Source organism: Medicago sativa, chromosome 7 (genome assembly GCF_051527215.1).
Source record: "Medicago sativa cultivar Bolivia chromosome 7, Bolivia_mono, whole genome shotgun sequence".
Lineage (NCBI taxonomy): Eukaryota > Viridiplantae > Streptophyta > Magnoliopsida > Fabales > Fabaceae > Medicago > Medicago sativa.
In genome coordinates, this window is record NC_140755.1 from 7979427 (window position 1) to 8051515 (window position 72089).

Consider the following 72089-nt stretch of genomic DNA (forward strand, 5'->3'; position numbering starts at 1 on the left):
AGAATGACGTGAAGTATATTGATGTTGTGAAGTTGTTATGTTGGTGTGACTTATTTTATTATTAAATAAAATAAGATATGAGAAATAAAATAAAAATATTAAAGATTGGGCTGCGTGGTGAGATGAGCAATTAGTAGTGAGAAGAGTAAAAAGGAGAAATAAATAGACAGACATAAGTTAGGAAAAGTAGTACGTACGTTTTTGGAGAAAAGTCAGAAAGAGAGAAGAACCAAAGGAGGGCTGCGATTCTGCTATTATTAGGTAAGGGTGAGACTAATTTTCAATATTATTAAGGGTGTAATTCTGTAGAATGAATTTAACATGATTAGGTTAAGTTTTGGTGAGAATTGGGAATTAGGGTTAAGATCGATTTTGATGATTGAACCATGAAAAGATGTTAGAATGATGCAAAATTAGTGTACAGACCTTAGATATTGCCTAGGATGATAATTAGATGCTAATTGGATGAAAGAAACATGAGAATAGGTGAAAAGTTGAGATTTTTAGGTTTCTGGCCGTACTGACATTCATCGCTCGCACCTGCGAGCAAGAACACTCGCAATTGCGAGCTAGGAGCCATCGCTCGCCATTGCGAACAAAACAACTCGCAACTGCGAGTACCCAAACACTCGCCATTGCGAGCAGGATAGCTCGCCATTGCGAGCAGGACCTTAGGAATCCCAGAATGTGCGCTTTGCTCGCCATTGCGAGCAAAGTTACTCGCCACTGCGAGTTAGGCTGTTAGTTGCCCAAAATTGTCCCGATGCGATCCTTTCGCACGTGTAGTCTTGAGATGACCTTAGAAGTAAGTTAGAGAGCTGTTTAGGATGTTTTCATAAGCTCCAGAAGTCTGTTATGGTGACTGAAATTAGAGGTGTTGCTGCATGAATGCTATAATGATGTTTTATGATATTTATATTGATGTAATTAATTCTTTATGTGAATGTTAACACATTCAAGCGTTGTTAATTGTTGTATGTTGCTGCTGTTTTCTGTTGACGACCGTTAGTGTCTTGAGGTCGCATGAGTCGGTCTATGTTGTTGGAATTTTAAGAAGTTGTCCATGATTATGAGTCGTATGAGTTGTACACGTCGTTGTCTAAGTTGTTGGAAGTTGAGTTCATTGCATACTCATTAAAGTTGGGGGCTTTAGGCCCGGCAGCCTCTGTGCTCATTAAAGTTGGGGGCTTTAGGCCCGGCAGCCTTTGTGCTCATTAAAGTTGGGGGCTTTAGGCCCAGCAGCCTTTGTGCTCATTAAAGTTGGGGGCTTTAGGCCCGGCAGCCTTTGTGCTCACACGTTGAAGAAGCCTATTATGCTCATTTTGTTGTTGATTGGTACCACATGCATTTGCATATCAAGAGGTTCATGATGTTTAAGTTGTCAAGATGTTGTCGAGTTGATAGAGTTGCATGGTCAAAGATGAGTCGTGTTGTTAAGTTGTTGTTGAGTCGATAGAGTTGCATGGTTAAGGATGAGTTGTGCCGTCAAGTTGAGTGTTAAGTTGATTATGATTTGTGATGAAAAATTATGCTAATTGTTAATTGTTGATATGTTATTAATGTTTAAGTTGTTAAATGCATTTTATTGGATTATATTCTTAATGTATTGATTATGAAATCTCACCCCTTCTGCGTATATGTTGCCTCGACCGTGGGTAATGTGCAGGTAATAAAGATTAGAGGCGTTCGTGAGTGGACTCCTCAGTTGGTGTCTAGGTGCTCTGATACGTAACGGGATGGGGGCTTGCTTTTACTTCTATTCCTTACGTGTCTCTTTTATGAACTAATTTATGAGATTTTCCAATAAGGCCTGCGTGCCAAGACTTTAAAATGTTGAACTATTTTCCGCTGCAATAGTTTAAGATATTTCATGATGTTGAATTTGAAGGATAATCATTATTATCCATTTTATGATTTAAATGAAGTATGTGACATTCCGTTGTGATCAAAATACTCTGATTTTAAATGAAATTTTTATGTTGGGAAAACGGGGTGTTACATCAACGGCTACACCACCCTGAGAAATAACATGGCCCAGAAATTTGACTTCCGATAACCAAAACTCGCACTTACTGAACTTTGCAAACAATTGCTTCTCCCGAAGGATATCCAACACTATTCTTAGGTGCTGAGCATGCTCTTGCGGATTCTTAGAATAAATCAGAATGTCATCAATGAAAATAATAACAAACTGATCTAGGTAAGGTTGGAAAATCCGGTTCATATAATCCATGAAGACTGCTGGTGCATTGGACACCCCAAAAGGCATAACCAGGAATTCATAGTGCCCGTAACGAGTTCTGAAAGCCGTCTTGGACACGTCAGAGGATTTGATGCGTATCTGATGATAACCCGACCTAAGATCAATTTTTGAGAACACACACGCTCCCTTAAGTTGATCAAGGAGATCATCAATCCTTGGCAAAGGGTACTTGTTTTTGATAGTTACCTTATTAAGCTGACGGTAATCAATACACAACCTCATGCTGCCATCTTTCTTCTTGACCAACAATACCGGTGCACCCCATGGAGACACGCTGGGTCTAATGAAATGCTTCTGAATAAGATCTTCTAATTGCGATTTCAGTTCCTTAAGTTCCAAAGGAGACATTCTATAAGGTGCTACCGACACAGGTTCGGCTCCCGGAATCAAGTCAATGGAAAACTCAATCTCCCTTTCCGGTGGCAAGCTAGTAATATCGGGTGGAAAAACATCCAAATACTCACTAACTATTGGAATATCACTGGGGCTTAAGTCTGATTCTGGAGTCACCGTGAGCATTACATAAAAACCTTTATCTTGTGCACAAATAAACTGAGCCATCTGATACGTGTGCTTAATCAGTTCTGACAACGCTACACCTTCCACCGTATTACTAGTTGGCTTGTAAATAGTCTTTTCTGCACACCCAATATACACATGATTGACTGACAACCAATCCATACCTAATATAACATCAAGTTGCTTCATCGGAAGACATACTAAATCTATATAGTACGTCTTACTAGATACGGTGATGGGACAATTTTCACAAACATAATTCGCGACAATACTTCCGTCAGTAGCCGTGGTGACTTTCATAGGGGGATTTAATAATGAAGTAGACAACTGAAGAGCTTCTACACATTGAAATGAAATGAAAGAACATGACGCACCACAATCAAATAAAACATTAACAGGATTCTGACCAAGAAAACACGTACCACCAATCAAGTCTTCATTTGACTGCGCCTTCTTACCATCAAGGGAATACACTCTACCTTTACTCATCGTAGTACTCACGCCCTTGCCCCTATTTCCTCTGTTTGGACAATCAACCACATAATGCCCCGACTGACCGCATGCAAAACAATTATTAGAACCTGATCTACATTCTCCTTGATGAGCCTTGCCACACTTCCTGCAAGTTGGATAAGTTTTAGGCGGACCTGTGTACTTTCCTCTAGTTGGAGAACCCTTGGGTTTCAGCTTCTCATGATACTTGTCGACAAAGTTACCTCGGTTTCTTCCACCTGCCCCAGAACCTTCTCTAGCTGCCTTGTCAAAACCTCTTTCAGCCTCCATGCTGTTATGCACCAACTCATCATAATCTGTTACCCTTTGCTGACTCACCACTGCATAGAGTTCTCCCCTCAAAGCATTATTATATTGATTGACCTTCCACATCTCATTACCCGCATACTCATTGTGAGTAGAGTAATAAGATAATTCCTCAAATTTTTTCATAAAATCTGTCACCGACATGTGACCTTGCCTCAGATGGAGAAATTCTTGCTCCTTCCTGACCTTATATGACAAAGGAATGTACTTCTCCTTCATCACTTGCTTGAAATTCTCCCAGTTCAACTCCAACCCATTATTCTCCATTCTACGCCGAGCAGTTTCCCACCAATCAAGCGCTGCACCTCGGAATTGATTCGTTGCAAAAACCACTTTATCTTCCTCGGTACAGTGAACCATCAGAAAAATCTTTTCCATTTGCTTGATCCACCTCTTAGCTTCAGGTGGCTCACCACTACCATCAAACTCCGGGGGATGGTTCCGGTTAAATTCTCGAAAAATTGGATTTCCCACAACTGGTGGTGGTGGAGGAGGCTGATGACAAACACCCGGACCTTGCTGCATATTCGCAGCCCACTGCTGCTGAGTCTGAGCGTTCTGCTGTATCTGCTGCTGCATCATATGCATCATCTGTTGGTTTTGTTGCATCAACTGTGCCCACATCTGAGCATCAGGATTAACATTCTCCTCCACATACGGATTACCTCTTGGCCGGCCTCGTCCCCTTCGGGCTCCAGACATTTTCGCTCTAACTGTCATATTTAAGTCAAAGTGATCAATTTTAACCAATATAACAATGAGGACAAATATCTTACACACCAAAAAGAAAGACTACTTGGTTTGTATTATTAATGACCCAAGGCACGATCTGGAAAGACCTGCTCTGATACCAAATTGTAACGCCTAAATTTGAAAGTGTCTAGAATATTCAAATAAGCGTTAAACTGGCATTGGATACATTAATTATACAAATACAAGACACGACATCAAGCCGGAAGTTCGGTTACAACACCATCCAAAGCTACTATGTTACATTATTACACCAAAAAGGTTTAACACACATAGGGTAACTACGAGACCCATAAAAACACATCTTATAATATAACATATACATCTCTATTTTACAGCAAGACGATTCCATGAAGCCACGATCAATCCAAGACTTTTTCTTTACCTTTTCCTTGCGCAACCTGTGAACCTGAACAAATAAGGAGTTGGGTGAGACATAATGTCTCAGTGAGCTCCTCCTAGCCCTAGGCTAGTGATAACCTCGGGGATATCCTATGGTTATCACGTGTCTACTTTACAACCTGCCGGTTGATTATACGTGTGTGGACTTGTACCTTTGACGGTCGTGCATGCTATAGCCCGTCTTAGGTCTTTCCTATTTGTTATAGGCTTACTAACAACATACGTGCCACGGCGGTTAAGGGTTCCTAGAACCGCTTTGCTAAGATACACTAAATGTATCGAAGCCTAAACATGAATTAAATCATGGCACAACCTATACCGGACGAATAGGGTAACCTAGGAACGTCCTTTGCAATCCTTAATATCTTGCTCATATCTATCATCATATCATAATCATGCATGAATACATTCATTATATCATTATGCTAGGGTTGAACAATCAAACATAATCTTGGTTCGTTTTACGGAGAGTCCCGGGTGGAGTAACCCCGAGTACACTCCCATACATGACCGATGTACGTACATCGGACTCCCTCAGTGTCGTGCGGGTCCCTTGCGGCTTGAACCGTTCCCCTTAGGTCGAGAACCTCTTGCATCCCCCTAACGTGGATAACGAGAGACACGAACACCTACAACTCATATTAGTCATAAACTTATGCATACATGAATGATTAATCTATAACCACTTGAGTTAAATCCCTTTAACCCGGATCCTTGATCGATCCTTAGGGTAATACATATGAACTCATAAGCATAAAAGACATTCATTACCCTTGACATAATTAATCATGATCTACATCCTAGTTCTCGACATCTACGTCGAGGCTCTAGTTCCATTTCCTACTTCACTATTTCATAATGCCCATTCAACTTATCTAATAAACTCCCTCGTATACCATGCTCATTTATGCATAATGAATACTTGCTTAACATTCAAGAAACATTCTTTTGGAAACTATGCCTTGGTGTCTTGAATTGAGGGGTTACCATTTCAAGAATTGCTCGGAGAGAACCACCCGTGTACGCCCTAACCACCCATGACGAACAAGACAAGGAGTCTTCCCCATTGCCTGCTCGCCATGGCGAGTAAAATGGTGTGGGAGGCGAGTAGCTACTCGCCTAGGCGAGTTGGGGGCGAGTGGAACCCCCCTTTCGGAGTTCTAGCTCGCCGTGGCGAGTAATAGCTCGCCGTGGCGAGTTAGGACAGTTCAGAACATGTAAAAATGACATTTTTCACCCAAAAACCTCAAAGCAAGGCATCCCAAGGCATACCATAGTACTAGAAGTCATATAGAACCTGTAAATCAGCTATTATGCAAGTATTCACAAGTATAAGATGCATGGCATAAAAGGGGTAACTTTCCTATACATTAACCCTAGAAAAATATATAGTTTTCTTGCAAGCTTTAACACTCATCCCATGGAATGGAACTACTCTAGAACTCACCTTAAAATATCTTCAAATCTAGACCACAACTTGGAAACCTTGACAGCAAACCCTAAGTCCAAAACCCTTGAGAAGAGATGGATGTTGGTGAAGCTTCCTTCCAACTTGTCACCAACAAGTACCAAACCCTAGCCTTGCTTCAAAACTAACTTCTTGAAGGTTTGAGTGAAGATTAAAAGAGGATCTTGAGTAGAAGATGAGTAGAGAAGAAAAGAGAAGATTGTTTGAACATGCCACTAACCAAAACCATAAACCCTAGCCATCCTTGGTTTGATTAACACAAGAAGGAAGATGAAATCAAAGATTGTGTAGAGTGAGAGAAAGAGGGAACCGATTTCCTAGAGAGAAGGGAGAGAAGAATTTGATTCTTTACCCTAGAGAGAGAAAATGGTAAAAATTATGAAATTCTTGAACCAAAAATCCTTAAATAGCCCCTCCAAGAGAAATTACCATTTTACCCTTAGTCTTAACCGCGTTTAATCTATCGTTAACAAGTAATTCTTCGTATCATAAAAGTGGGATATTACAGGTTGGGTATCAATTCATTTTTTTCATTAGCCACCACCGTCATTCCTCCTTTCTTAGGCACCACATGAACAGGACTTACCCATGAACTATCAGAGATAGGGTAAATCATACCTGCATCGAGTAACTTAAGCACCTCCTTCTTCACCACTTCCTTGATTGTTAGGTTTAGTCTTCTTTGAGGTTGAACCACCGGTTTGTATTCAGCCTCCATGTGTATCTTGTGCATGCAATAAGCTGGACTAATACCCTTCAAATTAGAAATGTTCCACCCCAAAGCTCCTTGATTGTTCCTCAACACCCTCATCAATTTTCTTCTTCTAAGGGTGTCAAGGTGCTGCAGATGATTGCTGGTTTTGAGGCGTCCTTGCTAAGAAACACATACTTCAGGTGAGAAGGAAGTTCTTTCAATTCTGGATTTTTTTCTCCTTCTCCACTCAAAGTTGGCGCACCTGTAGAGTTTTTACCAATTAATTCTTCAATTTTTACTTGTCCCAACTCTTGCTTGCTTCCCTCAAGTTGCTTGACACAATCACTCACCTCAAGATCTTCATCTGGCTCACAACTCTCTATAGAATTTACAATTGTTCTTTCAAGAGGTTGTGGTGGTTGAGGTTCACGTGAATTGTCCTCAACTATCTCTTCAACAACATCAATCCGGTAACACTTTGGGTTTTCATCTCGGTGTTTCATTGCCTCAAAGATATTGAACACCACTTGCTCATTATGAAATCTCAACATTAGCTCTCCCATCTCAACATCAATCAAAGCACGACCAGTTGCAAGGAAAGGTCTTCCTAGAATTAGTGGTATTTCTTCATCTTCGGCCATGTCTAGGATCACAAAATCTGCTGGAAACACTAGATCATTAACCTTAACTAGCACATCTTCAAGCACACTGAAAGGATAAGAGATTGACCGATCAGCTAGAGTAATGGTCATTCTTGTTGGCTTTGGTTCACCACATCCAAGCTTCTTCATCATTGAGAGGGGCATCAAGTTGATAATTGCCCCTAAATCACATAAAGCTCTACCAATGTCTACCGGCCCAATGGAACAAGGGATAGTAAAAGCACCAGGATCTTTTAGCTTCGGTGGGAGTTTCTTTTGGAGAATAGCACTACAATTTTTGGAAAGAGAAATGTTCTCATCATCTTTTGGCTTCCTTCTTCCCGTTAACAATTCTTTCATGAACTTAGCATACACGGGCATTTGATCAAGAGCTTCACCGAAAGGAATATTCACCTAAAGTTGTGAGAAGAGTTGCATGAACTTCTTGAATTGTCCTTCTTCCTTCTTCTTCTTCTTTGCTAGATGAGGATATGGAAGCTTTACATATGATGAAATAACTTGTGGTTTATCTCCATCCTTCAATATTTGACTCTTCGACTTCCTCAAGATTAAATCTTCATCTATCAATTTCTCACTTTTTTCTCCCTCTATTTTTTTCTTCTTTTCATTTTCAACTACTCCTTGGTCACTCTCTTTTTCAACTACACCATGTTCAATTTCTTTTTCAACTACATCTTCAACATTCTTTTCAACTTCACCATCTTTCTCTACCTCCACTACCACTTCATCAACTTAATTTCTTTGGAACTTTTGGAATTAAAGGTGTCAAAACCTTTTTGCTTCATAACTCAATAGCATTGCAAGACTCACTTTTAGGGTCCTCTTTAGTGTTTCCTGAGAATCCCCCTTTGTTTTGTTCAGCCAACTGCTTAGCCACATGTCCCAGTTGAGTTTCAAGCATCTTCCTGGAGGCTTCATTATTTTTCCTTTCGGCTTCTTGACTTTTCTTCATTTCTTCAAAGTTTCCTTGAGTCATCTTCATGAAGTTAATCATATTTTCTTCAAGAGCTGAAGGCTTCCTTTGCTGCTGTTGTTGAGGATTAGGCATTAGAGGGTTCAAAGTGTTGTTATTTGAGTAACTTAAGTTGGGATGCTTGTTGAACCCTGAATTGTAGTATTGATTTTGCCTTTGATAGCTCCCCATGTAGTTAGCTTCCTCAATAGATCCTTCAGGTACACACTCACCGTTAGCATGTCCTTCTCCACACATATCAAATCTGATTTCAGCCACTTGTTGTTTCTTGTGGGCTAAAGTGAACCCTTGAAACTCCTTAGTTAGAGTCTCCAATTGCTTGTTCATGGCTGCTTGGTTAGCTAAGATTGCAGTTTGATCACTCACCCCAAATACTCCTCTTTCTTTCTTTTTCACATCAACACAATATTCGTTTGCAGCCATGCTTTCAATCAGAGATTGGACTTCATGATTAGTTTTTGACTTCAGACTACCTCCAGCTGAGGCATCAAGGAACATCCTGTTGTTATGTGTTAAGCCCTCAGTAAAGATTTGGAGGTACTGCTTTTCAGTGAATTCATGATTAGGACATCTCTTTAGAAGCAAGTTAAATCGCTCCCAAGCATCATATAGTGACTCACTCTCCCCTTGCCTAAAGTTCGAAATCTCTTGTTTCTTGTCAAGATATTTGGCCATAGGAAAGTATTTCTCTAAGAATTTCAGCTCCAGCTCATCCCATGTTTGAATTGTTCCACTTGGTAAAGATAGCAACCAATCTTTGGCTCTCTCGGTTAAGGTGAATGGAAACAACCTAAGTCTCTTCTGACTCTCCGTAACATTAGCTAGAGGTACATAAAACTCACAGGTCTCAGCAAAGTGACTCAAATGTTCATGAGGACTCATGAGGTCGGTCCCATCGATCTGTCTCTCCTTCAACCCATTCTGAACAGATGTCTTGATATCAAAAGCCATGGGATTAGTAGGTTGGAAAGTGTGAGTCAGGTGACCACAGTTATTAGCTAAACCATAGTCTCCCAACTTAGGTCTCTCTGGTTGAGGCTCTCCCATGATGACAGATTTAGGAGAAGAGCTTGTTTCAAATTCAGCAGGTGTCGGCTCCGGTATCGGTTCCCGTGCACTAGGTGGAACAGATTGAGACAACCTTTGCAACCGGACAGCTTTCCGAAGTGCTCTTGCAGTCCTTTCTATTTCCAGATCGTAATCTAAGTCGTCGGCGCTCTGTTTACCTCGCATAAACAGCAAAATACCTTAGTAGCACTGCACGATATAAAATAATTAATGAATACTGAAACAAAGAAAATTTTAAAACAGAAAATTAAATTGCAGAAATCCTAAATTATAACGTAATTTCCTTGTTGAAATAAATCAATAGTCCGCGCCAAAAACTTGATAGAAGTTTGGCAAGTGTACCAAAAACTATCGAAATAATAAAAATATTGATCCCACGAGGACTGTTTTTAATCTTAATAATTTAATTACGTTGGAACTTAGGATGTATAAAAGTTATTTTTGGTTGCCACTAGGCAGTAGTTATGGTTTGATTGCATCAAAGTAACGACAGAAAATTAAGCTGGTTTTAAAGAATTAGAGAGAGATGAGTTTAGGTCTTTCGAATCATCTATGTTCCCCTAATTAGTATGTTGCACCTATTCTTATGAATGATTTTCTAGTCCCACGATAGTTAACAAAATAGTCATATTCAATCCCTTGAGTTAGGATCCTCTTCTCAAACTACTGCCCCTAATTCCTTAGGTGGTCTAACAATCCTTGGAGGTTTAAGCACGTTAACCTAATATCACTAACAAACGATTATCTATTCCTAGACTAACCATGTTTATTAGAACAATTCAATTAGGTCTAAGTCGAAAGCTATGGTCAGTAGTCATTCGTTCTCACAAAATCATATTTATATTTGATCATGATATAAAAAACATTAAGAACAATTGAATTAAATAAAAACTAAATAATCATTCACAATAAATAGAGTTTCACAGCATCATGTATCAACTAGGGTTACAAAGAATCATCTCAGACCTAACCTCTAATGGATTTAGCTACTCATAATGGTGTTTACAGATAAAACTAAATAATCATTCACAATAAATAGAGTTTCACAGCATCATGTATCAATTAGGGTTACAAAGAATCATCTCGGACCTAACCTCTTGATGACATGTTGTCATTACGTAATTTTTAGGACTTATTGTGACATTTTGTTAGTTCTCATGCAATTTTCACTATTCCGGGGTACAAAAAGATGAAAAACTGAAGTTCTGCCAGACCAAATCGCGCCACGCCAAAATGGAGCCTTGCCGCGATTTTGGAACAAAAAATACACACTTCCTGTAATGAGGAAATCGCGGCACGCCTATATACATGGCGCGGCGCGATTTTGCTAGGTCGGGCCCATAAATCTCTATAAATACTGCACTCAGCCAGAAGAAAAGGGTTACGATTTTGGAGAGCAAAATGCGATTTTGAGACATCGGAGACGGCTAGAAGGGCGATTTCTTCAACCTTTTACCAATTCATGTATGTTTTATTTCAATCATTGATTATGCTATTTGTAAACTCGATTATGAGTAGCTAAATCTCTTAGAGATTAGATCCGAGATGAATCTTTGTAACCCTAATTGACACATGTTGCTGTGAAACTCTATTTTGTTTATGAATTCAATTCTAGTTTATTCAATTCAATTGTTCTTAATGCTTTTTATATCTTGATCACATATAACTTGATTTCGTGAGAATGAATGACCACTGACCATGGCTTTCAACTTAGACCTAATTGAATTGTTCTAATAAACAGGGTTAGTCTAGGAATAGATAATCGTTTGTTAGTGATAATAGGTTAACGTTCGGTAAAACCTTCAAGAATTATTAGACCACCTAAGGAATTAGGGGCTGTAGTTTAAGAAGAGGGTCCTAACTCAAGGGATTGATTAGGGCTATTTTGTTAATCATCGTAAATTAGAAAAGGATTCATAACAAATAGGTGCAGTAGACCAATTAGGGGAACTTAGAGGATTCGACGGATCTGATCTCATCTCTCTCCATATTTTCTTAACAAATCTTTATTTTCTGTTTCTTGATTTAATTAAAATCAAACCCAATCTATTGCCTAGTGGCAAAACAAAATAAATTTTATACATCCTATTTTTATAACGCAATTGAATTATTGAAGTTAAAAACAGTCCTCGTGGGATCGATATTTTTACTACTTCGATAGTATTTGGTGCACTTGCCAAACGCCTATCAAGTTTTTGGCGCCGCTGCCGGGGACTGTTGAATTATTTCAACAAGGCAATTACGTTATAATTTAGGGTTTTTGCAATTTAATTTTCTGTTTTTAATTTTTATTTTTCTGTTTTCATATTCACTTGATTACTTTGCGTTGTGCAGTGCTACTAAGGTATTTTGCTGTTTATGCGAGGTAAACAGAGCTCAGACGACTTAGAGTACGATCCGGAAATTGAAAGGACTGCTAGAGCACTTCGGAAAGCTGTCCGATCGCAAAGGTTAGCTCAGTCCGTTCCACCGGGTGTTCGAGAACAAATACCGGAGCCACTCTCAACTGAATCTGAAACGATCTCTTCTCCTAAATCTGCAACTATGGAAGGAGAAGGAGTTGTACCACCGAGACCTAAGCTAGGAGACTACGGGTTAGCCACTCATCGCGGTCAACTGACCCACACTTTTCAACCCGCTAACCCCGTAGCTTTCGACATCAAGACAACTGTCCTCAACGGTTTGAGGGACAAGCAATTCGATGGGACTGAAGCTATGAGTCCTCATGAACACTTGAGCCGCTTTGCTGAAACCTGCGAGTTTTGTGTGCAACCAGCCACCGTGACTAAAGCACAAAAGAAGCTAAGGCTGTTTCCTTTCACCTTGACGGGAAGAGCAAAAGATTGGTTGCTAACAATACCAAACGGGACTGTCCAAACATGGGAAGAGTTAGAGCTGAAGTTCTTGGAGAAATATTTCCCTATGTCTAAATATTGGGAAAATAAGATGGAGATCTCTAACTTCAAGCAAGGAGAAGGTGAATCATTGTATGATGCTTGGGAGCGATTCAATTTGCTTCTTAAGAGGTGCCCTAATCATGAGTTCACCGAGAAACAATACCTCCAAATCTTCACTGAGGGGGTAACACCAAACACTAGAATGTTCTTAGATGCTTCCGCGGGAGGTAGTCTCAAGAGCAAAACTGATCATGAAGTTCAAGCTCTGATTGAAAATATGGCTGGCAATGAGTATCGTGATCAAGCTAAAAAGAAAGAAAGAGGAGTGTTTGGGGTGAGTGAACAAACTGCTATCCTTGCTAACCAAGCAGCTATGAATAAACAAATCGAAGCTCTAACTAAGGAGTTTCAAGGCTTCACTTTGGCTCATAAGCAACAACAAGTGGCTGCAATCAAATGTGACTTATGTGGTGAAGAACATCCCAACGGTGAATGTGTTCCGGAAGGATCAAGTGAAGAAGCTAACTTCATAGGAGGTTATCAAAGGCAGAATCAATACTACAATTCAGGCATTAATAAGCATCCAAATCTAAGCTACTCAAATAACAATGCTTTGAACTCTCAGATGCTCACTCCTCCTCGACAACAACAAAGGAAGCCATCAGCTCTTGAGGAAACTATGATGAACTTCATGAAGATGACTCAAGGCAACTTTGAAGAGATGAAGAAAAGTCAAGAAGCTGAAAGAAAGAACAATGACGCTTCTAGGAAGATGCTTGAAACTCAACTGGGGCAATTGGCTAAGCAGTTGGCTGAACAAAACAAAGGCGGATTCTCATGTAACACTAAAGATAACCCAAAGAATGAGTCTTGTAATGCTATTGAATTGAGGAGCAAAAAGGTTTTGACACCTTTAGTTCCAAAAGCTCCAAAGAAGGTTGATGAAGTAGTTGAGGTGGAGGAGAATGATGTAGTTGAAAAAAATGATGAGGGTGTAGTTGAAAAAGAAAATGATCATGGAGTAGTTGAAAACGAAAGGAAGAAAAAAATAGAGGGAGAAAAAAGTGAGAAGTTAATTGATGAAGATTCAATCTTGAGGAAGTCGAAGAGTCAAATTTTGAAAGATGGAGACAAACCACAGGTTATTCCATCATATGTGAAGCTTCCATACCCTCACCTTTCGAAGAAGAAAGAAAAGGATGAAGGTCAATTCAAGAAGTTCATGCAACTTTTCTCACAACTTCAGGTGAATATTCCTTTCGGCGAAGCTCTTGATCAAATGCCGTTATATGCTAAGTTCATGAAAGACTTGTTAACTAAACGAAGGAAGCCTAAGGATGATGAGAATATTGCACTTTCTGAAAATTGTAGTGCTATTCTTCAAAAGAAGCTGCCACCTAAGCTGAAGGATCCTGGTGCATTTACTATCCCTTGTTCAATTGGACCGGTAGACATTGGAAGAGCTTTATGTGACTTGGGAGCAAGTATAAATCTAATGCCTCTTTCAATGATGAAGAAGCTTAAGTGTGGGGAACCAAAACCAACAAGAATGACCATTACTTTAGCTGATCGGTCAATCTCTTATCCTTTCGGTATACTTGAAGATGTGCTAGTCAAGGTTAATGACTTGGTATTTCCAGCAGATTTTGTGATCTTAGATATGGCTGAAGATGAGGATATGCCACTCATTCTAGGAAGACCTTTCCTTGCAACTGGCCGTGCTTTGATTGACATTGAGAAAGGAGAGCTAATGTTGAGATTCCATAAGGAGCAAGTAGTGTTTAATATATTTGAGGCCATGAAGCACAAAGATGAAAATCCCAAGTGTTACCGGATTGACATTGTTGAAGAAATAGTTAAAGATGACTCTTGTGAACATCAACCAACACACCCTCTTGAACGTGCAATTGTGAATTCTATAGCAAAAGGTGAAGATGATGAAGATCTTGAAGTAAGTGATTGTGTGAAGCAACTAGCAGCAAGCAAGCAAGAGTTGGGTCCGGTAAAAATAGAATAATTAATGGGTAAGCACTCTATGGATGCTCCTATTTTGAGTGGAGAAGGAGAGAAAAATCCAGAATTAAAAGAACTCCCTTCTCACTTGAAATATTTTTTTCTCACTAAGGATGCCTCTAAACCAGTAATCATCAGCAATACCTTGACACCTTTGGAAGAAGAAAAATTAATGAGGGTGTTAAGAGACAATCAAGGAGCTTTGGGGTGGAACATTTCTGATTTGAAGGGTATTAGTCCAGCTTATTGCATGCATAAAATACACATGGAGGCTGAATACAAACCGGTGGTTCAACCTCAAAGGAGACTTAACCCAACAATGAAGGAAGTGGTAAAGAAAGAGGTGCTGAAGTTACTAGATGCAGGTATGATCTACCCTATCTCAGATAGCTCATGGGTAAGTCCAGTTCATGTGGTACCCAAGAAAGGAGGAATGACGGTGGTAGCAAATGAAAAAAATGAATTGATACCTACCCGCACCGTCACTGGTTGGAGAATGTGTATAGACTACCGGAGGTTGAATACCGCAACAAGAAAGGACCACTTTCCATTACCATTCATGGATCAAATGATTGAGAGATTGGCTGGCCAAGCTTTCTATTGCTTCTTGGATGGGTATTCAGGGTATAATCAAATTGCAGTAGCTCCGGAGGATCAAGAAAAGACTGCCTTCACTTGTCCATTTGGAGTGTTTGCTTATCGAAGGATGCCCTTTGGGCTGTGTAATGCGCCGGCAACCTTTCAAAGGTGCATGCTTTCCATCTTCTCTGATATGATAGAGAAGAACATTGAGGTATTTATGGACGACTTTTCTATTTTTGGTAAGTCTTTTGATCAATGCTTGTTCCATTTAAATGATGTACTTAAAAGATGCACCGAAACTAACCTTGTTTTGAATTGGGAAAAATGTCATTTTATGGTAACTGAAGGTATAGTTTTGGGACATAAAATAAGTGCTAAAGGCATTGAGGTGGACCAAGCCAAGATAGAGGTTATAGAGAAACTTCCTCCACCCGTCAACATTAAAGGAGTGAGGAGTTTCTTGGGGCATGCCGGTTTCTATCGGCGGTTCATAAAAGACTTTTCTAAAATTTCCAAACCCCTCTGTAACCTCTTGGTCAAAGAAAACGAGTTTCATTTTGATTCTGAATGTCTAAATGCTTTTTCTTTGATTAAAAACAAGTTGGTAACTGCACCAATAATCATTGCACCCGATTGGGATTTACCTTTTGAACTTATGTGTGATGCAAGTGATTATGCTGTTGGTGCAGTCCTAGGCCAACACAAGAACAAATTTTTTCATGCAATTTACTATGCAAGCAAGGTTTTAAATGAAAATCAAGTTAACTATTCCACAACTGAAAAGGAATTGCTTGCGGTAATCTTTGCATTGGAAAAATTTTGTTCTTATCTAATAGGCTCCAAAGTCATCGTTTTTACAGATCATGCAGCTCTCAAATATCTCTTAACTAAAGGGGATTCAAAGCCTCGACTGTTGAGGTGGATCCTATTATTGCAAGAATTTGATCTTGAAATTCGTGACAAGAAGGGAGTCGAGAACGTGGTAGCTGACCACCTCTCAAGGCTAGAGAATGATGAGGTAACAAAGAGGGAGAAGGCCATCAAGGCCGAGTTCCCTGATGAACAGCTGTTTGCTATTGGAGAAAGACCTTGGTTTGCTGACATGGCAAACTTTAAGGCCGGTAACATAGTTCCTGATGATCTGACCTACCCTCAGAGGAAAAAGTTCTTCAAATATGCAAACCACTACTTGTGGGATGACCCATATCTGTTTAAGGTAGGTACTGACGGTTTGATTAGACGTTGTGTTGCAGGTGAGGAAGCACATAGTATCATGTGGCACTGCCATAGCTCAGCTTATGGAGGCCACCACAGTGGAGAAAGAACAGCTGCAAAAATTTTGCAAAGTGGATTCTGGTGGCCCACCCTTTTCAAAGATTGCCACGACTTTGTCACAAGATGTGACAGATGCCAAAGGACAGGTAACATATCAAAGAGGAATGAAATGCCCCTAAAAGGAATCATTGAAGTTGAACCATTTGATTGTTGGGGTATTGATTTTATGGGACCATTCCCTTCCTCTTACTCTTATCTCCATATTCTAGTCTGTGTTGATTATGTCACAAAGTGGGTTGAAGCGATACCATGTGTTGCTAATGATGCCAAAACGGTTGTCAACTTCCTTCAAAAGAATATTTTCACTAGGTTTGGAACCCCTAGAGTATTGATCAGTGATGGGGGGGAAGCATTTTTGCAATAATTTTCTTGAAAATGTGCTCAAAAAGTATAACATTAAGCACAAAGTTGCAACTCCCTATCACCCACAAACTAGTGGTCAAGCAGAAGTTTCAAACCGACAGCTGAAACAGATTCTGGAGAAGACAGTTGCGTCAAATAGAAAAGATTGGTCTAGGAAATTAGATGACGCACTGTGGGCATATAGGACAGCCTTTAAGACCCATCTTGGGTTCTCACCCTATCAGTTAGTCTATGGGAAGGCATGTCATCTTCCAGTCGAGCTAGAACATAAAGCTTATTGGGCCATTAAGGCCTTAAATTTTGATCAAGTAGCCGCTGGTAAGAAAAGAATTTTGAAACTTAATGAACTTGAGGAGATGAGGCTTAGAGCGTATGAAAATGCACTCATCTATAAAGCCAGGACAAAAAGGTATCATGACAAAAACTTAGTGCCTAGGGATATTAACTGTGGACAACTAGTTTTGTTGTATAATTCCAGGTTGAAGTTGTTTCCTGGGAAGCTCAAGTCAAAATGGTCTAGACCATTCTTGGTCAAAAGTGTGTCACCATATGGAGCTGTTGAACTAGTGACACCTGAAGGAGATCGAAGTTTCAAAGTAAATGGACAAAGAGTTAAACCATACCTAGGTGGCGACCTACCAAAAGGAAGGGTGGCACTCATTCTAAAGGACCTCTGAGAATCCTTAGCAGTCAAGCTAGTGACGATAAAGAAGCGCTAAGTGGGAGGCAACCCACTACATTTACTTTGTTTTCAATTTATTTTCTTTATTTTCTTTTTAATGTCGAAGTCCATTGAACTTATTTCCCTATTGTAATTGCTCCTGCACTTGTTTTATTAATGAATTTGTTTTGTTTCATGTGACTTATTCCAGTTTAGTAACAGTTGTTTGATGAAACGGTATTCCAAAAGTTCTAAAGGAGGGGTGACTTGATTCAAAGGAGAAGTGTACGGCGTTGCTAGGTAGTCACATACTCCCAGAAATCTCAGCCATAAGGTTCATTGCCAAATCTTGTTTTTCAATTTACTTATATTTAGATTAGTTTTCCATGCAACTACATTTCTAGAACTTGCATTGTTTCTCTATTATTGATTGGTCTTTGTCAATTACACACTGAGGCAAAAGTGCTTGGTCCTGTGAGCCTTTTTGAAGCCTACCCTGTTTTAAATTGTTAAATTTATCCTTTCTTAACCAATTGTGAGCCGGTAGGATTAGAACTTTTTGTTCGGTGACAAACTACATTACAAGCCTAGAGACTTTTAGGACTTGTCCCTTAATGTATTTTCTGAGTTAAGGCATTGTAGAATGTTGCTAAAGATTAAGTTTGGGGTTGCCATTGGAATTTGCAACCAACTAAGTTTGGGGTGGGGGTACTAGAGAATTAGAGAACAAAAATGAAAGAAATATGAAATTGTCATGCAAAATACACACAAAAATGGTGTATCAAAAAAAAAGAGAAATTGAATGATGAAAAAGGGACAAAACATTGAAAATCCGAGTAACTTCAAACTCGATTGTCCCTAAATGTTAAAAATGTTCTCTAGTACCTTTGCATTGATTGTATTTCCACAAGGTGAATGAACGAAGGATTGAATTTTGTGCTTTAACTTCCGTAGGAATGCCTAACTCAAATTTTGTGTAGCCTACTTATCCAAATATATCCCACCTTTCACCTAAGCCCCGTTATAACCCTAAAGACCTCAAAAGTGTGTAATGATATTGACTTTGATTGATGTTTAGAAACTTTTCAAGCGTATGGTAATATGTAGACCTGCATGTCGACTGGTAGAACCCTATTTCATATTGATGCGTGGAGTTGTGAACTGGTGGATGCGAACAAGTCAAACTAGCTCATCTTTAGCTAGAAGGAGAATGAACTTTTGGGTACTATCGTTTTGTCAGGTAACTGTTATTTTACTGTCGTTTGTCACTGTTGCAAGCAAATTCCTTGAGGACAAGGAATGGTTTAAGTTTGGGGTTGTGATGACATGCTGTCATTACGTAATTTTTAGGACTTATTGTGACATTTTGTTAGAGTTCTCATGCAATTTTCACTATTCCGGGGTACAAAAAGATGAAAAACTGAAGTTCTGCCAGACCAAATCGCGCCACGCCAAAATGGAGCCTTGCCGCGATTTTGGAACAAAAAATACACACTTCCTGTAAAGAGGAAATCGCGGCACGCCTATATACATGGCGCGGCGCGATTTTGCTAGGTCAGGCCCATAAATCTCTATAAATACTGCACTCAGCCAGAAGAAAAGGGTTACGATTTTGGAGAGCAAAGTGCGATTTTGAGACATCGGAGACGGCTAAAAGGGCGATTTCTTCAACCTTTTACCAATTGATGTATGTTTTATTTCAATCATTGATTATGCTATTTGTAAACTCGATTATGAGTAGCTAAATCTCTTAGAGATTAGATCCGAGATGAATCTTTGTAACCCTAATTGACACATGTTGCTGTGAAACTCTATTTTGTTTATGAATTCAATTCTAGTTTATTCAATTCAATTGTTCTTAATGCTTTTTATATCTTGATCATATATAACTTGATTTCGTGAGAATGAATGACCACTGACCATGGCTTTCAACTTAGACCTAATTGAATTGTTCTAATAAACAGGGTTAGTCTAGGAATAGATAATCGTTTGTTAGTGATAATAGGTTAACGTTCGGTAAAACCTTCAAGAATTATTAGACCACCTAAGGAATTAGGGGTTGTAGTTTAAGAAGAGGGTCCTAACTCAAGGGATTGATTAGGGCTATTTTGTTAATCATCATAAATTAGAAAAGGATTCATAACAAATAGGTGCAGTAGACCAATTAGGGGAACTTAGAGGATTCGACGGATATGATCTCATCTCTCTCCATATTTTCTTAACAAATCTTTATTTTCTGTTTCTTGATTTAATTAAAATCAAACCCAATCTACTGCCTAGTGGAAAAACAAAATAAATTTTATACATCCTATTTTTATAACGCAATTGAATTATTGAAGTTAAAAACAGTCCTCGTGGGATCGATATTTTTACTACTTCGATAGTATTTGGTGCATTTGCCAAACGCCTATCACCTCTAATGGATTTAGCTACTCATAATGGTGTTTACAAATAACATAATCATTAGAGGAATGAAAACATACACAAACTGATGGAAGGATGAAGAAATCGTCCTCCTTGGCCGTCTTGTAGTCTCAAAATCGCACTTTGCTCTCTTCAATTTGTAACCCTTGTTTTTCGAATAGACTTCAGCTTAAATAGGCACAGAATATCGCCCAAATCGCGTCACGTTTTAAGCAAATCGTGACACATTTTAACCTTGTAGAGCAAGAAACTGAATTAGGGTTTCTCAAAATCATGTCACGTTTTACCAATCGTGACACGTTTACCATAATGTCGAACCCAAGTTTCTGGTCTTCACCAAATCATGTCACGTTTTTACCAAATCGTGACACGTTTTCCTTTTTGCGATTTCTTCAGTTTTTCTGCTCTTTTTGCTGCATAAGTCTCCTTGTGAACTCGATTTTGTGATCAAAATACATAGAAAATTAAGTAATGACAAGATGTCATCAGGCATCTAGAAAATTGCATTAGATACGCCTTGGGCATGCTATATGCACCTTGGGAATTTTAAAAGTCAGGGGCGCAGGCGTAATTTTATCCGTTTTAGTGGGATTAGCCTGCGTTTTTAGCCCAAATCTAGTTAGATACTCTCACTATAAATACTAGTCTTCCTCATTCAGAATTTCTCTTTCAGAATTGTGGCAGTTTAAGAGGAAGGCAACTTTGGAGCTTCAGGAGAGTTTCTATTTTCTCCTTGATTTTCTAGGGTATGTTTTTATCTTTAGTAATTTGTTTTTAACTAAATCTTTTTAGGTTAGAGTTTCAAGATGAACCTCTGTTTATTTTTGTTGAATATTTATTTAATATAATATCTTTTTATTTTATATATTTTCTGTTTGCTATTAAGTTTTATTAGGAAATTCCATAATTTATTTATGTAGTAGGTACAACCCTAGATTTGGTACTTAGGTTGTGACAGGGCCTAATATTGTTATCACTATATGGATGCTTATATCTTGATATTTATATCCTTATACTGGTAACTATCTATCTAAGAAGTAATTAGTTAGTAATTAGTGAAAAATATCGAAAGCGAGTTGACCCTAGTAGTAAGTACTTAGGAGGTGACATTACTAAAACTGAGTAGTAACTTTGCTGAACCTAGGATGTAATTGATTAGTAATTAAGGAAACAAGTACCTTCTTGAAGGAAATAACTTGTAGCCTAATAAAACCATTCTCTTAAACCCTTAGTAAGGTATACGTAGATTAGGGCTGCCCGTTTGTAGAACTACTAAGTAGGTGAGAGAGGGTGTGATATGACTGTCCTAAGATTCATATACGGGCCGACCTAATGGAACCTTGGCCTTCATTGCCTTCGGAAAAACTGGAACGCCAATTTAATTTTATGTTTCAATTACCTTTGAATTAGCAAGACCTCGCACGTAAGGATCACCGTGCGATCAGTAGGTGCAGTTAGCCATCGGAGGGATAGACCTATAACCAACTGGGATAGTAAGACCCCGCACGTAAGGATTACTGTGCGATCAACAGGTGCAACTTGACGGCCGACTAGGTTAGAAATGTCTAAACGGCCTCATCACTTGTATTGTCTACCTAAGATAAATAAACGCAACATTACTGTTATTTAATATCCTACAATATATACAAGGGGATTCGAAGAATCCTAACCGCTGCTTACTTTTCTGCAGCCAAAATAGGTAAACTTTCTCTGTTTTAAACAGATAAAAATTGCAAGCTCTCTAACCCTTAACTTTTATATCATCAAACTTACAAAAATAAGTAATGTGGATCGTTTGGACGAAAGAACAATCCCAGTCGATACGATACTCTACTTTTATTACTTGGTAAACGATCTGGTACACTTGCCATATCCGACCCATCAAGTTTTTGGCGCCGTTGTCGGGGATTGTTGATATTTTCGGTTAAGCAATTTAAATAACTTATTTTTATCTATCTTTATTTTTCCGCATTTTATTTTTCTGTTTTCAAAAAATTCAAAAATTCCAAAAAAAATAAAAAAAAACTTATAATACCAAAAATATTATTCCAATTGACTCTTTCCTACTAAGAACTTTTTGTAGTTTGTTTTATGTGTAAGAGTCAGAAATGAGAGAATAACATCGCATTACCCAAGGAGACTATGGGAGGCATGACAACTTGGATGAAGTATCACTTTGTTTCCAACCAGCAAACCCGGTGGTGTTTGACATCAAGAATAGTGTTATGATGAATTTGAAATCTAACCAATTTTCAGGTAAGGAGACGGAAGATTGCAACGCTCATTTGAAACACTTTCCGGATGCCTGCAGCACAATCAACCCAGATTAAAACCAATTACTCGGATGTTACTAGATGCTTCTGGAGGAGGTACAATGAAAATCAAGACAGCTAACGAGGTACGTGCGCTGATTGATAACATGTCTCTGAATGAATATCGAGGACACACCGAGGACGAGCCGACCCCAAGTAAAGAAAGGTAGATATAAACACTCAGGATGCTTTACTTTGCTAGCAATAAACATCTCATCATACAGCTACAAACATTGGCAAAGAGGTTGGAAGCTCGTGAAGTTGCACGCCTATCTGCAAAAACCAACTACGGCATCTATGAGCATGCTCATGAAAGTGGTGCATGCTTAGCAACAAGTTTGGGGTTTTTGGAAGAGCAGGTGAAATGAATATCATGTCTTATTTTCAGGAAAATTTAAGATATATGTGATGCTTGGCACATGCAGAATTGCTCTTCAATCAAGGATAGCTCTTTGGAAGATTCAAACTTGTGTAATAATGCAAATCCTCGACATTTTGTGTTGAAGAGTTCTCATTTTGCACATGCATTTCAGCAGCACTAGATTCTTTTAAACTTTTATTAGGAATTGATTCAGTTTGTTCTATTTTCACCTTCAAGTCTACATACAGTTTTTTTTGTCCAATTTGTGTTTGATGATGGGATCAGTTACATCCCGTTCATTAAACTTGTCTAGAAAGTGAAGGATATTTTTTACTTAATTAATATATACACACACACACCCCTAAAAAAGAGTAAGATAAAGATTAATTTTTAACTTTTTTTTTTAAGAAAATTAATTTTTAAACTTAACTATTAAAGTTATTCTCTTGGGTGGTGGAGTTGGGAAAAATGTGTGATATATATGAAATTCAGGCCATGTTGATACTGTAAAATATGCGAGATAAGGATACGCTGTCTTATTTCATTTCGTTGTCAATATTTTAGAGTACAATATCATTACTTCAAAGTCCATACAATTTAAAAAAGAAAAAGAAAAATACAATTATTTGGTGCATGCACAAAAACCAAATGACAGCTCCTCGAATATTCCAGCATAAAGTATAATCTGCAATTATTTTGCTAGAGCATATAATGTTTGCACTGGCCTTTACGACACCTACCAACATAATTTCTCCCATTTGGACAATCTTTATCTGTTATACAAGTTTGAGAATTTGGGAGAAAAGCAGAATCACACGCTATTAGGACAAGAAATAATGAAATAAATAGAATCAAAACAGAAACAAACTTCAGAGTTTCAGCCATATTTTTCGTTCTTTACATCTAAAAAATAGGATAAGATTTGATATACTTATAGTGTATAAAATTTATGCTCTCATAAAAATAATTAAATAGTTTGAGCATTTTAAAATTTTTAAAACCCTTCATAAAATTATAATAATAAATGTCTCTTGAGTATATAAGTGTGTTGTGTTTGTTCTTTCCACAACTTGAAAGAAGTTCAAATATTAAACTTGATAATCATAAGAATTGAATATTTTTAACTAACTTTTCGGATATTACTTATCCTTCAAAAAGAAGTTCATAACTTTTTTATCCGTTCGTGATAGTAAAGGGAAAAAAATATATTTTTGAATATCGTAAAATTATCTACGGATATAATGCACCATTGGGATTGAGACCATATTTATGCACTAGTAGAATGCACTTAGGTTCAATTTATTTTAATCATTGTATCATAAATAATAAAGTTAATAACTTTCTTATCCTTTCGTGATAGTAAAGGGAAAAAATGGAAGACTGCTGCACCTTGAACGTTGCTATCTTTAGGTAGGGGCTTTTATGAATTCTTTTTGGCCACTGAATCTGATTTGCAAATTGTTTGGGCAATGGGAACTGTGAACTTAAAGTCGGGGGTGTTATGTTTATTTGAATGGTTAGTGGATTTTGATATGCATAATCAGAGAAATACACATGCGCAAGTATGGATCTGATTGATGGCACTGCCACAAGAATATTGGATGGAACGTACTCTACGTGAAATTTCTAGTGCGGTTGGCACACCGCTAGTTCTTGACAATGCAATCTTGAAAAGACTTTTTGGACACTATACACGTATATTAGTCGACATTGATTTTTCCAAAAAGATTTTTCACGAAATTCTCATCGAACGGGAAGGTGGTTCTTATCCTATGGACACTTGGATGAAGCATCACTTGGTTTCCAACCAGGAAACCCCGTGGTGTTTGACATTAAGAATAGTGTTATGATGAATTTGAAATCTAACCAAATTTCAGGCAAGGAGATTGACACACTTATTTGATGTCTGCAGAACAATCAACCCAGTCAGGGTATCAAAATCATTGAAACAACTTAGGTTGTTTGGTTATTCTCTAACGGAAGGGCAAGGGATTGGCTCGATGCATTACCATGTGGATCAATCGAGACTTAGGATCAGCTCAAGAGGTAGTTCTTAGATAGGTATTTCCCCGTTGCAAAATACTTGACACGGAAGAAGGAGATTTCCAGCTTCAAGGAACATGAAGGAGAAGTGTTTTATGATGCATGGTAGAGGTTCAAGATACTTTTGAAGAAGTGTCATGGTCACAAGTTATCAGAAATGGATATCATGCAAGCCATCACTACAGGATTAAAACTAGATACTTGGATGTTACTAGATGCTTTTGGATTAGGAACAATGAAAATAAAGACAGCTGATCATGACGAGGTACGTGCGCTGATTGATAACATGTCTTTGAATGAATATCGAGGATACACCGAGGAAGAGGCGACCCCAAGTAAGAAAGGTAGATCTAAACACTCAGGATGCTTTACTTTGCTAGCAATAAACATCTCATCAAACAACTAGAAACATTGGCAAAGAGGTTGGAAGCTCGTGAAGTTGCACACCAATTTGCAAAAACCAACTGCGACATCTATGAGCATGCTCATGAAAGCGGTGCATGCTTACCAGCAAGTTTGGGGTTTTCAGAAGAGCAGGTGAAATGAATATCATGTCTTATTTTCAAGGAAAAGTTAAGATATATGTGATGCTTGGCACATGCACAATTGCTCTTCAATCAAGGATAGCTCTTTGGAAGATTCAAACTTGTGTAATAATGCAAATCCCCGACATTTTGTGTTGAAGAGTCCTCATTTTGCACATCCATTTCAGCAGTACTAGATTCTTTTAAACTTTTATTAGGAATTAATTTAGTTTGTTCGATTTTCACCTTCAGGTCTCTATACAGTTTTTTTTTTGTCCAATTTGTGTTTGATGAAGGGATCAGTTACATCCCGTTCATTAAACTTGTCTAGAAAGTGAAGGATATTTTTTACTTAATTAATATATATATATATACACACACACACACACCCCCAATAAAAGAGTAAGATAAAGATTAATTTTTAACTTTTTTTTTGAAGAAAATTAATTTTTAAACTTAACTATTAAAGTTATTATCTTGGGTGGTGGAGTTGGGAAAAATGTGTGATATATATGAAATTCAGGCCATGTTGATACTGTCAAATATACGAGATAAGGATACACTGTCTTATTTCATTTCGTTGTCAATATTTTAGAGTACAAAATCATTACTTCAAAGTCCATAAAATTTGAAGAAAAAAAAAAAAGAAAAATACAATTATTTGGTGCATGCACAAAAACCAAATGACAGCTCCTCGAATATTCGAGCATAAATTATAATCTGCAATTATTTTGCTAGAGCATATACCGTTTGCAGTGGCCTTTACGACACCTACCAATATAATTTCTCCCATTTGGACAATCTTTATCTGTTATACAAGTTTGAGACTTTGGGAAAAAAGCAGAATCACACACTATTAGGACAAGAAATAATGAAATAAATAGAATCAAAACATAAACAAACTTCGGAGTTTCAGCCATATTTTTCATTATTTGCATCTAAAAAATAGGATAAGATTTGATATACTTATAGTGTATAAAATTTATGCTCTCATAAAAATAATTAAATAGTTTGAGCATTTTCAAAATTTTAAAACCCTTCATAAAGTTATAATAATAAATGTCTCTTGAGTATATAAGTGAGTTGTGTTTGTTCTTTCCACACCTTAAAAGAAGTTCAAATATTAAACTTGATAATCATAAGAATTGAATATTATTTAACTAACTTTTCGGATATTACTTTATCCTTCAAAAAGAAGTTCATAACTTTTTTATCCGTTCGTGATAATAAAGGGAAAAAATATATTTTTGTATATCATAAAATTATCTACGGATATAATGCACCATTGGGATTGAGACCATATTTATGCACTAGAATAATGCACTTAGGATCAATTTTTTTTAATCATTGTATCATAAATAATAAAGTTAATAACTTTTTTATCCTTTCGTGATAGTAAAGGGAAAAAATGGAAGATTGCTGCACCTTGACTGTTGCTATCTTTAGGTAGGGGCTTTTATGAATTCTTTTTTGCCACTGAATCTGATTAATTGTTTGGGCAATGGGAACTGTGAACTTGAAGTCGGGGGTGTTATGTTTATTTGAATGGTTAGTGAATTTTGATATGCATAATCAGAGAAATACACATGCACAATTATGGATCTGATTGATGGCAGTGCCACAAGAATATTGGATGGAACGTACTCTACGTGAAATTGCTAGTGTGGTTGGCACACCGCTAGTTCTTGACACTGCAACCTTGAAAAGACTTTTTGGACATTATGCACGTATATTAGTCGACATTGATTTTTCCAAAAAGATTTTTCACGAAATTCTCGTCGAACTGGAAGGTGGTTCTTATCCTATGGACACTTGGATGAAGCATCACTTGGTTTCCAACTAGCAAACCCGGTGGTGTTTGACATTAAGAATAGTGTTATGATGAATTTGAAATCTAACCAAATTTCAGGCAAGGAGACGGAAGATTGCAACGCTTATATGACACACTTTCTGGATGTCTGCAGAACAATCAACCCAGTCGGGGTGTCAGAATCATAGAAACAACTTAGGTTGTTTGGTTATTCTCTAACGGAAGGGCAAGGGATTGGCTCGATGCATTACCATGTGGATCAATAGAGACTTGGGATCTGCTCAACAGGTAGTTCTTAGATAGGTATAGTAACAGCCCGATTTTTTGTTAGATTTATTTTATTATTTATTTATGTGTGTTTGTATGTACTCATATGTGATTATTTGCCTCTGTGTGTATTTTTTGGTCGGGAGTTGTAGAATTCGGTGTTAGAAGGGTATTTCAGTCATTTTGGACTCAGGGGTATTTTGGTCATTTGTGAGTGGGGGTAATTTTGTAATTTTGTTGAGAATTATTTTTAGTGCTTAGTGATAGCCGTTATTATTTTACTAAGTGCTAGATAGTTGTAGTGAATTGTTTTAATACCGGTAGGTGACCGTTATTATTACATTTTACCGTTAAGTGGATAGAAACATTTTGAAATAGATTAGTAAATGGGTTAGGCCCATTAAAGCATTGTGAGTTGAGCCCAATTATGTAGAGCCTATATAAACTCTATTGTTTAGAGAAAATAGGGTTCCATAACATTTTTCACACTTTTGAGAAGACGTAGAGAGAGAAAGAGCAAGAGGAGATAAGGGTTTGAAGAGGAAAGCGAGAGAGAGTTAGAGGGAGGTATAGAGGAACCAAGAATTGGAGCTAAAGTGAAGTCTTAGTTGGTGATTGTGAAGAATTAAGGTAAGGGGGTTAGACTTTAATCATAATCACTTAGTTGTAGCTTCTACCCTAATTCTATGCATAAGTGCTTAATTGTATAATTGATTATTGTGGAATTAATTGGTGAAATTCGTGCTTATACTTTGATGTAATGTTTGGGTATGTGAATTTGATGTTAATTAAGTTGTTGATGATGAAATTACATGCTCAAGATATGTATATATGTATACTTGTGTTTTTGCTCAAAATTGATGAAATGAGATGTTGTTGTTGATGAATTCACTTCTGGATGTTGTTGTTGCTGTTGTGAGATGTTGTTGTTGATGATTGAAACCTTGGATAATCATAAGCTATGAGCTTGCTATGAATTTGTGTTGTTCTTGAAGGTTTTCATGAAAAATGGGTCAATGGTGATTTTTGGTTGAAGGGATGTTTTGGTTCGAGTTTTATATGGATTTGGGTGTCTTTTCATGTTTAGAAATGTTTAAACAAACATTGGGATCAAATTTGGGCTTTGGGAAGTCAAAGGCTGTGTTTGGTAACACAAATAAGTTAGCTTATAGCTTGTTGGATTAGCTTATAAGCTTGTTGGATGAAAACGTGACATGTTTGGTAACAAGCTTTTCTCATGAGCTTATATCTTTTTGTAAGAAGCTATTTCAAGTAGCTTTTGAGCTTATAGCTTGTAGCTTTTTATATTTTCTTCCATTTTTAACCTTTAATATTATTTTTTAAAAATAAACTGCCCACTAAATAGGCCTTAACTGCCCATGTTCTTAGTTTCTATTATTCCTTTTTCTTTTCTATTTAAAAATATTTTTTACGTTGCTTTTTCCACTAAATAGGCCTTATTCCTTTTTCTATTATATCTTTTTCTTTAATTCTCTTGTTTTTACGTTGCTTTTTATTATTTTTTTTAACTCTAGTTCTTTTTTTTTGAAGGATTAATTCTAGTTCTTTGAAATATTGTTCGAAAAGGGACACTTTCTATTGAACTTATATATTCATATTGTCATTTTTTTTTCTTTTAATTTATTTATTGATTCAAATAAAAAGAAAAAATCATAAAAAAAAGATATAAAAGTCATAAAAAAATATTTTTACTTTTAAAAATATAAATATATCAGTTAAAAATATTTATAAATGTAATTTATAAAAAAATAAACATACATGTACTTTTATGTCATTTATACTTATCACTCATTTCAAAAGCTAATTTTACCAAACACTTTAATTTCAAACAGCTAGTTTTTCAGCTATAAGCTTTCAGCTATCAGTCATCAGCTATAAGTTAGCTTTTCAGCTATCAGCTATCAGTTAGCTTATAGCTTATTTTTACCAAACAGAGCCAAAATTGGGGTTTTGGGGTGAAAATGGGTTTTTCCCGTAAATGGGTTTTATTTTGTTGAGATTTGTCCACTTGTCGGGACTTGGAGGATTTTATATGATGATTTATTTTTGACCATGGCACGTATGTTTTGGAGATATATGTCTTGTATCCGCTGCAACTGTTGAGATATATTTTATACATGCATGATATTTTGGATTTTTGTGAGACGTAGCGTCTATTTCTTGAATAATTATTTTATTCGCGTGTTTTATCGCTTTAATAGAAATAGGGTGTTACAGGTATTTCCCCGTTGCAAAATACTTGGCACGGAAGAAGGAGATTTCCAGCTTCGAGGAATATGAAGGAGAAGTCTTTTATGATGCATGGTAGAGGTTCAAGCTACTTTTGAAGAAGTGTCCTGGTCACAAGTTATCAGAAATGGATATCATGCAAGCCTTCACTACAGGATTAAAACTAGATACTCGGATGTTGATAGATGCTTCTGGAGGAGGAACAATGAAAATCAAGACAGCTGATCATGACGAGGTACGTGCTCTAATTGATAACATGTCTTTGAATGAATATCGAGGATACACCGAGGAAGAGGCGACCCCAAGTAAGAAAGGTAGATCGAAACACTCAGGATGCTTTACTTACTAGCAATAAACTTCTAAGCATACAACTAGAAACATTAGCAAAGAGGTTGGAAGCTCGTGAAGTTGCAAACCTATCTGCAAAAACCAACTGTGACATCTATGAGCATGCTCATGAAAGCGGTGCATGCTTACAAGCAAGTTTGGGGTGTTTGGAAGAGCAGGTGAAATGAATATCATGTCTTATTTTCAGGAAAAAGTTAAGATATATGTGATGCTTGGCACATGTAGAATTGCTCTTCAATCAAGGATAGCTCTATGGAAGATTCAAACTTGTGTAATAATGCAAATCCTCGACAATTGATAACTAATCAATTAAGGCTCACAATTGATAAATAGCTAATATAATTATTATTACGATATTTGCCCACATAATGATATTGGAATATTATTAAATATTAAAATATTCCAACAAAAAACCCATCAAAATCGAAGAGAGAGGAAGAAGAAATGTGTGGTAGAACTCGTTGCAGTCTTAGAGCCGACGACGTTCCAAGGGCCTGCCACCGCACCACTACCCCTTCTCGTCTTCTCCATATCGACCTGTATAGATCGTCGAATAATGTTTCACCGGGATTCAATATGCCTGTTGTTCGTCGAGAAGATGATGCATCTGCTGAGAGTGATGGCTATGTTGTTCATTGTATGAAATGGGGTTTAATCCCTAGTTTCACTAAAAAAACTGATAAACCTGATCACTACAAGATGTTTAATGCTCGATCTGAATCCATAGATGAAAAGGCTTCATTTCGGCGCCTGCTTCCTAAAAACCGGTGTCTTGTTGCAGTAGAAGGATTTTATGAGTGGAAAAAAGATGGTTCAAAGAAACAGCCTTACTATATTCACTTCAAAGATGGAAGACCTCTTGTCTTTGCTGCTCTTTATGACTCGTGGCAAAATTCTGAAGGTGAAATACTTTACACATTTACTATTGTTACAACCTCATCCTCTTCAGCATTCCAGTGGCTTCATGACAGGATGCCTGTTATTTTGTGAGACAAGGATTCAACTGATACCTGGCTAAGCAGTGCTTCCAGTTTTAAGAGTGTGATGAAGCCATACGAAGAATCTGATTTGGTATGGTACCCTGTAACACCTGCTATGGGCAAGCCTTCATTCGACGGACCTGAGTGTATAAAGGAGATTCAAATAAAGGCAGAAAGGAAAATCTCAATCTCTAAGTTCTTTTCAAAAAAGGGAGCTGAAGTTGAAGACACAAAGCCAGAGCATAAAATACTAAGTCACGAACCTGTCAAGACTGAACTGTTGTTTTTGGATTTCCAAACTGTTAAATTTGGATTTCCAAATTCTGTTATCTACCGAAGTTGTTACTAGGTTGAGTCACGACCAGGTCGCTCTCTTTAAGACGTTTCGTGGCACTACCCAAAATTGTGCAAGGTAGACTATCAACCACGACGCCTCCAGGATAAAACAAGTCTAGCTACAACTGTGCGGTTAACTACTGCACTGTAGAAAACCGTTCGAGAATTACACCTTCAAATATGGTACTAAGACCACTCTTTAATACTGAAACCATTTTAATATGGTATTATTACCATTCTATTATGGTGCTAAGACCACTCAAATATGGTGTTTCCACCATTCTAACCCTTAAGTTCTCCAAACTATCAATATGGTGCTATGACCACTCAAATATGGTGTTACCACAATTTCTCCTCAAATAGAAAAATATTGTTATAATATTTATATACCGTTAAGATCATTCTTGATTCCGACGGGACATTATTATTCCAAATAGGGACTATGATCTTAAAAGTACTCTTTATTCCGAAGGGACTATGAACTTAAGACCATTCTTAATTCCGAAGGGACATTAAACCGAAAAGGGACTATGGTCTTAAGAACACTCTTAATTCCGAAGGGACAGAAAGGAGTAGAAAAAGGAGAATGACTTGTTAAACAAGTCGAAGGAGGGAGAAGAGAGGAAAGACTCGTCAACACAAGTCAAGAAAGGGAGAAGAGAGAAAGAGTTCCCGACAACTCAATGAAACTCTTTGGTGTATGGAATGCACTATGTGAGTTCTCTATTTATAGGGAAAATTCACAACTAATAAGTGTGAAACTTTGGGAACAAGTAATATGAGAAACTTTGGGAACAAGTAACATATTACTTTGCGATTAAGTAATTCACATATTAGATCTAGTACAAAAATATCTTAATTGAGTACTAAAATATATTAAATTTAGTACAAAAATATATTATATTATGTACCAAAATATTTTAACAAAACTTGGGGACTAAGAAAGCACTTTCTAATAATGATTAAATTAATTATTTAATTTATCATTTCCAAATAATAATAAAATATATATCAATATATACTCCCTCCGGTCTCAAATATAAGAAAATATTCCTTTTTTAGGTTCATTGAGTAGTTAATGTATCTAGTCTACATTGTAAAGCAAATACATTAATTATTTAATGAACCTAAAAAAGGAATCTTTTCTTATATTTGAGACCGGAGGGAGTACGTAGGATTACATAATTAAGAGACTTAATTACAGAAGGAGAGTTGGTGAAATCATGAGTTTAGGGTGAGGTGCTTCGTAGTTGGAGATGGAGGCTCGGCGACGGTGCTCAAAGACAATGAATATGGTATGATGGAATGACGAAGGAGATGGACGGTGGCGATGAATATGAAGGAGACAAACGGCGGTGATGAATATTATGCAGTGTTATTAGTTTTTTATCATGTCAGTAGCAAGTGTGCACCAAACACATGAGAGGATAAGTGTCTATCATGTTATTATCATATCCTATATTTATCCATTTTCTAATCATATCATATCTCTATCATATCTTGCACACCAAACGGGCCCTAAGAAGCTTAGAACCTAGAGAGAAACCCAACAAATTTGCAATCAAATGCACCTACCAACCTAGAGAGAGAGAGGGAGGCAGGATCCATTGACACAAAGACTTACACCAAATCTCAACCGTTTAATTGAATTAATCTAACGGTGTTTATTTGTTTACTTAATATTCTACTGTGAGTATCATCATTTCTTTCCTAATTTATTTATCGTTGTATAATCCCTCAATCTCATATTGTTGTGCGTAATGGCATATGTCCATATGTCTTGTGTTTATTTGTTTACTTAATATTCTACTGTGAGTATCATCATTTCTTTCCTAATTTATTTATCGTTGTATAATCCCTCAATCTCATATTGTTGTGCGTAATGGCATATGTCCATATGTCTTGAATCGCTTTTTGTTTTTTTTTTTTCATATTTCTTTGCTTATTGAACCAATCTATCATCAAGCTTTGTCACAGACCTAGAAATAAAAAAAGGTTGTGGCTTAATTCCTATTTAACACAAAGGCTTATTGTTGGTTGGAATTATTATGTTACTGTCCTTTTATTATCATTGATTCAAATTATTAATATTTTGTTGAACCAAATTATCATGTGATTGTTCTTCTTATCGTTGAAAATCAAGAAGGCTCAAAATCTTTGTTTAGAGAAGCAAAAAGATCTTCATGTAATGGACTTTTCATATGGTTTGTTTGTACTCCATCGAGAAAGAGGAAATGAGGGAGAGAAGGATGAGAGAGCAGTTTCCTTTCTTTCCTTTTCTGTGAAATTTTCCCTTCCCGCCTTGGGAAACTAAAAAATGTTGGAAATTTAGGTCTTAACAAAACAGATTTCATAAAGCATGTTCAATAATCATGAATCAATAGCAGAAGCAAACAAAACATTGAACATGATTATGATCGGATCTACGACATGTTTGATTTATCAAGGATATTAAGATTTAGGGTATTAGGAATACCTGGATAAAGCTTCTATGACAGCCCTTTCAACGGCAACGGTAAACAGAGAGAGAGATGATCTGAAACAAACAAGAACGTTAGCGGCGGCTGATTTGGTTCTTCCTCAACCGGTATCTTTATGCCTCTAGTTCTCTTCAGATGGGGAGAAGAGAGAGTTTGTCGTGTACGGTGTATTGGGGACCATAGCCTCTTTTATATTGGATGGCCATTAGGGTTTCCCATTATTCCGTTATGGGCCATCCGGACATCCACTCATTGAGTCCATATCAACTAATTAAATGTTTAATTAATTATCCAATTAGAAATCTAATAGCCTTATTATTTAATTTGATCACTAATCAATTAAGGCTCACAATTGATAAATAGCTAATATAATTATTATTACGATATTTGCCCACATAATGATATTGGAATATTATTAAATATTAAAATATTCCAACAAAAAACCCATCAAAATCGAAGAGAGAGGAAGAAGAAATGTGTGGTAGAACTCGTTGCAGTCTTAGAGCCGACGACGTTCCAAGGGCCTGCCACCGCACCACTACCCCTTCTCGTCTTCTCCATATCGACCTGTATAGATCGTCGAATAATGTTTCACCGGGATTCAATATGCCTGTTGTTCGTCGAGAAGATGATGCATCTGCTGAGAGTGATGGCTATGTTGTTCATTGTATGAAATGGGGTTTAATCCCTAGTTTCACTAAAAAAACTGATAAACCTGATCACTACAAGATGTTTAATGCTCGATCTGAATCCATAGATGAAAAGGCTTCATTTCGGCGCCTGCTTCCTAAAAACCGGTGTCTTGTTGCAGTAGAAGGATTTTATGAGTGGAAAAAAGATGGTTCAAAGAAACAGCCTTACTATATTCACTTCAAAGACGGAAGACCTCTTGTCTTTGCTGCTCTTTATGACTCGTGGCAAAATTCTGAAGGTGAAATACTTTACACATTTACTATTGTTACAACCTCATCCTATTCAGCATTCCAGTGGCTTCATGACAGGATGCCTGTTATTTTGTGAGACAAGGATTCAACTGATACCTGGCTAAGCAGTGCTTCCAGTTTTAAGAGTGTGATGAAGCCATACGAAGAATCTGATTTGGTATGGTACCCTGTAACACCTGCTATGGGCAAGCCTTCATTCGACGGACCTGAGTGTATAAAGGAGATTCAAATAAAGGCAGAAAGGAACATCTCAATCTCTAAGTTCTTTTCAAAAAAGGGAGCTGAAGTTGAAGACACAAAGCCAGAGCATAAAATACTAAGTCACGAACCTGTCAAGACTGAACTGTTGTTTTTGGATTTCCAAACTGTTAAATTTGGATTTCCAAATTCTGTTATCTACCGAAGTTGTTACTAGGTTGAGTCACGACCAGGTCGCTCTCTTTAAGACGTTTCGTGGCACTACCCAAAATTGTGCAAGGTAGACTATCAACCACGACGCCTCCAGGATAAAACAAGCCTAGCTACAACTGTGCGGTTAACTACTGCACTGTAGAAAACCGTTCGAGAATTACACCTTCAAATATGGTACTAAGACCACTCTTTAATACTGAAACCATTTTAATATGGTATTATTACCATTCTATTATGGTGCTAAGACCACTCAAATATGGTGTTTCCACCATTCTAACCCTTAAGTTCTCCAAACTATCAATATGGTGCTATGACCACTCAAATATGGTGTTACCACAATTTCTCCTCAAATAGAAAAATATTGTTATAATATTTATATACCGTTAAGATCATTCTTGATTCCGACGGGACATTATTATTCCAAATAGGGACTATGATCTTAAAAGTACTCTTTATTCCGAAGGGACTATGAACTTAAGACCATTCTTAATTCCGAAGGGACATTAAACCGAAAAGGGACTATGGTCTTAAGAACACTCTTAATTCCGAAGGGACAGAAAGGAGTAGAAAAAGGAGAATGACTTGTTAAACAAGTCGAAGGAGGGAGAAGAGAGGAAAGACTCGTCAACACAAGTCAAGAAAGGGAGAAGAGAGAAAGAGTTCCCGACAACTCAATGAAACTCTTTGGTGTATGGAATGCACTATGTGAGTTCTCTATTTATAGGGAAAATTCACAACTAATAAGTGTGAAACTTTGGGAACAAGTAATATGAGAAACTTTGGGAACAAGTAACATATTACTTTGCGATTAAGTAATTCACATATTAGATCTAGTACAAAAATATCTTAATTGAGTACTAAAATATATTAAATTTAGTACAAAAATATATTATATTATGTACCAAAATATTTTAACAAAACTTGGGGACTAAGAAAGCACTTTCTAATAATGATTAAATTAATTATTTAATTTATCATTTCCAAATAATAATAAAATATATATCAATATATATATTTTTTCTCTAGTGCTTATGTACCCCCATTAATTAGAGGTACACCCCCACTATATAAACACTACTAATGTGTGTGTTCCATCCGATGTGGGACTTCCACTTTTTTCAATTCACACAACACTAGTTCTACCCAACATGGGAATTTGTGTTTAGTTTTTTTACTCAATTTCCACACATGTTCCAACATGAACAAAAGGAAGACCTCAGTGAAGAAGCTAAGCTAAGACAGAGGAGGGCGACACTGACTTCAAATCCAGTGGCATTTCCCCTTCTCAAAATGTTAACAGGTTTGCCGTCAAGCGCGAATATGATGCTATTTCACCTGATTCAAAGCCATCTTCAGCAAATAACGATCAGATGAGTGCAAACCCGGCAAAGAAAAAGGAAAAAGCCAAGACGGCTGATGATAAACAACCAACCTTATTTTCCTACTTCGGAAAAAGGTAACCACTAACTAGTTAGTTTTTGGTCGGCATGAACTTAAAGATTGTTAATTTACAATGTTCTGTATTTCAGTATTTTGTGTAAATTATGTAGAACCATTTTGTTCTAGCTATTGCATGTCTGATATAGAACAGGTTTAACATATCCTGCAGTTACATTGTCTAGTCTTGTAGCTAGGAAGGTCTCTCTCTGTATCCAATGGTTTATGTTCAAGAAAAACTTAATATGTCAATGTTTTTTTAGTGGTATTGTATGGTTTTTCTTGTTTCAAAAAAAAAAAAAAAACAGAAGGATGAGAGAGCTGCGTGCAAGCCAGAGGGTGGAAAATGAAATTAGGCGGATGATGAGATGTTATGCTGGTAATCTTTGAAAGATTGGAAAAATAACAAATAAGGGAGATAAACAAATTAGGAAAGAAAGGATACTCACGGTAGACTATCAAATGAACAAATAAACATCACTGGATTAATTCAATTAAACCGTTGATATTTGGTTTAAGTCTAAAGACTTATACCTGGTGTCAACGAATATATATATATATATATATATATATATATATATATATATATATATATATATATATATATGGGGGCTCAGGGGCGGACCTGGCCTGGGCCTAGTGTGGCAAGTGCCACACCAGCCTAGGCCCAAATTTTTTTTTTTTAAATGTTAGTGTAATGGTTGTTCTTTTCTGCGGATCTACTCTGGTGTTCTTTCTTACGTGCAATGTATTTTGACTGGTTTGAAACAACCATTTTACTTGAGTTGTGACAGTATTAGATTTATAGAAGCATGAAAGATCTTTGACATTTGCCAAGTCTTCAATTAGTTCAGCAAATTCAAAACAGTTTGGTATTAGTGAAGCCATGGATGGTTGTTTTATTTTTACCGGCAAACACCATATACTTTATTCTGTAATCTAATTAGACTTAGCGTAATCTAATAATTGATTCAGGATATACTGTATAATTGATTTTACACAGCTAATATGCTGTATAATTGATTCATGATTTTGACATTACTGTAATCTAATAATCTAATACATGTATAATTGATTGTAATCTAATACACTGTATAATTGATATAATTGATTCAGGATGAAGAATTTTTTTTTCAAGTTGTGCCTGGAGACAAAGCTAGTAGAAGCGAGAGTAACAAAGTCATTGACTTTGAAATATTGGATACAAATTATTATTTTTTTGGTTACAGGATACAAAAATTTAATTAAACTTCTTATTATATTTACGATTATTTAATTATTTGATATAAAAATTGTGCCCCAGTGATATTCCGAGTCCAGGTCCGCCCCTGCGAGGGCTGTTAACTTGCACCCACCTAAAAACACTAAGGTGCAAGTTAACAAGCTGCACCTACTTGCACTTTACTAAAACACCATTTTGTCTCTATTAAACTTTATTTTAATTAAAAGGACATTTTTGTAAATAGCATAAATAATATTTGTTTATAATAGAAAAACATGGGTGTTTTGGTAAATAACTAGTAGGTGCAGCTTGTTAACTTGCACCTTAGTGTTTTTAGGTGGGTGCAAGTTAACTGCCCCATATATATATATATATATATATATATATATATATATATATATATATATATATATATATATATATATATATATATATATATAAAACCTATGTAATTAGTAGCCTTGTTTAGATTAATAATTTGTCATGGTGCTTGAGCATGTATGTCAAAACAATTATTGATAATATTCATATTAGTTTCCTCCTGAATAAATAAATGGACTCTAAAAAGTCTGGTTCCTAAAAGGATATATATTAGACAACATAACAATCGATTAAGAAATGATATTTGTAGAACCTTTTCGTGTTTGTTTTTGGGATTATTATATATCTCATGTTCATATTGTATTTTTACTTTATTTCTCTATTGAAATGAAGATAGATAGAAAAAAAAAATGTTGGATGAGTGTTAAAAAAAATAAAGGCGCTCAAATATCATTACCCTTAATATAATTTCCTTTGCCTTTGTGGAAAAAAAAACATTATTTGACCACCTCCACTCCACCTTTAGGGAGGAAGATGAGTTGTATATATGAACGTTAATTTGGTTTATTGGCCAAATGATTCAATTAGAAAGAAGATTGAAGTTATCCTAATCAGTCAACATGTCAAATGGCACGTAAGCAAACACTAATGCAGTTTGAGTCATTGACTAATTTGACATAATTTAATAAAATTATATGATCAATATGACATTTTTTTAGGAGCCCAAAATAAACACTAAAATTAAGCTAAGGGATAAAAAATAATTTTGCCAATTTTATTTTTTGATAGAATCAAGCCAAAAATTTATGTGTTAATCAGGTTTTGGTTAGATGCGATCAAATATGGCTAGTTAGCCACTTTAAACATATTTATAGAAGATATAGACACATCCCAAACCAAAATCTTTGTTGTGAATTCGGACTCAAAATCTCTCGGATAATTTATATGTTTTACGTGTCATGTACTACTATATGTTGTGAATTCGGACTCAAAATTACACCAATAAAACTATGATGTATGGAGTAAAGGAAAATAGTAACCACAAGCAACTACAATAACAACAAACCTAGATCTAATCTAGGAATCAAAGTGAAAAACAAAAACACAAGCAAAAGATAACGAGTGAAGAGAAACTGTTGTGAATTCGGACTCAAATCAAAACTTCACATTAATGAAATTTAGATTCGTGGAGCAAGTATCAATGGCAACCAACAACCAAATTAACCACGAGCAATAACAACAATGCATAGCAAAACCACAATCCAACTAAGGAATAAACAAGATAAAGAGAGTAAAAAAAAGATAACAACACCAAGAAATGTTCACCTAGTTCGGTCCAACTTGACCTACTCTGGGGGAGATTGATCTCTCAAATCCATTATCAATGAGTCCTTACAAAGAGATACAAATGGGTTACAAGAAATTAGCTTCAACAAGCTCACAAAGAACAACCCTAATTTCTACCCATTTTCCCAATCTCACCAATGAATAACACACTCAATGATTTTCACTCACCAAGGTGTTTACAATTGTTTCCCAACTATAGAATCTAACCCCCAAAAGAGAACCAACCCTTAGCCTTTGATTTCACTAAGAATCCTCTCTTTTGGTTTCCTAAAACTCACCCAAGTTGCTCACAAAAGACTCTCCACTCATGTGTTTTCCAACCCCATGAATCTTCCCCAAAATGCACCAACCCTTTTCCCAAGTGCCCCCTCTTTTGGTTCTCCAAGATTCACATCTTGAAGCTTTGAACCTCACCCAAAAACCCTCAACCTTTAGTATCTAAAACCCTAAAAGTTCCCTCCTTTGGTTTCCATGAGATTCACCAAGCTTACCCAACAAATGGGTCAATAAATGCATATATAGTGTTCAGATCCGGGCAAAATCGTGTCACGTTTTACCAAATCGTGACACGGTTGGTGCGTACGACCCAAGGTACGACCAACCTGATCCTGAAAACGTGCCCAGCAAACCGAAAATCGTGTTACGTTTTCCCAAAATCGTGTCACGATTGAACATCCAGAAAACATGCTCTCGGCACTACCAAAATCGTGACACGCTTGCCAAATTGTGTCACGATTGTGAACTTTCCCAAAACACAATTTGGAAGGCACTTTACAACAGAAACAAACACACAAAGAAATGTTTACCCAGTTCGTTCCAACTTGACATACTCTGGGGGAGAGAGTGATCTCTCCAATTCACTATCAATTAGTTCTTACAAAGAGATACAAAAGGGTTACAAGAAATTAGCTTCAACAAGCTCACAAAGAACAAACTCTAATTTCTACCCTTTTCTCAATCTCACCAAAGAACAAGACACTCAATGATTTTCACTCACCCAAGGTGTTTACAAATGTTTCTCAACCCAGTAGAACCTCTCAAGATAACCCTAATCAAAGACCCTCAGCCCTAAAGTTACTTCATTTGATTTCTCAAGTTTCTATCTCCTAAAACTCTCCTCTAAAAATGAATTGTGAAGCTTATATAGGGCACTGATACTGTCAAAATCGTGTCACGATTGCCAAAATCTCGTCCCAATTTCTTGTGTACGACCCAAGGTACACAAATCTTATCCACAAATTGTGCCACGATTTACCTCCAGTATCAACATCACATTCTACCTCGTAAATTAGGACACGATTATGAAATCGTATCGTGATTCTTCACAAACTCAAAAGACTCAATTTTGAGTCATAATACAACATTATATATATATATATATATATATATATATATATATATATATATATATATATATAATGTGGGGGAGGGCATATAAACGAAGAATGTTCATGAAACAAAGTTTCAGTCAACTACGTGTGAAACCAACCTAATAAGTCGCACAAACAGCAAAGAACTCATTCATCTTACTCTTCTTTGAACGCAGCGGCCTTTACGACACCTAAAAGTATAATTTTTCATTTGTGCACAATCTTTATCTATTATACAAAGACGAGAATTTGGTAAATAAGCAGAATCACATACACATACTATTATGACAAGAAATATGGAAATAAATAGAATCAAAACATAAACAAACTTCAGAGTTTCAGCTATATTTTTCGCTATTTGCATCTAAAAAATAGGATTTGATTTGATATATTTATAGTGTATAAAATTTACGTTCTCATGAAAATAATTAAAACGATTTGGCATTTTTAAAGTTTGAAAAACCATTCATGAAATTAGAATACTTAATAAAGGGAGATTCTATGAAGAAGTCGGGCAATTGACTTCTTTGGTGCAATCGTTTAATTCAGCCAATCAGATTTCGAGTGATGACACGTCAGATGTTGGGACAAATTCTAATATGGATCATTGTTTCATATGTTCCTCCATGGACAAGTTTATTTCAAGATCTTGATGGTTAGATTTGTTTGGTCTCTATGTTATTGTGGTACACCATCTACACATGATTTTTTTTTCTAATTTCAATTCTCTCTCCTCTCTAATTATCTTTCTTTATTTAATCATATTGATACTCTCTCTCTCTTCCATATTTTTATTAAATTACTCTTCAACATCTCCATCATACCTTCATCATCTTCATCAACTTATTCATCATCTTCATGAGAGGAGAAAAAAACCCAGATTTTAAAAAAAATAAATTAAATTACATAATTAAAAAAAAACATTTCAGTTAATAACATTTCCATAAAAACACTTCCATTTTCAATTTCTCATTGTTTACATCACAAAGCATCATACATTATTATAGAGTAAAGTTGCAATGTGTTTTGTGTTTTATGAAGCTGCAAATCCACCAAAGTAAACCTACCACCACACCAAAATGTCAAGAGCAACAACATAGAAGTGACCCATTTCACCAACCCCCCAAAACGTCCACAAAAACAACAACAACGAGAACTATTTCATCCAAACACACACCAAATCTTCTTATTCCATGATATTAACGATTTGTTAACCTCTCTTTTGCAAATTCGTTTTCTCCAAATTTTGGTATTTTTTGTTCAAATAAAAATTATTTATTTCACTTTGAGTGTTTAAAGTTGCAGAAAATTGTTTGTAATCAAAAGGATATGTTGTTTTGTTCATGATTATGTGTTTTAACTGAGTTTTTGGTGATTAAAATGAGTTAAAGGTAAGGTTTTTTAGTTTCGGGTCGCATGGGTTGAAACCGGGTCGTTACGACCCGTCTGGAGCTAGAAGATGTAGCATTAAAAAAAATAAAATGATTGACCATTGGCATAAAAAAAATAAAATGATTGACCATTGGCAAGAATTGAACCCACGACCCCAATAAAAAAAATAAAAAAGTAAAATGATTGACCATTGGCAATAAAAAAGTAAAATAAAAAGTAAAATGATTGACTATTGGCAAGAATTGAACCCACGACCCCTATACCCACAGTGTATGCCTTTACCTTCACAACAACAGAATAATTCACATACCATATGCATTATAAATCTATTTAACTGCTATGTATGTTTAAAATCGTAATTGATTAGTATAAATTATATTAATTTTATGATGGGTTCAATTAATTAATGCATTATAATCATATTATAAAATGATTCTAATTATCTTATATTAAGAATTTAATTGTGCAATTGTTTAAATTGAAATTATTTGTCTACTGTTTTATACGAACCTTACTCCAACAATACTTCATTAATCAAAACGGACCCAACCGACTAACAGTATCAAATATAATCAATCGGACCATTGCATATGACCTTATCGGAATAAGAACAAAGCAAGAACTGAAACTTCGAAAAATCAGAATCTTATGTTTAAGTCGATCAGACAAAATATCTCATTAGAAACCTAGTCAGCATGTATCAAAAATTATGTTATTTCAAAATATTTATCATATCGATATATAAAATTTACAACAAGTGCAGTGCAAATATTTTACAGTGTTCTCCATATAAAATAAAAAATATTTAATAAGAACACTTATTAATGTTGATTATTCAAAAAAAACACTTATTAATGTTGATATTTTGAAATAGTCATGACTTTTTATAATTTTATAATATCAGCTTTCTCTTATCGTTACATAAAATATTTCTTCTTTAAAAATCTTATTGTTACATAAAATATTTCTTCTTTAAAAAAATAAAATAATTTCTTCAGCAAATATAAGCACATTAAATTTGCAACAAGTGTCGTGCAAATACCAAAAAATAATAATAAAAAGATATTATGAGTTTTAAAATTTTATCATATCGGTATATAAAATCTACAACTGGTGCTGTGCAAATATTCAACGGTGATTTCCATATAAAATAAAAAATATTTAATAAGAACACTTATTAATGTTGATATTTTGAAATAGTCATGAGTTTTCAATATTTTATCATATCGACTTTCTAATATCAGTACATAAAAATTTTCTTCTTTTGTGGTACACACTCTACACATGATTTTTCTTATAATTCCAATTCTCTCTCCTCTTTTGATGGTAGGAAATAGATTTTATTTTGCATATATTAATTATAATATAATATGTAAATTTTTAAAAAAAATATATATATCACGTGTATATGTTTTTTTAGAGGAGAGATGATATGATATTACTATTATTGTGTAAATGATATACTATCTAATAATGATGTACTAATTTTGTCTAAAAAAAATTATCTACTTAAATATATACTCTCTCCGTCCCATATTATAAGGAAAAAAATCACTTATTGAGAAAACTAAAACATAGTGCTTGCAACATAGTTTCTTGTGTTATCCTTGAAATAAGTTTTATAGGAAGATATAAAAACAATTTTTATTGGTTATTGAGAAAATGAAAGAGAGAGCAAATTGAATGCACTTTGCATTTAATTTTCCTTTGGAAAATATAATTTTTTTGATACAGCATGATTAAATATGACAAAAGTTTGTCTTTTTTCTTTTAATTTGGGACAAAGAAAATGATTTTTTTTCTTCTTATAATTTGGTACGGAGGAAGTAGTAATTTCATATGATAACACAAACAAATAATTGTTGTAGTGTAATGGTTGAGTTTCTACCTATTCCTTTTAATGTGCAAGGTTCGATTCCCACAGTCCCATGTGCAAGGTTCGATTCCCACAGTCCCTAAATTGAAAAAAATACTGATTTTAAATTGAAAAATGAAAAAAATACTGATTTTTTCAATTTTTCAAATAATACTGATTACGGTATTAAACCCCACAAGGGGGCAATACTGATTTTTTTCAATTTTTCAAATACTACTGATTCCGGTATTAAACCCCATAAGGGGGCATTAATGGATTTAATTAATTAGTAATTAATTAGTCGCTAATTATGATTTTAAATACTGATTACGGTATTAAACCCTACAAGGGGGAAATACTGATTTTTTTTCAATTTTTCAAATACTACTGATTACGGTATTAAACCCCATAAGGGGGCATTAATGGATTGAATTAATTAGTAATTAATTAGTCGCTAATTATGATTTTATGATACGTTTTTATTGTCAGCTGCGCATTAATTGATTTATTAATGGATTTAATTAATTAGTAATACTGATTTTTTCAATTTTTCAAATACTACTGATTACGGTATTAAACCCCATAAGAGGGCAATACTGATTTTTTTCAATTTTTCAAATACTACTGATTACGGTATTAAACCCCATAAGGGGGCATTAATGGATTTAATTAATTAGTAATTAATTAGTCGCTAATTATGATTTTATGATACGCTTTTATTGCCAACTGCTTGATTTATTCAACTTGTCTATAAATTTTAAGATTTTCTTAATGAAACTTTTAAGTGTATCAATCAAATATGTTTAATAAACTTTTATGTTTAACGGTTACTCTTATTTTATTAATTAGTAATTAATTAGTCGCTAATTATGATTTTATGATACGTTTTTATTGCCAGCTGCGCATTAATTGATTTATTCAACTTGTCTACAAATTTTAAGATTTTCTTAATGAAACTTTTAAGTGTATCAATCAAATATGTTTAATAAACTTTTTTTTTTTTTTTGAGGGAATGTTTAATAAACTTTTATGTTTAACGGTTACTCTTTATTTTCTATTATAAGTCATTTTGCATAAAATGTGGTTAATTTTGTATAAAAAAGTGACATAATATAGCACAATACTTTTTCGATACTGAATTAATTTATTATGTAATCCCTCCGTTTCAAAATATAAGCAAAATTCATTTTTTAGTTCATTCATTTAATGATGTACACCCTCCGGTCACTATTATAAGCAAAACTTTGTATTTTAGATTCATTCATTAAATGATGTATGTGGTCTCCAATAAAGACTATATACATCATTAAATGAATGAATCTAAAATGCAAACATTTGCTTATAATAGTGACCGGAGGGTGTATGTGGTTCATAATATGGACCACATACATCATTAATTAAATGAACCTAAAAAGTAAATTTTGCTTATATTTTGAAACGGAGGGAGTATCTGTAATATCCCGCTTATTAGGAACCGAGGTAATATCTGAAAACGATATAATGCGCGCGTTTTAGTCAAGGGGCATTTTTGGCTTTTCACGTGGAGAAGATATTTATGTGGGTTAGGACCAATATTCCTCATAAATCTCTAATCTTTCTCTCTCTAGGGTTTTCTCAACCTCATATGCTCTCCCTTCTCTCTAGAAATTGTTATCACTACTCTCACCAAAAACTTGATTCTTCACTTCAATCTTCTCTCAATCCTTCACTAAGTTAGTTACCAAGCAAGGTTAGAGATACCAAGGTGTTGGTAAGAAGGTTGGAAGCAAACTTCTTCAACATAGGCTTCTCTCATCAAGAGAAATTTCTTCCTAGAGTCTTGCTGTCAAGAGCTAGAGCTTTGAGTTTGTTTTTCCTCTTTTATAAGGTGAGTTTTTAGTTAGATTCTACCCTTGGGAGTGTGTGATTATGTCACATAGAAATACTTGGTATTAATAGGAATTTGTATAGAGATTTGTTACTTCTCCTCATGCCTTGCTTGCAAAGCTGTGAAATACTGGTTTTATGAATGTTTTACATGTTTCCCATGATCCTAGAGTCTTAGTATACTTAAAGGAACTTGGATTTGAGATTTTTGAGCTAAAAATATCAGTTTTAGGGTTTCTGGACTGTCACGACTCGCACGGGCGAGCATTTACTCGCCATAGCAAGCAAGAAGGGACAGAACCAATGTTCCACTCGCCTTCAACTCGCCATGGCGAACAGGCACCCGCCTTCCACTCGCCACCAACTCGCCATGGCGAGTAGACAGTGTGTAAACCCACTGCTTGCTTGCTTTTGGTAGTGCTGGCATCTTTCGAGTCGGTTTTTCTTGTTGCAGTCTTTATACATAAAATAAGTCCTCAAACCAAGTCTCTAATGTATATTCTTAAAAATGTTTTCTTATGTGGGAAGCAAGCCCATAATTAAATTAGTAAAGCATGGCATGCGAGAAGATTAACAAGCGATGATCGGGTAGCAAATTGTACCTAAAGTAAGGGAATGATTATAGAGCCTCGACCTAGCTTGTCGAGAACTAGATAGTTATGCATGAATTTAGTTATGACTAGACGTGGACGATTAGATATCATATTCACATATAAAGTTTAAACAACTAGAGGGTGACATGTCTCGTGTGATCCACTTAGGTTGGTCTCAAGGGATTTTCATAGATGGAACGGGTTTAGCCATAAGGGGCCCGTATGTCACTTAGGGAGTACCGTTGTATATACCTTAGATAGGTTTTCTTCGGTTAGTTAGGGAATGTGCTCGGGTTCACTCCACCCCGAGGCTTTTCGTAAAAATGAACTCAGATATATTTATTGTTCAACGCTAACTCCTAACTTAATTATACTTGGTTATGAGACGATGTTAGATACGTTCTAGTTTATGTGATAGAGAAAGTAAAGATAGACGTGTCGATGACGATCTTAGGTTTCCCCTAATCGTCCGGCGTAGTAACGTGTCATGAATATGTTTTATGTAGGCTTCGATACGTAGAGCGTATTTTGGCAATGTGGATTTAGTTTCCCCTTTTCCGCCATGACACGTATAGAGGTATCAAGACCTATAACAAGTTAAGAAGAACTTATGACGGCTTTAGTATGCACGACCGTCTAGGTATGCAAAACCCCCACACATGTATAGCCAACCGTCAGGTTGCAAAGTAGACACGTGATAACCATAGGTTTTTCCCCAAGGTTGTCACTAGCCTAGGGCTAGAAAGAACTCACTGAGGCATTATGTCTCACCCAACTCCTTATGTGTTCAGGTTCTCAGGTTGTTCGAGGAAAAGGTAAAGAAAAAGTCTCGGATTGATCGAGTTTCATGGAGTCTTCTTGATGTGGATTAGAGATGCATATGTTATATTATGAGTTGTGATGTTACAAACTTTGTATTTATACTTCGTTTGACAACCTTTGGTGTAATAATGTAACATAGAAACTTTGGGTTGTTGTTGTACCTGAACTCTCGACTTAATGTCGTTTTCTGTATTGTATAATTAATGAATCCAATATCAGTTTTAGCGCACATTTGAATATTCTAGACACTTTCAAATTGGGTGTTACAGTATCAACTACCCATATATTAAAACTACCCAATGAAATTGATTGTTGTCTATTGGGATACATATTTTCGATACTGATGAGAAGAAATTCAACACCAACCCATGATTAATAGGTGCTATTACCGATACCACTAAGAAGCCTAGAGAATAATGAGATTGAGATCAATAGTTAATTCAAAATTTAAACATTAAGCCTATGAAATTACTCCCTCCGTCTCACAATAATTGTCTCTTTACCCATTTTTCTTTTTCTTAAAATAATTGTCACTTTAGAATACCAATGCAGCATTTATTAGTTTTTTCCATTATAATACCCTTATTTATTGAACTTCATCCAACTTAACTACTCCACTAACTACAATTAATAAGGGCGTTTTAGTAAATGATACTAATTTTACCATCAAAATCAACACAATTAATCATTTCCTTGATAATGGTGAATCAACCTTAAACGATTATTATTTAGAGACGGAGGGAGTAGTAAAGATACGATTCTAATCAAGGATAATTTGGAGAAAATGGTGGTAATTAATTTTCTTATAGTAGTAGTAGATATATACTATATCAACTTAATTGATAAAATAATACTAATGAATAATGATCACATTCTTTTTTGACTAAAATGATCACATTCTTAAAAAGTGAATGATTATTTGACAAAAAATATTACTAATGATCATATTTAAAAAAAATTATGAGTGTAACAAACACGATATGAAATATATTTTTTTGTTTTTTTTTCCTTTATCATTTAAAAAGTGTAACAAACTAGATGAATATAAGTGTAACCAACTAGATGAATGTAACACCCATACTAGACGTATCTAGAAAGTCTAGCATGTGCATTAGTTTAGTACTGGAAACATTAAAAATTTACAACATAAAAACTTCGAATGAATTTAATATACAACAAAAGCGTTCGTACAATAATAATACAACTCAGCTTTTCTAATAAAATAATAAATGCATCCCTTGAAATCCACATCATCCAGCAGCGGGTACGAACGAACTCTTGTCGCAACATCCATTCGGCTACTAGCTTGGTAAACCATCCTGATATCTGAAACAAATAAGGATTGGGATGAGACATAATGTCTCAGTGAGTTCCACCTAACCCTAGGCTATAGGCAACCTCGGGGGAAACCTACGGTCACAAAGTGTCTACAATACAACCTGACGGTTGATTATACGTGTGTGGGGACTTGCTTTCTTAGACGGGGGTGCTTGCTAGGGCCGTCTTAATATTCTTAACTTGTTATAGGCTTCTCTGCTATACGTGTCATAGCGGTGAAGGGGGAACTAAAACCACATTGCCAAGAGTACACTCTAAGCATCAAGGCTCTCTTATATCTCTATCATGACACGATTCTAAACCGGACGATTAGGGGTAACCTAAGATCGTCGTCGGCATATCTTTATTTACTTGCTTCTACTTGCTTAATATGTTGTATCTACAACATATCATCTCTTATCACCTAAGTGATTCTTGTTATTTTACTACTTCTTGACGAACTACGCCAAGTCTCTACTTGTTCTTGACGATCTACGTCAAGGCTCTATGACATAACATAAACATGTATAATAGATATGCATAGTTAGCTTCATTGAGTATGTTAGCGTGTAACAAACAACTTATCTGAGTTCATTTTACGGATTAGTCCCGAGTGGAGTAACCCCGGAAGATAATCCCTTACTACCGGTGATATGCTTAGCAAGAGCGCACCGGACTCCCTTAGTGAACGTGCGGGTCCCTTAAGGCTTACCCCATTCCCCTTGGAGAACCTTTTGTACCCAACCTTGGAAGGAATACAAAAGACACGACACCTTAACTTAGTGAAATGTGGCTCCCTTGCGGCTTAACCATTCCCCTTGGGGAACCCCTTGAATCCAATTTGGATAACAAGAGACATGACACTCTTTCTTTCTTAAAAGTCTTACTCTTATGCATGAAAATTAACTTAAACATGCTAACTCTTTACCTTGGACTCCTAGACGATCCCACTAGAGGTAACTATATGCTTGCTCAACTTACTTCGTGAATGGATATAAAATCGATTCACGTCTTGCCATACTCGTATGGCACTTAACTTCTATGCGAAGATAATAATCTATATCACCTCGCATCTTAACAAGTATAATACTAATGCAAAGCATTCTATTCTTTCTAACTACTCTAGTTCTCGATAACTATATCGAGGCTCTAGTTCTTTCCCTTCCTTAAGGATTAACTTGCTACCCGATTCATGACCTGATTCTCTCAATTTCCATGCCTTGCTAACTATGCCAAATACTTGCTTCTTATCAAGAAAAACCTTATTTAAAATTAGCTAATAGGATCTTGGTTTGAGGGGTTCATTTCATAAAAGACAGCTCGAAGAAAACTTAAGCCGGAACCTACCATCATTACGCGAAACAAGCAAACAGTGCAAGTGCACTGTCTACTCGCCTCGCGAGTGAGCTTGCTCACCATGGCGAGTAACTGCTCGCAGCTGCGAGTTGAAGGCGAGCAGACACCCATGTTCGGACTTCTAGCTCGCCTTGCGAGCAATCTGCTCGCAGTGGCGAGTAATGACAGTCCAGCACCTGCAAAATTGGTATGTTTGACCCAAAAACCTCAAAACCAAGTATCTCTATGCATATTAAGACTCTAGAGGTCATAGAAAACTTGTAAAACATTTGAATGGCAAGTATTTACATATATGGCAAGCATGACATGAAAAGGGGTACTTATACTCTAAGTATAAACCCTATAAATCATTTCTCTACTTACAAGTCATAAACACATGAATCCAAGGTAGGAACACTATCTAAGGAACTCACCTAAACAAGATTTGCACATGTAGCCCAAGCTTCAAGCATCACTTTCACTTCATGCCTCAAAACCCTAGCTTTTGATCCTTTTGTTTTCTTTGTTCAAGCCACCTCATTTTTTTTGTTGTTTTCTTGCAATCCCAAGCATCATCATCCTTGCTAGCTCATCTTTATTCCAACTCAAAGCTTCCTCTTTACGAAATAACAAACCCTAGCTTCTTGGTTCAACCAACCACTAAAATTTCTAGTCAATCCATAGTTGATTATTGCTTACTAAGTTGTTAACAATCCATGCTTGGTTCACTCTTAAATTCTTGGAAGAATTGTTCTTTCAAAGGAGAGAGATGGAATAAGCTTCATGAGAAAGAAGAAGAAATTCAACCCAAAACCAAGCTTACACAACCTTGTGGTAATATGGGAGGTAAAGGAGGAAATCTTGTCATGGAAGAAGAAGAAATTTGGAAAGATTGTTGGAGAGGAGAGGAGAGAATGACGTGAGGGAAGAGAAGAGAGAGAAGGAGGAGAATTCTTCCAACTTAGAGAGAGAAAAGGATAAGGGAAATGAGATATTTTCCACCAAAAACATATAAATAATTTTTTCCGTAAAATTACAATTATGCCCTTGCCTCAAGCGTGTTTAAAACGACTCCGATACTTTTCCCGCGTTATGCTGACATGTCATAAAATATTTCCATCACACTTATCTTCCATGAATTTAATTCCTCTGACACGATCGACTGGTAATATTCCGATACTGACAGGCGGGATATTACATTCTACCCCCCTTAAATAAATTTCGTCCTCGAAATTTAGAAATCCTCTACCAATCATCGTAACTGAGACTTGTCTTCCTAGTTCTCCGTCAAATAATGTCCGATCATTATCATTTAAATAGGTTGAAGCATACTTTACTTATCAAGACATGTAACTCATCTTCTTCCTTAATCCGCATAAAAACGACTATGATCTCTTCTAACTTATTATCTTTCTCAATCACAGAACTATCTCAGAACATAGTGATTGTTCTTACCTCCGCCACTTGAGAATTGGTTGTCTTGAATTCATAACTTATCTACTGAGCATAACAATGCATCCAGGTAACCTTTCATCATCTAAAACACTCAGGATTTGTTTTTATATTGGGGTCCTACCGGAATCCAGGTTTGCCCTGCAGTGCTTACTTGTATCTCAACCATCTTATCATGCATACATTATATCATGCATACATAATCTTTCTTACTATACTTTTAGGATACATGCCTCGTACTTTTGTTACTTATCTTGATGAGTTACGAATATCTTACCTATTCACAATCTCCTTGCACCCGAATCCATGGGTAACTCGTCTAACTTGGCATGGAGAAGTGAAATCAATTACCCTGATTCACTTGATATTCCCTTAACCAGTTTTGTGAATCGCATTCTCTTAAACTTTCTTCTAAGGCCACTTGCACCTACATTGAACACTATTAGTACATGACCGTGCTTCCCGTATGATATTGATATCACACGAACGTTATCATTTCCTCTTAAAACTTTATCTCCATAGTACTTACATACTTCCAAATACTGCTTCTTGTTAGTTAATAACGATACCCCATCTAATACTTTACTTCAAGAAATTTCTAAACTTTAGTACATAGGTTCTTGGAACGAACATTTACTTGAATAAAGAAAATTTCATTTTGAAACCAAGTTTGTAATGGTACCTCTGAACCACAGGACGAGTCTCTAAATTTTATTAAAAAGGTTTTACGACTCGCCCCAAACTTGTATATAACAAGTTGGTTCTGAAGTCTGTACGTCTTAAGTGAGCTTGCTCACTTACGGCGCACCTCATCGGTTCCATCAATGATTAATATCATACTTTTAAAACAATTTCGTTCCCAAGTTCCTTAATACCAATCTTTACTTTAAGAAAATAATACTCAAAACTTAAAATTATTCCATCTAGTGTCGTTATCATTTAACAAGTTTGGTATAGGAAGGTATGTACTTCATCAACTTAGCATATACTCTTCTACACTTTCGACATCATCGATTAGGCAATCCGTTTACTTCATCAGTGGTAATTCTAGTCTTCTTTGTCTTGCTTAAGTGAAGATACATTTCTTATACTTTTAGCTTAATCACCACTGACCGTATAAGCATAAATACTTACTTGTTACATCGAGAATTCCTCGTTCATTCATAGTACTCCTCACTAAAACTGTATTACCGACTCGAATATTCTTCACGAAAATTCTTACTAAAACATTCCATGCTCCATGGTCACCTTCCACAACTTTACTGATAAATTCCGCGGCGCTACTCTGATTCCCACCGGTTGGCTTCAACCAATACTCTAGTCCGTTGGAATGGGTGAACTTCACACTCTGTATTTCATTTCTTTACTATCTTCTAGAACTCTTCCCAAAACTTCCTTTGTTGCAATAAATTCTGCAACCTTGCTCTACCCTTAGCTTGTATAATTAAGTTTCGAGGTAGACTTTTCTCTCGACATATTAATGCCCCACTTACACTTGTTCTCGAGTAATCTCTACTCATAGTATACTTCTCTGCTACTACTACTTACTATTTCCATGATAAACTCATCTTGCATTCGGGCATAACTTCTCATACATCTAATCTTGTACCTTTGTATTCTCGCATGCTATGTTTTGCTCGATAATACTATTACTTGCTCGTTAATTTTCCTCTTAAAGAAAACTTTATAAATTAGAACATGGGTCATTGACGTTGACGATTCTTTACTATTAAAACATATACTAAACCAAGGCCCCATTTGTTACTCTAAAATCACAGAATAAGTTGATAACACTCATGTGTCATCAAATCTTGATTCTAGTGAGTTTAGCCCACTCTACGTGAGTCGCAACAAATCGGCACCTACAAAAATTTAAATTTCGAAAATGTCGACTTCAATCACCCATATGCATATATCTTTCTAAAATCTTATAAACTTTACGTTTTAACATCGTAACGAGCCTTAGCAAGTCAATTAAACAAAACATAGATTCGAGGAATACTCTTAGTTCCACACAACGTGAACCTTGTGATTTCACACCATTTAACATCTTGCTTCAAGCCTTCTCATCTGTGATGTCCATTCCATATACCGGAACCTTTAAACTCTTAGGCTAAGCGCATTCTTGACTCTTGATACATTAACTTCCCAAGTTACCTTAAACTGAACCGACTTCGTTAATGGTTGCCCATGCCTTTTCCTATGGGAACCTTAGAATGTGATATGCATTTGTTACTTGATGTCATAAAAAGGTTTTCGTTGCATGAAAAATATTATGAAAACAACCCTCCAATAGTCAACGAAACCCTGGAGATGAATTAACGGTTTTCATGAAATAGGAAATCTCATTCCAGGTTTGCTATTGGCGAGTTTCTTTAGTTCAATTCTCTAGAAAAATACTTTACATACAATTATCATTTCTCGAGTAATCCAATGCACATCAGTCACTCTTACCTTCATAAAATACTTTATCATCTATGCATGGCAAGCATCAACCTAATTCGATACAATTTTTCAGTACGTTGGAAATTAATGCATTAGTCCTGATGACATAAAATACTTAGCTTCTTCCGCTACAAGTAGCTTGCCTCGCTACATTGCGACTTAACGCACTTTCAAAACACTAGAACCTTGTCCACTCTGAGCTTACAAGTCCATAACCTCATCACATAACGCTATCCCTGAGAGTTTCCTAATTCCACCAGCTTACATCATCTTCTTTCTAACTTGTAGCCCTGCGCTGACGTTCTGGAACACAAATCCTTCTTATACAATAAATCTGTTCCAACAACTAATCTTACTGAAGCTTCAGATCATACTTAGACATTTCCAAACTCTTTACTCACGGGTATACGATGTATCCACAACATCTTACCCAACGCTGCCGGAACGTCCCTTCTTAACATTACCTTACATTCCCGAAGAATTCACATTTCTACTACTTAGTTCACCGGCCACCTATTGGCACAATCAAACTTCTTACTAATACTCCTTCCGAGTTCTTAATTTCCAATGCATCTTCATCACATACTTCGTTCCTCCAGGGTCCTATTTAGCTCTCAGGCATCCGTTATAATCGTCGAATGTTAAATTGAGTTGATCAGGCTCAACTAACAACAACAACTAGAACATTTACCCGGAACCCAATGGTCCCACTACTTTTGTTGTAACTTAATGACCCAAGGCACGGTCTGAATCGACCTGCTCTGATACCAAATGTAACACCCATACTAGACGTATCTAGAAAGTCTAGCATGTGCATTAGTTTAGTACTGGATACATTAAAAATTTACAACATAAAAACTTCGAATGAATTTAATATACAACAAAAGCGTTCGTACAATAATAATACAACTCAGCTTTTCTAAAAAATAATAAATTCATCCCTTGAAATCCACATCATCCAGCAGCGGGTACGAACGAACTCTTGTCGCAACATCCATTCGGCTACTAGCTTGCTAAACCATCCTGATATCTGAAACAAATAAGGATTGGGATGAGACATAATGTCTCAGTGAGTTCCACCTAACCCTAGGCTATAGGCAACCTCGGGGGAAACCTACGGTCACCAAGTGTCTACAATACAACCTGACGGTTGATTATACGTGTGTGGGGACTTTCTTTCTTAGACGGGGGTGCTTGCTAGGGCCGTCTTAATATTCTTAACTTGTTATAGGCTTCTCTGCTATACGTGTCATGGCGGTGAAGGGGGAACTAAAACCGCATTGCCAAGAGTACACTCTAAGCATCAAGGCTCTCTTATATCTCTATCATGACACGATTCTAAACCGGACGATTAGGGGTAACCTAAGATCGTCGTCGGCATATCTTTATTTACTTGCTTCTACTTGCTTAATATGTTGTATCTACAACATATCATCTCTTATCACCTAAGTGATTCTTGCTATTTTACTACTTCTTGACGAACTACGCCAAGTCTCTACTTGTTCTTGACGATCTACGTCAAGGCTCTATGACATAACATAAACATGTATAATAGATATGCATAGTTAGCTTCATTGATTATGTTAGCGTGTAACAAACAACTTATCTGAGTTCATTTTACGGATTAGTCCCGAGTGGAGTAACCCCGGAAGATAATCCCTTACTACCGGTGATATGCTTAGCAAGAGCGCACCGGACTCCCTTAGTGAACGTGCGGGTCCCTTACGGCTTACCCCATTCCCCTTGGAGAACCTTTTGTACCCAACCTTGGAAGGAATACAAAAGACACGACACCTTAACTTAGTGAAATGCAGCTCCCTTGCGGCTTAACCATTCCCCTTGGGGAACCCCTTGAATCCAATTTGGATAACAAGAGACATGACACTCTTTCTTTCTTAAAAGTCTTAGTCTTATGCATGAAAATTAACTTAAACATGCTAACTCTTTACCTTGGACCCCTAGACGATCCCACTAGAGGTAACTATATGCTTGCTCAACTTACTTCGTGAATGGATATAAAATCGATTCACGTCTTGCCATACTCGTTTGGCACTTAACTTCTATGCGAAGATAATAATCTATATCACCTCGCATCTTAACAAGTATAATACTAATGCAAAGCATTCTATTCTTTCTAACTACTCTAGTTCTCGATAACTATATCGAGGCTCTAGTTCTTTCCCTTCCTTAAGGATTAACTTGCTACCCGGTTCATGACCTAATTCTCTCAATTTCCATGCCTTGCTAACTATGCCAAATACTTGCTTCTTATCAAGAAAAACCTTATTTAAAATTAGCTAATAGGATCTTGGTTTGAGGGGTTCATTTCATAAAAGACTGCTCGAAGAAAACTTAAGCCGGAACCTGCCATCATTACGCGAAACAAGCAAACAGTGCAAGTGCACTGTCTACTCGCCTCGCGAGTGAGCTTGCTCGCCATGGCGAGTAACTGCTCGCAGCTGCGAGTTGAAGGCGAGCAGACACCCATGTTCAGACTTCTAGCTCGCCTTGCGAGCAATCTGCTCGCAGTGGCGAGTAATGACAGTCCAGCACCTGCAAAATTGGTATGTTTGACCCAAAAACCTCAAAACCAAGTATCTCTATGCATATTAAGACTCTAGAGGTCATAGAAAACTTGTAAAACATTTGAATGGCAAGTATTTACATATATGGCAAGCATGACATGAAAAGGGGTACTTATACTCTAAGTATAAACCCTATAAATCATTTCTCTACTTACAAGTCATAAACACATGAATCCAAGGTAGGAACACTATCTAAGGAACTCACCTAAACAAGATTTGCACATGTAGTCCAAGCTTCAAGCATCACTTTCACTTCATGCCTCAAAACCCTAGCTTTTGATCCTTTTGTTTTCTTTGTTCAAGCCACCTCATTTTTTTTGTTGTTTTCTTGCAATCCCAAGCATCATCATCCTTGCTAGCTCATCTTTATTCCAACTCAAAGCTTCCTCTTTACCAAATAACAAACCCTAGCTTCTTGGTTCAACCAACCACTAAAATTTCTAGTCAATCCATAGTTGATTATTGCTTACTAAGTTGTTAACAATCCATGCTTGGTTCACTCTTAAATTCTTGGAAGAATTGTTCTTTCAAAGGAGAGAGATGGAATAAGCTTCATGAGAAAGAAGAAGAAATTCAACCCAAAACCAAGCTTACACAACCTTGTGGTAATATGGGAGGTAAAGGAGGAAATCTTGTCATGGAAGAAGAAGAAATTTGGAAAGATTGTTGGAGAGGAGAGGAGAGAATGACGTGAGGGAAGAGAAGAGAGAGAAGGAGGAGAATTCTTCCAACTTAGAGAGAGAAAAGGATAAGGGAAATGAGATATTTTCCACCAAAAACATATAAATAATCTTTTCCGTAAAATTACAATTATGCCCTTGCCTCAAGCGTGTTTAAAACGACTCCGATACTTTTCCCGCGTTATGCTGACATGTCATAAAATATTTCCATCACACTTATCTTCCATGAATTTAATTCCTCTGACACGATCGACTGGTAATATTCCGATACTGACAGGCGGGATATTACAATGAATATATTTATACTTTACATCATTCCAATTATACCCTTAAAACAATAAATCAGAAATTCATGAAAGAATAATCAGAAATTAATTAGTTAGGATCTAAAACAATAAATAAATAAGGAGATGGAAGAAAAATTTATAAACGCTTTTTTCTAAGTTACTAGTATAAAATGCTTTTAAATTAAACTTAATAATACCAAATGTTTTTAAATTAAAATTATTATTTAGGTTTTGTTACGTAGAAAAATAAAGAGCTATAACCTATAAAAAAATGTGTCACCTCTTAAACGTATTGCAAACGGAAACAAATATAATTAATCAGGCCGTTGAATATAACCTTAATAGAGTAAGAAGGAAGTAAGAACTGGAATTTTTCAGATTGGAATCTGTTTGGTAAGTGGATCTGGCAAACTATCTCTTAAGAAGCCTAGTCAACTGGGAATTACGCTTGTCCGACGACTGAAAGGAGTCTAGGTCACAAACACAAAACAAATATAATCAATCAGGCCGTTGAATATGACCTTAATAGAGTAAGAAAGAAGCATGGACTGGAATTTTGGAAATCGGAATCTTCGATGTAAGTCGATCTGACGAACTATCCCATTAAAAATCTAGTCAACATGTAAGGACATTGCTCCGACGAGGTTTCTGAAGGACATTCACTCAATTTCACTTTCCTTCTGCAAAAATTAGATTACGTGCATATAAGCATATAAAGTCTGCAACGGGTGCAGTGTAAATATTTAACGGTGTTTTATATATAAATTAAATATATATATATATAATTTAACAAAATATATATAATCCGATAAAAACATCATATTCGTTCTTTTCTATTTATAAGATAAATCCGATAAAAAAAACATCATCTTTAACCTCCAACCGGGTCACTTTAACCCGGTTCAGACCTTCGAAATCCGAAATTAAACCCGACGATTTAGAGCAATTTCAACGTCGAAAATGATGAGCACAATGTAAATATTTAGAATATTTTTTTATATATAAAATAAAACAAATATTCAAAATTTTATCATATCGACTCATAATATGAAGTCAAAAAAATTGTTTTAAAAAAATAATAATTAGGTATCTACTAGAATATTAAATAAAATAAATGTCAACATAATATTTAACTCTCTTTTATATATAAAATAAAAAATATTTAATTGATAACAAACTTTTTTTTTGACAAAATAATCGATAACAAACGTCTTAAAAAAACAGATAAAATTAGTATAGTAAAATTGCCTAAAATATACCTCAGTTAGAATTTTAATAACTACTAATTTTAATCTCCACTAATTTATGAATGTGCCTAAAATTTGCATCCATAGAAACATTAAATTAAAGTAAATAATTTCATTTAATATATTTAAATATTTAAATATTTAATAATATTATCAATATAATTAATTACTTGTATATAATTACCGCAATGTTTAAATTAAAATTAATTGTCTACTGTTTTATATGTGCCATTAAGAATTTAATTGTGAAAGTGTTTAAATTAAAATTAATTGTAAGTCGATCTGACGATCAAAACAGACCCAACATACTAACAATATCAAATATAATCAATTGGACCGTTGAATATGACCTTATTGGAATAAGAACGAAGCATGAATTGGAATTTTGGAAATCGGAATCTTCGATGTAAGTCGATCTGACAAACTATCCCTTTAGAAACCTAGTCAACTGGGAAGTACGCTTGTCCGACGACTGAAACGAGCCTAGGTCACAAACGGAATCAAATGTAATCAATCAGACCTTTGAATATGACCTTAATAGAGTAAGAAGGAAGTAGGAACTGGAATTTTTCAGATCGGAATATGAGTAAGTCGATCCGACAAACTATCCCTTCAGAAACCTAGTCAACTGGGAAGTACGCTTGTCCGACGACTGAAACGAGCCTACGACACAAACGGAAACAAATATAATCAATCAGACCGTTGAATATGGCCTTAATAAAGTAAGATGGAAGTAGGAACTGAAATTTTTCAGATCGGAAGCTGATTGATAAGTCAATCTGACAAACTATCCCTTTAGAAACCTAGTCAACTGGTAAGTACGCTTGTCCGACGACTGAAAAGAGTTTAGGTCACAAACAGAAACAAATATAATCAATCAGACCGTTGAATATGACCTTAATAGAGTAAGAAGGAAGTAGGAACTGGAATTTTTTAGATCAAAATCTGATTGCTAAGTCGATCAACACATTAACAAAATTAAGTGAATGATTATTTGACAAAAAATATCACTAATGGTTATTTTGATTCCTGCTGTTTTTTCAATTTTGGAATTTCTCTACAAAAATCTTAAAGTCAAAGTAGTTGAACAATTGATTGGCTTTAGAATCTGCGCATTAATTAGAATTGGAAACGCATTAATTGGTGTTAATTGCCACTCAATTCCCAAGCTTGATTGAAAAAACAAAAAGTCCCTCTATTCATTCAAACCAAGCCATCCGATGTCACTAAAGATAAAAAAATCACTCATTAAGCCACAACAACTTACACCCTCCGGTCACTAATATAAGCAAAAGTTTCCATTTTAGATTCATTCATTAAATGATATAAATGGTCTTTATTATCGTTCACATACATCATTTAATGAATGAATCTAAAATGTAAATTTTTTCTTATAATAATGACAGGAGGGTGTACATGTTAAAAAAAGAAAAAAAAATCAAATGCATTATGTTCAATGTGGTTTTGAAAATCGATTTTCGATTTTGAAGTTTTTTTTATTTAAATTTTTTGAATTGTGTGAAAATTGGTTTTGATCAAGTGTAAAATGGATATTTTTTTTTAATTAAATGTTGATTATGATTTTCCCTTCTTGTTATGATGTAGAATTTAATTGTATAAATTGGATTTAATGTTTGTGAATGGGTGAATCTTAGACCATATAATGAGGAGTCCTTTCCCTATTAAGCACCGTTGTAAATAAGCACCCCCTTTGTGACACCAATGAATATGGTGCTTATGAAGGTGGGTGCTTGTATAGGCACCCTCTCTTTCCTATTACTCATGGGCCCCACATGTACAATTAATTCTATTTTTTTATATATATTTAATTATTGGATTATTTTGATATTAAAAAATAATTATATAATAGTTGTAAATAATAGTTGAATTTGATTACCTAAAAAAAAATAGTTGAATTTGAATTTGCTTGTAGCATAGCCGTTGGAAAGTTTAGTTGACATTTCTTGTATTCAATTACTCCTTAAAAAAAAAAATTTGTACTTAATTACTTTATTTTTTCCTTCTTTGAATTTGTTTGTTTTTTTTAATAATTTATAATAAAATTATTTCAATATTTTAAAATTATATAATTATGAATGAGTATAAAAATTATTGTTAAATGGTAATGATATAGAGTTATTGCTGGGAGCCAATTAATAATTATTTTGAGGTGGTGGGTTGGAGAGATTGAGTGCTTATTACGTATTAATTATAAAACGAATGATGTGTACAGTCAGGACCCGTTTAAGCACCCAAATGGGGTGCTGCATTGTGGATGGTCTTAACAGCAAAAAATTGTCCACAATCAGTGCCCCTAGCCAATTTAACTTTTCCAAAATTTCCTTGTGTTTTTCCCAATTCGTATTTCCCTAATTGCACTACTTTTCCTTCATTCCTTCTTGCTTGGTTTATGATCACCATTTCCAACGACCCTCTTCTCTATAACACAAAACCAATGAAAATAATCACAAAAATAAGTTAGAGTACTTAAGGTTCAATTAAGCCAAAAAAATATATTAATTCAACATGATTTAAGTATATAGTTTAAAAGTAACAACCACTTATCGAAAATCTGTCTATGGTTCGTTGGCAATAAAGGTGCGGTTTAACCTAGAGGACGCTGGTTCGATCCCTAACCTAGAGGACCTAGAGGACGCTGGTTCGATCCCCATACTCATTGAAACACAAATGTTAATATTATTTTTGTTTTGCTTTAAGAAAACAAATGTTAATATTATTTTTGTTTCGCTTTAAGAAAAAAATGCTGATAAAATAAAAATATTAAAGAAATCATTGAAACACAAATGTTAATATTATTTTTGTTTTGCTTTAAGAAAAAAATGCTGATAAAAATAAAAAGGGTAAAATATGCTTTTCGTCCTTGTAATTATAGGCCATTTGAATTTTCGTCCCTGAGCTTACTAATCCTCCCATTTCGTCCCTGTAAAAGTTAATCACTTGAAATTTCGTCCCTCGCCCCTTTTAATCACTGCCACGTCAGCAAATTACCAAAATGGCATGGGAAATGACGAAAATACCCCTGGCTTATTTTTTTTTTGTTTTTTTTTTCCTTCAAAATTTTTTTCCCGGATTTTTTTTTACGATTTTTTCTCCGAAAAATTTCAGTTTTTTCAGTTTTAATTTTAACATTTTTCTTCCGAAATTTTTTATATTTTTTAATTATTTTTTCAGATATTTTAATTTTAAAAAATAATTTTCACAAAAAAAATTTTCCCAGTTTTTTCCCGAATTTTTTTTTACGATTTTTTCTCCGAAAAATTTCAGTTTTTTCAGTTTTAATTTTAACATTTTTTTTCCGAAATTTTTTATGATTTTTAATTATTTTTTCAGATTTTTTTAATTTAAAAAAAGAATTTTCAAAATTTTGAAATTTTTTTTAAGGAAAAAAAAATAAGTCAGGGGTATTTTCGTCATTTCCCATGCCATTTTGGTAATTTGCTAACGTGGCAGTGATTAAAAGGGGCGAGGGACGAAATTTCAAGTGATTAACTTTTACAGGGACGAAATGGGAGGATTAGTAAGCTCAGGGACGAAAATTCAAATGGCCTATAATTACAGGGACGAAAAGCATATTTTACCCAAATAAAAATATCATTGAAACACAAATGTTAATATTATTTAATATTTTTATTTTTATCAGCATTTTTTTCTTAAAGCAAAACAAAAATAAAAACAATAGGGATCGGATCCCGCAACCATAACCCAATTTACAATTCACTGAACCACTGCGATGCGTGCAATTTAATATTTTTATTTTTATCAGCATTTTTTCTTTAATATTTTTATTTTTATCAGCATTTTTTTCTTAAAGCAAAACAAAAATAAAAACAATTGGGATCCGATCCCGCAACCATAACCCAATTTACAATTCACTGAACCACTGCGATGCGTGCAATCAATTGTTAATTTTTCCGCACTTTCCTATATATAATAACAAATACGATTAAAAAATAAGGAAGTCTTCTTCAACCTCCAGCCGGGTCATTTAAACCCGTTTCAGGGATCGGATCCCGCAACCATATCCCAATTTACAATTCACTGAACCACTGCGATGCGTGCAATCAATTGTTAATTTTTCCGCACTTTCCTATATATAATAACAAATACGATTAAAAAATAAGGAAGTCTTCTTCAACCTCCAGCCGGGTCATTTAGACCCGTTTCAGACCATCAAAACCCGAAATTAAACCCGGCGATTTATACCGATTTTGAACGTCGAAAATGATGATTATATAAATCGTTTTAAAAAAAATGGATTGAGTTAAACAAACGAGTTGCTCTCACTACCAGAAGCATAGCTGCTCCTGATTCAATCTGTACAATTCTGCAACTAATTCACCGAGAGTTATATTGTCGCATAGCAGCAGCAATTCACACTCTGCTTGTGTCCATCAAGAGTTGGATTTAAATTAGGGTAATTAACTTTTGTGTTGAGAAGAAAATGGAGATGAAGATAATATTGAGATTCATGTTCTTTGAAGGTGTATTTGAGTAGCTATTTTGTTTTTTGTTCAATAAAGAAGATGATGAAGGTATGAAGATGGTGATCATGTTCATAATCTTCATGGGTTTATTTATTTTTAATAATAAAATATTTTTTATAAAAAGGATTATCATAAAAAGGTTTATTTAAATATTTTTTGAAATAGAAGGAAGAAAAATTCAAAAAGCAGAAAAGAAATAAATATAGTGTGAAAGGCAACACAATAACACTAGTGAGATGCTTAATCTGATGGTTCAAAAAATCTAAGGGCTAAAATACAATTAAATTTGACTGAAGGTACACGGTACATACCATGCATCCGCCAGTATGACATGGCATAATTAACACATGTGGCGCGTTCTTATTAGCTGTAGGGTTGACTTCACCAAAGAAGTCATTTGATTGACTTCTTCATAGAATTTTCCCTTAATAAATGCCTCGAGTATATCCTTAAAATCTGTCCTTTCCCGTGTACTTTTTCCTTCAAAATAAAGTTCGGAAAAGAATAACTTTACGTAGGATCAATTTATTTATTTTATTTAATCACTGGATCATAAAGAAGGTGAGACATTTGCTAAAATTATGTCTGAATAGTATCACAGAATTCTTTTATACTCCCTCCGTTTCAAAATGAGTGTCGTTTTAGGTGTTTACACACATATTAAGAAATGCAACGATTAAGAGAAAGAGAATGATTATTTTACCAAATTATCCTTATTAACTATTGGTTAGTTTTAAAAGTAATACTTTGGAAGTAGTGTGGAGAGTATTAATTGGAGGGTACAATTGAAAAGAAAAAGTTATTATTGCATTGAAAACTGAAAGCGACACTCATTTTGAAACAAATTTTTTCGGCTAAAGCGACACTCTTTTTGAAACGGAGGGAGTACATGAGATTTCATAATTAAGAGAATTATGTAATAAAAACTATTCTTGATAACTTATTATATATTTTATTTTTCATTTGTATTTGAATTTCTCTCTTTCCTTTTTCTTTTCATTTTCAAATGTTGTCAAGATAGTATTTGAAATTTCACCTTGTTACTTGAGATGAAAGTAAGCTCCTTATCTCTCCCCATTTTGAATAAAACTGTATCTTAATTGTTTGTTCCTCTATCGGAAGTCAATGTACACAATATCATGATGGTTCGGGGTTTTATTTTCAAGAAAAATCAAAATCTGGCTGATTGTTCAGTTTTGTAATTGTATTTGGACATCAGGGAAATTTTGGTAAGCATGTAATGTATGCTTAAAAAATGTGGCAGTACATAAGTATTACAGATTCTGCAATTTGGGCTCAAAAGGGTGATCAAATACTCACTCACTCACTCTCAAGGTAGGATATTTTCGGTCAGTAGTATATGCCTTGATCCTATCTATGCTTTTATAAAATCCAAAATAATTGCAAGATTAAACATAAAGCCAAAAATTTAAAACAAAGTAGTGTCGGTCTCATGTGTATATAGCAAAAACAATTGGGGAGCAGATTTATCATATTCTTTCAAAAAAATAAACAATTGTGGAGCAATGCATGACTTGACTTTGTGAAATGTACAAACTTCATATTCAATCCATCATTCTAGAAAAAGCGGTAAACATGTGCCTTAAATTTGCACAATCATTTCAAATTTGATATCATCATCATGTATCTCCTACTGATTCAAGCTTTGCATCATTCAATCATTCAATGACTGATTTGAAAACAAACACACACCATAAAATAAACTTGGTTCACACTCTAAACCTTGCTTTTCAATTTGAAAATATCATAACCATAACATAAATGAACATGAAGTATAACATGAACATGTTTTTAATAAATTATCTGAAAGAGCAAATGAGCAGCAAACTGTAATTGAAAAAAAATAAAGACTGAGAGCATTTTAAAAAAAAAATATCACTCAGTAAATGGTGAGATTTCATTTTCATATGTCCCTCTTTATTTCCTAAACCTCAATCTGAACTCATTGTCTCATCCTTATTTGAACTTGTGCTTTCTTCTTCATTTCCAGCTGACCATGTTGGTTAGTTTTTATGCGGTGATTGATGAGGGATTTGTTTCTTCCTTCTCCTTATTTGGCATCAAATATTCCTTGCGGTCTTTTCAATTTCAGTATCAAAAAGGCATCTAATTTGAAGATGTTCTTCCTTGCATACAAAGTAAATCAAGCAACTATACCAACAGTTAGTAGCCAAGTGCATTACAATTCGCTAAAACAGATTTCACAGTTTTTTCTCGTTTCGCTAGGCAAGCTAAAGTTGCCTAGAGAATTTGCATAGGCCGAATTCACATTATGTGTGATTGATGATTAAGGTGTTTTATTTATTTCTTACGCACATCAAATCATTACTCATTAAGTTGAAAATTTTGAAAATCTTGTATTTGGGTTTGTGAATTTTTTGTGTAAAAAAGGTTGGTTATGTTAGATAGAATAGTTTAGGTCAAAGACTAATATGAAAACTAAGTTTATGACAATGGAAGAGAAGTGGTGTGTGTGCGCGCGCGCACGCATGTGTGTGTGCACGTGTGTGTTTCAATGTGAGTAAATGTGGTGGTTGTAAGATTTTGCAAATATAAGGGGAAACTTTTGTTTTTCGCAGATTTGCTAGGCAAGCCAAAGTTGTGTAGTGACATCAGTAGAAAACAGTCTTTTAAATCTTCATTTTAACACTTAAATGTGGAACCTACTACTCCCTCCGTCTCACAATATTAGTCGTTTAAGGTTTGTGCACGATTATTAAGGAAATGATTAATTGTGTTGATTTCAATGGTAAAATTAGTAGCATTTACTAAAATATCCTTATTAATTGTAGTTAGTGGAGTAGTTAAGTTGGATAAAATTCAATAAATAAGGGTATAATAATGGAAAAAAGTAATAAACGCTGCATCGATATTGTAAAGTGACAATTATTTTGAGAAAAAGAAAAAATGCTAAAGTGACAATTATTGTGAGACGGAGGGAGTATTTCTTTAAAAACATTCACATTTTTTTAGACATCATGATTCATGAAGCTAAACATTTTAGCCATTTAGACAAGATAAAACATGTATGTAAAGTTGAGTAAAATTAATTGACTGTTACAAATTTTTTGCGAGCTTTAACAATTTGTATCTGCTTCTACCTATGAAGCACGGATACTTCAAAATGGCTACCGTATCGTATCCGATACGCTCCGATACTCTGTCGATACATATCGACGGAGTATCCGATTTATTTATTTATTTTTAGAAAATAAAATAATTCCGATACGTCGTCGACACACGGCGATACGCTGCCGACACGTCTCAGATACGCCTTTGATACAGCTAGTTTATCTCTGACCGTTTTGTTTTCCAATAAAAACTTTTCCCTCCTTAATTGCCCCTTTCTCCTTTAGTTACCTCTTCTCTCTCCTATAATAGATAGATACAATACATTTTTCTATGATTCCATTACTCGTCGCAGCTACGTTTCTTTTCTTTAAGTGATAGTTGACACATTTAACCATTTTTTCATTCAATTGTAAGTTAACCTACAATTGTAATTTCCATTTTATATTTACTATAAATTGTTAAGATCTTTGTTAGTTTTTCTTCTTCTAGGTTTTACTGTAAATATTTTTTTCCTGTAAATGTCCATTCAATTTCTGTCAAAAATAAATAAATGTTCAAAACGGTCTATTATTTTAATTTTCTTAAATTACAATAATATATTTATTATATATATATATATATATATATATATATATATATATATATATATAATTTTTTACATGCGTATCTCAAACGTATCGTATCCTATGTTTTTCAATAAATGACGTATCGCCGTATCGGATACGTGTCGTATCCGATACTCGTATCGTGTCCGTGCTTCATTGGCTTCTACTTTCCTCTCTTTCCATGGCACTTGTGACGTTTAGTGTGGGAAAGGACTCTTTTTTCCCATGATGGGAAAGTGTTCTTTGCAGCCATAGATTTAATATTATTTTAATTGGATGGTTAGGATCAATTACCTGGTAATGGCTGTTACCTTTTGTTGAGTATTGTGAGCCAAAAACGTGGACCCCACTAGATGATTAAATCATATTTTTTTATGAGAAATTCTTACATGAACTCATACCTAAGAAATCATTCTTACACCCAACCAATTAAAATCAAACATCTCATTAAAATAATAAAAATAATTAATATCATAATTTTTTCTCATTATTTTTAATATTTCTCTCTCCTTTTTCGACTTTCTTTAACCAACAAAAACCACCCACCACCATTTATTGTTTCCATTTCCTTAATTAAAATCACATTTTTTTTAAAGTTAATAACATGTGTCATATTTTTATTGGTTGGATGTAAGAATAATCTCTTAGGTAAGAGTTCATGCAAGAATATCTCTTTTTTCATTTGTTTGATATACTGTTTTTTTTATTAAATCATGGGCCTTTGACATAAAATAAATTTGTTGAATATTAATAAGTGACATTTTTATTTCTTGAAGCATATATTTATTTTATTTAAAAAGTACGTACCATTTTTTTTCTTGTGTTTATTTTATTTCATTTTTAAAAATGATGTGGTATTTTTAATAAGATATATTAAAATGATAGCATAACGTTTTTTTTTACCAATATCTTTTGTTTTTTATAATAAGACATCTTTTGTGTGACAAAAAAAATGCTGGCCACGAAAATGCAGGCCCAATTTATATTTATTAAGCATATTTGAATAACACAAATTGTTAATAATTTTATTAAAATTCCTTCAAAAAAAATAATTTTATTAAAATGATAGCATAACGTTTTTTCACCAATATCTTTTGTTTTTTTCTTTATTTTGGAAAGGGAAAAAATGTTGATAACTAAAAAAAAATTGATAAATGTAAAATACAAAAAATTGGAACATCTACTGGATCATTTTTATTTAACATTTAGAATTGGAACTTCAAGTTCTCTCTTCTGATCACTACAAAATTGGGGTCACCCAATTAGCCTTCAACAAAACAACGAAAACAGTGCAAAAAATTAGTAAAAAAAAAGTCATATGTGAACAGTAAAGCAAATTTTCCCTCTTCTTCCTCCTTAGAGAAACGGTGTTTCCATTTTGGTGTTGATAATCCCTTCGATCTCAATACTTTGGTTGTATCAGCATAACACTCTTCTCAAATGGGTTAAGATCTATATGAAGTTGTTGCATTTTCTCAAATGGCAATCTATGAGCTGATTTTTTACATCAAATAAATAGCTTCTATTCTAGATCTGAACAAACTGCTCCTCAAGATAGGATTAACATGGAGCTTCGATTAAGGGTTCAATAGAAATGATTTTCAATGGGATAATTTCAAAGAGATGGAGAAATATACACACAATAAATGGAGTTTAACACAGAGAAGCTAAATATGTAAAAAAATAAAACAAAGAGAAGCTAAGAGATAGATGTGATTTAACTTTGTTTTTTCCTGCATATATATGAAAAAGGGAATAAAGCTGAGTAAACGAGAGAGGAGTAGATGTATTGGTGTGTGGAATTGGAGGTGTAAAAAAGTAATTCTTTTTTGATATTATAATAATTAAAATATAAATTTAATATAATTGGAACAACCGGTTATACCGTCAGCTGGCAGGAAAATTTCAACTTTCCCATGGTGGGAAAGAAGTTAACTGTACCAGGCTAAACGCCACCACTTCAATATGCTGAGTTATGTTTTTCACATGACTTCATCAACATATTTCAACATCCATTCTCAAACATAACTTGGTAATTACTCAGTTAACTCATTTGTATATCAAAATCTTAAAGGAATGTAAAAAGATAAGGGAGAGAGACACCGCGATTTATAGTGATTCCCCATTTTCGTCATTGCTAATGGTACATCCACTCTTTGTGATAGAAGACGTCTTTGTCACGAACTTCCACTATTTTGATAAAGATTATAATGTATGATTACAAAGATTCCTTCAATACGCTAATCTTCAATACTAAGAAATCATACAACAGCCAATCTTCAAGAACCCTAGAAATTGGACAACAAAAGATCTTTGAACCTAAAGCTTCAATGCAAATATGGCTTGTTGGTCACGTGACACATGTTTAGAGAAGATATAGACACATCCCAACCAAAACCTTTGTTGTTCCTCGCAACAAAAGCTCTCTATAAGTGTCATGTACTACACTCCTACTTTTTTTTACCGTAATCCCAACCAACAAATTCTCTATTAGAGATGCCCAATCGAAAAGGGTAAATCGATGATTTGCATAGTAGATTCAAAAAAGGGTAAATCGATAATTTGCATTTCCATTTTTAAAGGGTAGAAATGAATGGACAAGGAGGCATCAAGCATAATCACACAAAAAAAATATTCTAGTCGTTAAAAACACGTAGAGGTCAAATTTATATAGTAGACCAGAGGTCAAAAAAAATATTCTAGTCATTAAAAACACGTAGAGGTCAAAAATATTCTAGAAATGAATGAATAAGGAGGATACAAATCAAAATTCAATTACAACTATTTTTATTAATGCTCTACAAAATGATATTTCAGTGTATTTGACTTATAGTGAATATGTTGACTGATGAAGCTTTGACACAGAACAAAACGATATCCATCTGAAGCATCTCATTTTAACCTTGAGCACAAAAAAGTTTTACTTCTTCAATCTGCCATCCGGAACCATAACAATAATCATAGCTAGCTCATCAAATTTTGAGGCTTAAATAACGCCAAAATTAAGGTAGTTCACATAGATTGTGTATGATATCATCAAATGACATTGCCAATACACAATGATGTAATTAAAATCTAGATTAAGAACATAAATAGTTGATGGGGGAATGTAAAAAGTGTTGGAACATTGGTGTGAAGTTGGAAAGAAATTGGAAGGTTGGAAGATTAAACACTAAGTAATTAAACTTTGACATAGTGTTGTGTGAATTAAAAAAATAGAATGTGGGGGTCCCACATAAAATAGAACACACACATTAGTAGTATTTAAATTGCGGTATTTAATTTTAAATACCCGATAATGATGAAAATAATAGTAATTATTATTTTTAATTCATGGATATCACTCCCCATAATTTTAGTTTATGTTGGTTGTGATCAGATTGAGAATCCAACTGAATTTCCTATCATTCCTTCGTTAGTGGATTTGTTTCTTTTTGAACTTATCCGATTAGTTTGTTACTTGAGTTGATCTGTGAGTTGCTTAATTTTTAAGTTTACTTAATTCTTAAGTTTCTCCAAATTAGTTACAAACTCTCCCTATAAAAGGAGAGCTCACCTAGTTCAAAAATCACACCAAAGAGTTTCATTGAGTTGTTGGGAACTCTTTCTCTCTTCTCCCTTTCTTGACTTGTGTTGACGAGTCTTTCTTCTCTCCATCTCCTTTTTTCTGTCCTATTGGAATTAAGAGGGTTCTTAAGACCATAGTCCATTTTCGGTTTAATGTCCCTTCGGAATTAAGAATGGTCTTAAGTTCATAGTCCCTTCGATATTTTTATGTCCTTTGGAATAAATAATAATTTAAGATCATAGTCCCTTTTTCGGTATAATGTCCCTTCAAAATTATGAATGATCTTAAAATATATTCTTCTTCGGTTCTTGAAGAAGTTAGACGTTAGAATGGTGTAAAACCATATTTGAGTGATCATAGTATCATATATAGCTGGAGAAGTTAATAATTAGAATGGTGGTAACACCATATTTGAGTGGTCTCAGCACCATAACAGAGTGGTAACAATAACATATTAAAGTGGTTTCAGTATTAAATTTGAGTGGCCTTAATAGCCATATTTGAGGGTGTAATTCTCGAATGGTTTTCTACAGTGCAGTAGTTAATCGCACAGTTGTAGCTGGGCTTGTTTTATCCTGGAGGCGGTGTGGTTGATAGTCTGCCTTGCACAATTTTGGGCAGTGCCACGAAACGTCTTAAAGAGAGCGAACTGGTCGTGACTCAACCTAGTAACAATTTCGGTAGATAATAGAATTTGGAAATCCAAATACTAACAGTTTGGAAATCCAAAAACAACAAAAAGTATAAAACCATTGTTATAAGTTATAACATGCAAGTGAATACGAATTGAGAAATGATATTTGTACATCTATTTAATGACAACTTTGGTGACAGCCATGTTTTTCTTACTTCTTATTGGTCAAAAACAATAGAGAGAGAGAGAGAGAGGATAAGAACAACATGTGAGTATGAGAGAGAAAGTTGTCAAAAAGTTGTCATAAAATGGTTGTACAAATATCATTACCCTTACGAATTTGTCGAGTAAGATCATGTGCAAACCTATTTCATGTCAATCAATAAATATGATCCTTTTCTTATATTTCTCATTCACTCTATTGGAGTCAAAAACTCGTCATATTTCTCATTTTCTTAAAAATCTTCTTTTATTTACCCAAATATTAATTGGTATCATAAGCATAAACCTCAAATAGTAGTTGTTACTATAAATTTGATTGACCCAACAAGGAGAGGGAGAGTATTCGAATAATCCTAATCGCCATCATCATTCTAATTCGGCGTTACTTTTAACAACAACAACTCTCTGCAAATCCCCCCATTAATTGTTTTTAATCAAGTTTAGTTTAATTGTCGTGTCAAAAACAACAATTCATGTGAAGAAAATAACTTACTACTTTATTAATTGATAAGATTTGATGCGCTTTCTGAATTTGTCATCATCTACAAATTTGAATGAATAAATATATTTTTTTTATAAAAAGTAAGCTAAAAACTAATTTTCAACTAAACTAAAAAAAAAAAGGCTTAATTAATGATTTGGTCCCTTAAGTTATTTGTTGGTTACATTTTGGTCCCATAAGTTATTAACGTTACAATTTGGTCCCTTAAGTTACTTTTTGGTTTCGTTTTGGTCCCTTAACTATTAAAAGATTCGTTTTGGTCCCTTAACTTAATTTTTGGTTTCGTTTTGGTCCCTTAACTCTTCCTCCGTCAACCACTTTGGTCCTTTACGTTAGGATGAATGTATTAGCGTTAAGGGACCAAAACGAAACCAAAAAATAAGTTAAGGGACCAAAACGAAACCAAAAATTAAGTTAAGGGACAAAAA

At 35.0% G+C, this 72089-nt stretch overlaps 2 protein-coding genes and 1 non-coding gene across 3 annotated transcripts; 2 read left to right on the forward strand and 1 right to left on the reverse strand.

Moving 5' to 3' along the window:
- Nucleotides 1-12556: 12556 nt before the first annotated feature.
- Nucleotides 12557-12662, reverse strand: LOC146903952 (small nucleolar RNA R71). The gene has a single exon (XR_015020966.1). It is a non-coding gene; the product is annotated as a small nucleolar RNA R71 (small nucleolar RNA).
- A 12104-nt stretch (nucleotides 12663-24766) lies between these two features.
- Nucleotides 24767-25155, forward strand: LOC146903953 (uncharacterized). The gene is made up of 2 exons (XM_085728201.1): nucleotides 24767-24953; nucleotides 25016-25155. Exons 1-2 carry the CDS (start codon nucleotides 24767-24769, stop codon nucleotides 25153-25155), a joined length of 327 nt encoding a protein of 108 aa, XP_085584327.1.
- A 5066-nt stretch (nucleotides 25156-30221) lies between these two features.
- LOC146903954 (uncharacterized) lies at nucleotides 30222-31060 on the forward strand. Its single transcript, XM_085725072.1, has one exon. It carries the CDS (start codon nucleotides 30253-30255, stop codon nucleotides 30796-30798), a length of 546 nt encoding a protein of 181 aa, XP_085581198.1. The 5' UTR covers nucleotides 30222-30252; the 3' UTR covers nucleotides 30799-31060.
- The last annotated feature ends 41029 nt before the right edge of the window (nucleotides 31061-72089 follow it).

Excerpts from the sequence above, each read along its gene's own strand:
- LOC146903953 (XM_085728201.1), top strand. The coding sequence starts at position 24,767 with ATGGATATCATGCAAGCCATCACTACAGGATTAAAACTAGATACTTGG. Across the intron at positions 24,954-25,015 it reads GGCGACCCCAAGTAAGAAAG|AAACATTGGCAAAGAGGTTG; the intron begins GTAGATCTAAAC and ends TCAAACAACTAG.
- LOC146903954 (XM_085725072.1), top strand. The coding sequence starts at position 30,253 with ATGTGTGGTAGAACTCGTTGCAGTCTTAGAGCCGACGACGTTCCAAGG.